The sequence below is a fragment of the Hibiscus syriacus genome, unplaced genomic scaffold (genome assembly GCF_006381635.1).
Source record: "Hibiscus syriacus cultivar Baekdansim isolate YM2019G1 unplaced genomic scaffold, ASM638163v2 tig00113337_pilon, whole genome shotgun sequence".
Classification (NCBI taxonomy): Eukaryota; Viridiplantae; Streptophyta; class Magnoliopsida; order Malvales; family Malvaceae; genus Hibiscus; species Hibiscus syriacus.
Window position 1 is genome coordinate 1093339 of NW_024063456.1, and position 72089 is coordinate 1165427.

General features: G+C 31.2%; 6 protein-coding genes and 2 pseudogenes across 8 annotated transcripts; 6 read left to right on the top strand and 2 right to left on the bottom strand.

The window, feature by feature from the left end:
• The window catches only part of LOC120186210, a 2334-nt pseudogene extending 839 nt beyond the window's left edge, over positions 1–1495 (top strand).
• Positions 1496–5630: 4135 nt separating this feature from the next.
• On the top strand, positions 5631–7103 carry LOC120186252 (transcription factor MYB14-like). Its single transcript, XM_039190237.1, has 3 exons — positions 5631–5856; positions 5962–6091; positions 6529–7103. Exons 1-3 carry the CDS (start codon positions 5724–5726, stop codon positions 7067–7069), a joined length of 804 nt encoding a protein of 267 aa, XP_039046168.1. The 5' UTR covers positions 5631–5723; the 3' UTR covers positions 7070–7103.
• Positions 7104–21915: 14812 nt separating this feature from the next.
• Positions 21916–22681, bottom strand: LOC120186211. The gene is made up of 2 exons (XM_039190204.1): positions 22389–22681; positions 21916–22275 (listed from the first exon to the last, which is right to left on the bottom strand). The coding sequence occupies exons 1-2, from the start codon at positions 22526–22528 to the stop codon at positions 21954–21956; spliced, it is 462 nt and encodes a 153-aa protein (XP_039046135.1). The 5' UTR covers positions 22529–22681; the 3' UTR covers positions 21916–21953.
• Positions 22682–25085: 2404 nt separating this feature from the next.
• Positions 25086–27804, top strand: LOC120186254. Of its 2 annotated transcripts, none has more exons than XM_039190239.1 (5): positions 25086–25221; positions 26489–26595; positions 26981–27164; positions 27416–27522; positions 27615–27804. In XM_039190239.1, exons 1-5 carry the CDS (start codon positions 25150–25152, stop codon positions 27694–27696), a joined length of 552 nt encoding a protein of 183 aa, XP_039046170.1. In that variant the 5' UTR covers positions 25086–25149; the 3' UTR covers positions 27697–27804. The 2 variants fall into 2 exon arrangements, with proteins under 2 accessions (XP_039046170.1, XP_039046169.1); XM_039190238.1 differs by having other exon boundaries at positions 25101–25221; positions 26423–26595.
• A 984-nt stretch (positions 27805–28788) lies between these two features.
• LOC120186351 lies at positions 28789–30332 on the top strand (annotated as a pseudogene).
• Positions 30333–33779: 3447 nt separating this feature from the next.
• On the top strand, positions 33780–43611 carry LOC120186352 (protein LIGHT-DEPENDENT SHORT HYPOCOTYLS 3-like). The gene is made up of 2 exons (XM_039190306.1): positions 33780–34271; positions 43504–43611. The coding sequence occupies exons 1-2, from the start codon at positions 33780–33782 to the stop codon at positions 43609–43611; spliced, it is 600 nt and encodes a 199-aa protein (XP_039046237.1).
• A 14-nt stretch (positions 43612–43625) lies between these two features.
• Positions 43626–45753, top strand: LOC120186207 (probable arabinose 5-phosphate isomerase). Its single transcript, XM_039190202.1, has 3 exons — positions 43626–44294; positions 45274–45497; positions 45597–45753. Exons 1-3 carry the CDS (start codon positions 43641–43643, stop codon positions 45751–45753), a joined length of 1035 nt encoding a protein of 344 aa, XP_039046133.1. The 5' UTR covers positions 43626–43640.
• Positions 45754–46352: 599 nt separating this feature from the next.
• LOC120186206 (putative lysine-specific demethylase JMJ16) lies at positions 46353–50541 on the bottom strand. Of its 2 annotated transcripts, none has more exons than XM_039190201.1 (8): positions 50382–50541; positions 49748–50031; positions 49512–49589; positions 49008–49388; positions 48712–48930; positions 48447–48608; positions 47795–48163; positions 46353–47523 (listed from the first exon to the last, which is right to left on the bottom strand). In XM_039190201.1, the coding sequence occupies exons 2-8, from the start codon at positions 50027–50029 to the stop codon at positions 46615–46617; spliced, it is 2400 nt and encodes a 799-aa protein (XP_039046132.1). In that variant the 5' UTR covers positions 50030–50031; positions 50382–50541; the 3' UTR covers positions 46353–46614. The 2 variants fall into 2 exon arrangements, with proteins under 2 accessions (XP_039046132.1, XP_039046131.1); XM_039190200.1 differs by having other exon boundaries at positions 46355–47523; positions 49748–50036.
• Positions 50542–72089: the final 21548 nt, after the last annotated feature.

Genomic DNA, 72089 nt, shown 5'->3' on the forward strand with positions numbered 1-72089 from the left:
AAACTAGTGCGGACATTACTGTGGCTGCGTTTCCGATGGATGAGAAACGGGCTACTGCATTTGGTTTGATGAAGATTGATGAAGAAGGGCGTATAATTGAGTTCTGTGAGAAACCCAAAGGGAACCGGCTGAAAACTATGCAGGTAGAATGATGAGATTTTCACATGGTCAGTATCCTGGGTTATGCTCATTGCTTCTGGTTTTCATTTTTGATGGTGTTGTGTTTAGGTTGACACGACAATTTTAGGACTTGATGATAAGAAAGCAAAAGAAATGCCTTTCATTGCTAGTATGGGTATCTATGTTGTGAGTAAAAACGTGATGTTGGATCTTCTTTCAAATAAGTTTCCAGGCGCCAATGATTTTGGAAGTGAAGTCATTCCAGGTGCTACTTCCATTGGGATGAGGGTAAGCATTCACTTCATGCATGCATGCATGGATGTTACCTTTATCATTCTCAATCTAAGTAGTTTGTTAATACATGTAGGTACAAGCTTACTTGTATGAGAGCTACTGGGAGGACATTGGTACGATAGAGGCATTTTACAACGCAAATCTGGGAATCACCAAAAAACTAGTGCCAGATTTTAGGTATTTTATTGGATTCCTCACTGCATTATCATTTGACCAGCTTGACGGAATAACTTAGATACTTGTATTGTTCCCAGTTTCTATGACCATTCATGTCCAATCTACACACAGCCTCGTTATTTGCCTCCATCCAAGATGCTGGATGCTGATGTTACAGACTGTTATTGGTGAGGGCTGTGTTATTAAGGTTTTTTCCTTGGAGATAATCTGTTTAGTTCCCCCCCCCCCTTATTTCTCAATGGTTTAAACTGGAAATTTGACTACTTGGGTTGATGGCAGAACTGTAGAATTCACCATTCTGTTGTTGGTCTTCGATCCTGCATTTCAGGGGGTGCAATCATAGAGGATACCCTCAATTCTCAAAGTGTTTTAGTTTTTTTTTTTTGGATTGTCGGAGATGTGTAATATTTATTCGAAAAACTCTCAACTATTTGATAATAAACACTCAAATGATGTGTTATGCTCCAACTCGGATAACAATCGTACCATTAATCATTGAAATGACTTGGTTAATGCTAAAAGCTTTTTAGTTGGACATTTTTCATTGGTAATAATTTGTATTTCGTCATCGTCTTCTTCCTGCAGACTGAGGCTGACAGAAAGTTTCTAGCTGAAAAGGGGAGTGTTCCAATTGATATAGGAAAGAATTCGCACATCAAGAGAGCCATTATTGACAAGAATGCTCGAATCGGCGACGATGTGAAGGTTAGTGTTTATTTTTTCTTTTCTTCTCCATTAATTAGACCATCTCCTTGGGAAAAGAAATGAATGGTGGTTGTAATTTCAGATCATTAACAGCGACAATGTGTAAGAAGCTGCAAAAGAATCGAATGGATATTTCATAAAGAGTGGCATCGTAACGATAGTAAAGGATGCCTTGATTCCTAGCGGAACTCTAGTTTGAGGGTTTTGGTTGCTTAGATGACAAATGGAACATTAATTTTGCATTTGATTAGAAGATGGTCGGGTGGTATAACGTCTTTTCATTTCAAACAGTGTAAAAGACTTCTTTTTATATTTCCATGCAAACTAGACCCAATGATTCATTTCTGCCGAGTCCGGCCCATATAAAAGTGCTACATTATGGGCTGATTCTTCGCTTCACAATGGTTGATCTTTACAAATTTATCAGGTCAATTGGATATTAATTCAGTTGATATTATTTTTAACAATACTTTATAATTTAGCCCCATTTTAGTTGGATTCTTCGAAATTTGTTGAAGTTGGGGGGGGGGGGGGACTAGCAGATTGTTCCATTCTGATATCAACCCATCTCAAGTTAAAAGTGGTTGGATTTGGAAGAATATAAGAGAGAGGAAAGACAAGATGATGTGACCATAGATTCATTTGATTTCCTTCTCATACGTCTAAGTATTCCATCATTATTTATATGATCATATTGGACAAATTCCCTATCAAACATAGGTTAATTCCATTTGGGATTACTACGGATGATGTGTGTGGTCTGTGTGGTATTGATATATGAGTTTAAGATTTTTTTTATTGTTCCTACTCTAGGTAGTTTAGGGAAAAGTTATGCCAACTTACAGGTTGATGCATGGGCCTCTGTGCTGGGGGATAAGCTTCAGCGGGCAGTGGACAATCTGAAGGATAATTCTCTCCTTGTTCGAATCTTTAAGCTGACTTCTACAGAATTTTGTATTACATTTGAGAAGAACATAATCATAACCAATTTAGAGATACTAGATGCTCAATTGATGATATTGTTGAGTGTATAAAAGGGGCCGTTAAGATTAAACTGTATAGCCACTATATAGACGAATGATATGGTAAATATGTAGTGGTGCATTGATTGGGGAACGTTGTAGGGGAGTTTGCCTGTGTTATTGTTCTGGTTTGTAGTAGTTTAGCTGCTTTCTTGGATAAATATAAGAATCTTACTCATAAAAAAATATTTTAAAATTTCAAATTCAAATATATTTAAATATATAATTTCTTTTAATCTTAGAATTTTAAAAGGGAACACTGTATTATATACCACTCAACTTTATATTATGTATCATATATACCAATAAACTTTCAATTATTTTAATTATAACACTAAATTTTAATTTTGATTTTGATTTATATTATACTACTGGGCCGATAAAAATCCAAACAATGTAATGATATGGACAAAACAACATCGTTTTAGTGCAACTATATCATCTTTTGGCACTACATCTTTTTGACCACCATTGATAATGAATCGTCGTCCATCATTGATCGTCTTTCGTGACAAGTCTGGTATCAAAACGTTTATGTTTTACTCCTCTATCTTATCATAGGATTGATTTTCTACGAAACTCATTTAAAATCGATTGGAACTAAAAAAATCCACCACTTTTAGGGGTTTGAGGGTTTCTCATATTTGAAGGGTTTGAGGTGTTTGCTCGAAAATTCAAACAATGATAAGCGTTATTTCGAGAAGACAAACACATACCTCAAAATCAGTCTCGTCAAACGATTATTGGAGGAGATTAGAATATTATCATGTGGAATCTTTAGATGAATTTTGGTCTATTTTGAGTGAGTTTCATGAAAAATCAATCATATGAAAAGAAAGATGAGTGAAATGTGAAAGTTTTGATATCAGTCTTATCGCAAAAGACAACCGGTGACATAAGGCAATTGACTGACAATGACAAAATAAAACTTAGTGCCTAAAATGAAATATTTTTAAAGTTTAGCCAAAAATTGATATGCCACTAAAATTCAGTATCTAAAACAAAGTCATTTTGGACATCAATATTCGTGTAAAAATGATACATTTTGTTTGTGTCATCACAATGATCGAAAGATTCATCCACATCCTTATGTCTTTAAAATTTAACAGTTCAATGATATAATTAAGTCAAAATCAAAATTTAATACTATAGTTTAAACTAATTAAAGTTTAGTGGTAAAAACATTATAATGCCTCATATTCAATGTAATGTAGTTTATCCTCTAAAAGAAATTATGTGGAGTCATGGATAAATGGGTTAGCTTAGCAGTTGCTGAGATGCGGCTGAGGGCCATGGCCCATGGCCAGTGTGAGAATGAAGACCATGAATTAATGTCACTTTCATTTATGTCCGCCTGCCTAACATCTCCACTTCAATCCTTTTGTTTATATCTATTTAAATATTATTTTGTGAAATTGATGAGCTGTAATGCCCAAAAGTCGGAGTCTTCCACTTTAATATATGTTGGTTGCTGACAATGTACAACTCATATCCAAACATTCTTTAAATATGAACTCAATATTTTTTATTGTGCTGACTTCTATTTTTAAATCTAGCTCTAATTAATTTAGATTAATTTAGGTCGTAAATCTGATTTTAGTGAATGAGTCCTCCAACGAGAATTTTTTGCATATATAAAAACTCAATCTAAGACTTTACTTAAACGATATTAAACTGCTTACCGCTTAAATCAACACAGTTAATAACTCAACTCAACACCTTGATTGATTGACTTGTTTGTGATTTTGTTCATTACGTTACAACTCCTATATATTTGGCTTCTTCTTTCAAATATTATATATATTTTTATTCTAAGACATGTTTATATATTTATATATCATATTATGCAAGCTTACCGACGTTGACTGTATAGAAATCTGGCAAGAAAATGATGTGATAATCAAGGTTGGCCATTCCCCTTTTAGGCAACACCCAATAGCCAAATGCATTTTGTATTCTACTTTTTGTTGATAATGATAAAAAAGTGTTTGGTGTATGGAATTTAAAATTATCAATATAATTTGTATTTTGGAATATAAAAAAAATTAATTGACCCTATTTTCATATGTGATTGGGTGAGGAGAGGTAAGGTAGTAGGCTGCCCCCAACACCAGATTGAGAGCAGTTTCCGTGGAAGACCTCAGACAATTAAAATTATGAATTGTCCACCATAAGTCTCGATCTCATGACCACAAGGTTAAGAACCTTACGAATGAGCTAAAAATTTAATAATACGGGATGTAATCACACCTCCTTACATTCCCTTGGTTTTTTGTGCAACCGACTGATAAAATATCAAAGCAGTCTTTATACTACACCTTATATTGTATTTTGATTTTATAAAATTTTTAAAATATATGAAGAAAATCTGAAATTCACCAAATATTATTAAAGAAACATCAGTAAACCAAATGCAATGGTACTTAAAGTCCACTTAAGTGCCTCAAAAATAAAACAAACGTTAATTTGTTCATTTGATTTAATTTTCTTTTCTTAATAAATTAACTCAGATCAAATACTGTAGATGTCTATAATAGAATGATCCTTCCAATTCAAAAATTTTAATATTTAAACTTGTGACATTATTTAAAAAATATAATATCTCATCCCAATAAATTAACAAGTCATTAATAGTTTACTATTTTTTTTAACAAAGCCTATAGAGTCAATGTCATGGGTTGTAATTTCCCAACTTAAAAAGTGAAAACGAATTCATAGCCGCCAACACCACTAGATGACTGTGTTACATATTAATTCAGTGGTGTACCAATGCTAATTGTGATACATATTAATTCAGTGGTGTTACATAGCAGTCAACACCAGTGCTAAATCTTCTTTATAGTGGTGTTGGCTGCTATGAATTCAATTTTCACTTTTTAAGTTGGGAAATTGCAACCCATGACATTGACTCTATAGGCTTCATTAAGAAAAAAAAGGACAGTAAACTAATATTTAATATATCTACTTGTTGTTGTGTTCAAATAAGCTTTTTGAATTATTGGAGTTGAGCTGCTACATGAAAAGTTCATGCACCTGTGAACATAAATCATTACATCCATCTTAATTGTTTTTAAATATATATTTTCCCACGTTTTATTCGAGCACTAGGCTATATCCCCGTCCCGTCACCACCCTTGAAGAAAGAGAGAGGATATTTCCTAGAAATTATGGACCTAGTGGATATACCTTTTGAAAAGTATGAAATAATATTAGTATAATCAAGTAATAGTACTCTTTTGACTATTTTGACCAGCCCAACTTTTGCTTTTTTGTTCTCGTCGTGTTGTCTACTAATGTGTATAAATACTGTTGTTTTGAGCTTATATGATCTGTTCTTGCCATCTCCATTACAGAGCTAACAAGCCAACAACAGCCCAGATTTGTTAAGCTTTTGGAGAGAAAACAATGGGGAGAGCTCCGTGCTGTGAGAAAATGGGATTGAAGAAAGGTCCTTGGACACCCGAAGAAGATCAGATTCTCATCACTTACATTAATCTCTACGGCCATGGCAACTGGCGAGCACTCCCCAAACAAGCTGGTATTTTTTTTCCTTTCACTTGCTTTTAACTACTAACTCGGAAATTTCTAGTTTTTTATCTTTTGCTGATGTTGTCCTCTCTTAATTTCTTTTGTTTTTTTCCAGGTTTATTGAGGTGTGGAAAGAGTTGCAGGCTTCGTTGGATAAACTATTTGAGGCCAGACATTAAACGAGGGAATTTCACCAGGGAAGAAGAAGATACCATTATCGACTTACACAAAACGCTTGGTAATAGGTGAGCGTTTACATATTGATTTGCATTCGGACAGATGCATGGTTAGGGAAGTGAATTTATAAAATTCTAAAAGAGAATTAATTTATCAAATTTTAGGGATTACAGTAGATTTTTCAATATAAAATATAAAGAAAATATCTAAAATTTGTAGAGAAACGATCGCTCCATGTCGTTCAATCTCTGGATTTGCATATTCCAAGTTCCATCTTTTAGTAGGATAAATTTGAGTTCATATCAATTTTTTGCATATGCAGATGATTGGTCCTATTGGACTGTTTCTAGTTTGAAGTTGCTGTTTATTCACAGATCTGCATTGGTTTGATAACCATTTTGTAATTAATTAGGTTATAGATATAATCGTAAAAACATGTGGAACTGAGAAGATTCGGTGCTTAGAATAGTCGCCATGTTTCTTATATATTTGTTTCTTATTACAGATGGTCGGCAATCGCGGCAAGATTACCGGGACGAACAGATAACGAAATAAAAAATGTTTGGCACACCCACTTGAAGAAGAGGCTGAAACCGAACCATGGTTCCAATGACAACAAACGACAAACCAAACCCAACCTCGATTCATCCAAAGAACAACAACCCATGGATTTTCTAAGAACGACTGCAGATACGCCAGGTTCCCCACCAGAATCGACCAGCGAGGTTTCCACAGTAACCACAAGCGAAAACAACAGTAACATGTGCACGACCAAGATTGAAACACACGAAGATCACGTGTCTGAGATCGACGAGAACTTCTGGTCGGAAGTATTGTCGGCCGACAATTCAGGCATGGCCGGCGATTTTCGAGTTTTCGGTTCGGACACGCAACTTCATCATCAGTACTTTCCAAGCTCACCATTACTAAAGTTGGAACCGGTCAATGACTACGGTACAACTATATATGAATCGGATACTAACATGGATTTCTGGTATAATCTTTTTGCTAGAGTTGGGGATTTATCAGAATTACCAAAATTTTGAGTTGCTAGTTTAGTTATTGTAATTAACTTATGGATCTCGTTAATTGGTTGTATTGTAACCCTTTTGTTTCTTTATTTGTTCTCAAAATAAGTTATATTTCATAATAAATCTAATTTGATAATTGTTAAATTAACAATATTTTCACTGTGGAAATTCGTTATAAATCTATGGGTTAATCACACGGATTATTATTTATGTTTATGTTTTATCTATTTTTAGGTAACTTTTGTCTTTAGTTAATTGTCGTAAACAACAGTTAAATATTTTGATATAATCACACATTTGATCCATGTTATTTATATATTATCTCAATTTAATCATACTTTTAATAAATTAAAATAAATTTAATCTCTAATCGAATGATGAAGCGTGTCATGTCACGTGTCACTAATTAGAGGACGAACTTTATTTATTTTAATATATTTATTTCAATCAATCATAGAGTAACATGTGTTACTCTCTGGTTGAAAGAAAAACAAAATAAAACAAATTAAGATAAAAAGATTCAAACCTTGATAACTTAGGAAACTAAACATGTATCTAACCATTAAGCCAAGACAATTGCTTGGTCTAAAATAGACAACATGATGTATATATTTAATATTTTAATGTATAAATAGTTAAATTCATAATATTTTTTATATATTAAATTAAAAATATTTTTATGTTAACTTATCAAATATATTTTATTATTAAATTAATTTAAAAACATTTTATTTTAGTTTCATTTAAAATATATATTTTATGTTAAAATTTATTTAAAAGTATGACTAAATTGAGAGAATATGTAAATATAGGGACAAAATGTGTGATTATACCAACTATTATATCACATATTTTGTTAATTGTTAATAGTCGTTAACCTGTGATGATTATATCTTAATTAAATAAAAACAAAAGTGATCATATATTAATTAAATAAAAAAGAAATTGACTATATCTTATTTTTTTTTGAAATTATCAAAAGTGGATAAAATACAAATATAAATGATCATACGTGTAGTTAATCCTAAATATATATAAGAGAAAATAACCTCAGTGACCGAAAATGCCTTGTAATATACGATTTTGATTGCGATTCATTCCAATTTGTTGCGATAGGCGAAGTTCGCATTGCGATTCATTCCAATTCGTTGCGACAGGCGAAATTCGCATTGCGATTCATTCCAAATTCGTTGCAATTGGCGAAGTTCGCGTTGCGATAGTCCAAATATTGCATTTGTTTCTTAAGAATTTTCTCTAAAAATATAGAATTTGCGCGGACGTGTCGAAGACACGTATTACCACGACCACGACCACGACCCGAGACGGGACGGCGGCCGCGACGCGCGAGAGTCCCCCTTGTTCTCTATCACTCAACAAGGAAGTGGGAAAGCCAAACCTTAAATACCATTCCCAATAGTGTTTCCAATACTATGTGAGATTGAGCATTACCAACACTTGTTTCCAATACCATTACCTTCATTTTTGTAAGAGTTTAATTTTGAAACTAAAAAAATATTTATTCGAATAAATAACTTACCCTTTGAGGACTTTGATCATAAATGAAGTAATTGCTAAAACTAACTCTGATTCAAGTTCTTATAGTGTTCAAATGACTTACTTGTAAAGAGTAGATGATGACCAAACAACTCGATATGTTTCCTTTGTGTCATTATCAGCTAGTTTTCGTAGCATCCTCAGTTGAAAACTTCCATCATTGTCTCCTTTGCATTTGTTTGGTTAATATTTTTCTTCCATCAAAATCCTCAAAGGGTAAGTTATTTATTCGAATAAATATTTTTTTAGTTTCAAAATTAAACTCTTACAAACAATGAAGGTAATGGTATTGAAAATAAGTGTTGGTAATGCTCAATCCCACATAGTATTAGAAACACTATTGGGAATGGTATTTAAGGCTTGGCTTTCCCACTTCCTTGTTGAGTGATAGAGAATAAGAGGGACTCTCGCGCGCCGCCGCCGTCCCGTCCCGTCTCGGGTCGGGTCGTGGTCGTGGTCGTGGTCGTGGTCGTGGTAATACGTGTCTTCGACACGTCCGCGCGAATTCTATCTTTTTAGAGAAAATTCTTAAGAAACAAATGCAATATTTAGACTATCGCAACGAATTTGGAATGAATCGCAACGCGAACTTCGCCTATCGCAACGAATTGGAATGAATCGCAATGCGAAAACTTCACCTGTCGCAACGATTTGTAATGAATCGCAACGTGAACTTCGACTATCGCAACGATTTAGAATGAATCGCAACGCGAACTTCACCTATCGCAACGAATTTGGAATAAATCGCAATGCGAACTTCGACTATCGCGTTGCGAATATGGAAACTAATTTGCGATACCGGAAATCGCGTTGTGAATTATCGATTGCATTGCGATTTACTTGGTCATTTTGACAAATCCAAAAAAAATTGACCAAAATCGTATATTACAAGACATTTTCGGTAACTGAGGTTATTTTCTCTATATATAAAACATTTTTTTCTATTAAATATATAGCCACTACCCATTAAGATAATTGCCACTAAAAAAAAGAGCCACGCGCACGCGCATTTTAAAATGTCCACTTCATATATATATATATGGCTTAATACAAAAAAAGTGTATAGACTATATAATGTTTTTCGAATATGTACCTTAACTATTTTTTAACTCATATTAGCATCTAATATTTTCTCCGTTACTATTTTATGTGTCTGGTCATTAACCGTCGTTAAAAATCTGTTAAATAACATATGTCATATTCTAGTAATTCTAAAAATTTATTTTTTTAAAAACCTGCGTAATTTCATCCTCCACCCCACCCCCATCATTACCTTAGCATGTGCTCTCTCCATCATCCCCATGTTTCAATTAATTATATTTTGGGTTGGAATTAATAATAAATTTGAGATTACCGTCAAAGTTTGGGTTTTAGGTTTAAGAATTTATAAATTTAGGGGATTTGGTGTTGGATCGGTTGTGAAAGTATAGGGATTATGTTTGTGGGTAGGTGGTACATCCTATGTTATTGGGTGTTCAGTCGATTGTCGAGGTTGATGGTGTCGACAGTGACAAAGAGACTAAAATTAAAGTTTTAAAAGTTTTAATTTTTTTTAAAATTTGAAAAAATAGTTTTTTAATAAAATTCTCAAAATTACCAGAAGGAACGGCAATTAACATTCGAATACCTAAAATTATAATAGAGAAAATGTTATGCACCTACAATAGTAACGGAGAAAATGTTAGACACCGAAATGAATAAAAAAATAGTTTAAATACGTATTTGAGAAAAAATGTATAATTTGAATACTTTATTTATATTAAGCTTATATATATATATATATATATATATCAATTTGACAACGGCTAGTTAATTTCTTTTCTCACACTCACGAATTAATTTATAATTTTATTCTGTCCACCAAAGGTAATGGATTTCGTAGCAGATTTGGAGTCATCAATAAATAGGGATTGTTTTAGAAAAGACGGAGTAATATACAGTTAATATACGTTATTACCGGATACATTAAAAGATATTTGATAAATTTGGTTTTCGTAGCAGATTTGGAGTCATCAATAAATAGGGATTGTTTTAGAAAAGACGGCTACCGGAAATATCGAGTAATAATAATGTAATAGGTGGAAATCATGAAAAAATATTAAAAAATTTGGTAACCGGTAAACTTAGCTTGTCGTTTTGTGTCAATACTTTATAAAAATATATTGATCCATAACAATATAACAGGTAAAAAAATGACAAAATCGGTCTATAAATGACAAAACGGGTAAAGCGCTACCGGATATATTGAAAGTGTTGATACTTTATAAAAATGTATCGATCCATAACAATATAACAAGTAAAAAATGACAAAACCGATCTATAAATGACAAAACAGGTAAAGCGCTACCGGATATATTGAAAGTGTCGATACTTTATAAAAATGTATCGATCCATAACAATATAACAGGTAAAAAAATGATAAAACCGGTCTATAAATGACAAAACAGGTAAAACGCTATCAAATATATTGAAAGTGTCGATACTTTATAAAAATGTATGGGTCCATAACAATATAACAGGTAAAAAAAATGACAAAACCGATTTATAAATGACATAACAGGTAAAGCGCTACCAGATATATTGAAAGTGTCGATACTTTATAAAAATGTATCGATCCATAACAATATAACAGGTAAAAAAAATGATAAAACCGGTCTATAAATGACAAAACAAATAAAGCGCTACCGAATATGTTGATAGTGTCGATACTTTATTATAAGTATCGACACTTTTGGAATTTAAAAGAGAAGAAGTTATAGCGCTAATAAAGTGTCGATGCTTTATAAAAATGTATCGGTCCATAACAATATAAAAGATAAAAATATGACAGAAACGGTTTCGAAATGACAAAATCGGTAAAGAGCTACCGGATATGTTGAAAGTGTCGATACTTTATAATAAATATCGACACTTTTGGAATTTAAAAGAAAATAAGTTATAGCGTCAATAAAGTGTTGATACTTTATAAAAATGTATCAATCCATAACAATATAACAGGTAAAAATATGACAAAATCGATCTCGAAATGACAAAATCGGTAGTAAAAAAAATGTGCTTGTGTGGTCATTTTTATTTCAGAATTTTCATTTTTAATACAAAAAGTTGGATATTTTAAGCAAAACACAGTAAGAAAAGAACAAAAACTTTGCAGTAATAAAAGAATAACATTGGGAAACCCACCATGTTATCAGTTTTTCAAAGAACAAAAACCCATAAACAGGTAAATTTACAATGTAACCGGTAAAAATATATTGGTTAATTAGCAAATAAGTTTACATTATGTATCGGCACTCTTTAAATATGTGTCGATACTTTTTCCCCAAAATGAAAGCACAACGAGGTGCACGCATAAAGTGTCGATACATATAAAATTGAATTAATTCCAAAAACATCAAAACCGATAATTATAATGTAATAGGTAAATTTACAATGTTACCGGTTTAAATATATCTGTTTAGTTAGAAAATATGTTAATATAAGCGCTACCTATTACATTATATAAGCGGTACCTAATATGTTATTGTACTTGGTAATATTTTCGGTTATGTTATATCATTTAACCGGAAATATTACCAAGTACAATAACATATTAGGTGCCGCTTATATAATGTAATAGGTAGCTATTATATAATAAAATAGGTTAATTACTGAAAACATTATTAAACACAATAATATATTAGGTACCGCTTATATAATGTAATAGGTATCACTTATATAATAAAATAGGTTAATTACTGGAAACATTATCATACACAATAACATATTAGGTAGCGCTTATATAATGTAATAGGTAGCGCTTATATAATAAAATAAGTAGCGCTTATATAATAAAATAGGTTAATTACTGGAAACATTATCAATCACAATAACATATTAGGTACCACTTATATAATGTAATAGGTAACACTTATATAATAAAATAGGTTAATTACTGGAAACATTATCAAACACAATAACATATTAGGTAGCGCTTATATAACGTAATAGGTAGCTTATATAATAAAATAAGTTAATTACTTAATTTGTTATTACAACATATTAGGTAAACACTTAAAATGTTACCAAGAATAACATAACCGGTTAATTATTATTTTGTTATTTTAAAATAACTTGTACGTTTATTATAATGTAATAACATTATTTTGTTATTACTTAACTTGTACGTTATAAAAAAAATTACGTTAATATTTTTTATATTCATTTATTAACGAAAAAAATAATTGCATCTTGTAATTAAGTTTACAATGTCATATAATAAGAACATTATTTGAAAATAAATTATTTATGAATTGTAAAAAATATTTATTATCTAATTATTACATAAATATTATCGTAATTTGTAAAGGATTTGCAAAGATTATTTATTTATTATAAGGATTCTTTCGTTTTTAATGACATAAAAACTCATTAATGCTTTTTATAACGTACAAGTTAAGTAATAACCGCTTATATAACATTATTTTGTTAATTACTTAATTTGTTATTACAACATATTAGTTAAACACTTAAAATGTTACTAAGGATAACAATAAAATAATATTATTTTTAAAATAAATATTGCAAATTTATCTATTACATTATAATTATCGATTTCGATGTTTTTGGGATCGATACAATTTTAAATGTATCGACACTTTATGCGTGCACCTCGTTGGGCATTCATTCTGGAAAAATGTATCGACACAAACTTAAAATGTGTCGATACATTATGTAGACCTATTTTCTCATAAAATCGGTATATTTATACTGAGTACATTGTAAATTTGTCTATTACATTGTAATTATCGGTTTCGATGTTTTTGGGATCGATACTTTTAATAAATGTATCGACACTTTATGTGCACCTCGTTTGACATTCATTATGGACAAAATGTATCGACACTTTTTAAATTTGTGTCGATATATTATGTTGATCTATTCTCTCATAAAATCGGTATATTTATACCGGTTATATTATAAATTTACCTATTACATTATAATTATCGGTTTCGATGTAACATATGTGTCGATACTTTTTGAAAATGTATCGACATATATGTTTCACTATTCTCTCATTATAATATAATTAATGATATGTTATTGTTGTTATAATAAATAATAAATATAATTTATAATAATTTTATTTTAATAAAATATAATAAACATAATTTTTTATTTATAAAATTATAGATATAATATTTAATAGTAATATTGACATAATAATATTAAATAAATTATTCTAATATTTAAAAAAATATATTATTTTGTTAATAAATAATATTATTTTAATGTATTTGATGTTTATAATAAAGAATTTTTTAAAAAATTGTATAATTTGTGTTTACTAATTTTATCATTAAAAAAAATTATTTTTACCCGTTTTGTTATTGTTGGGTTAATAAAACCGGTAAAAATTAACTAAAATATTATTATTTCTACCTAAAACATCAATATTTTTTAACATTTCCGATAAAATGTCCAACAATAACAAAACCAGTAAAAAAATAACAAAACCAGTAGCGTTTTACCTGTTTTGTTAAAATAATGATATTTTCGGTAATTTTTACCGATTTTGTTATGCACAACAATAAAAAAACGGTATATTTTTACCCGGTAAAATGCCAAATAATAATAAAACCGGTAGAAATAATGATATTTTCGATAATTTTTACCGGTTTTATTATGCACAATAATAAAAAAACCAGTATCACTTTTTTTAGCCAATAACAAAATTGATACCGTATTTTTTTAGCCGTATATTAAGCGTCTCACGTGAGCATTCCCCCCAATAAATATATTTAAATTGGATTATCATTTCATGGAATGAAACTTGATTTTCTCAACGCAATCATTGCGCTACAATGAGATTGTTTTCTCAAACAATACATTACAATAGAAAATGGAAAATTGTACGACGTACCTCTTAATCTTAAGTTTTATATCGTTTTTATTGTTGAACGATTTTACGATAAAGAAAGAAAATATTTATAATATTTTTTTATCATTAATATCAATTAATGAATTTTACACCAAAGTTTTAAAAATAAATATCGAACTTATTGAACTGAAGTTTTTATTAAAGATGAAAAAACATTATGTAACTCACCTGTTTATATAACCTGTTAGACCCTAACTAACTTATGAAACAACTAATTAACTACTAGTTATAACACTTCCCCCTTAAGATGGAGGCTGATGAATGTTGTGAAGATTCATCTTGACTACAGGAGCTTTCATGATGATTCGGCTCCCTTGTTCTTTGTATGTATACGACATTCATGAACGTTTCTCTTGAATGAAAGTTCATGAATAATTATATTCATCCTCTCTTAGGTGTGTACGTGTCCTTTGAATTGCCTTGGATGAATGAACATCATGTTTAGCCAAATAAGCTTGTGATGCTTAATCTCGGCTCCACCCTTGAATGGATACAATGTATGACCGAATAATGAAGACCTCTTGGATGTTGGCGTCTAAATGTGTTCACATTGGAGTAAATATGTTCCTTGAATGTGCATAACTTCTCACATGCAAAGATTATGTAGCTTCGGTCATGGAAGCATACTAGGTACGTGACTTGTGCATGGCACCAAATTAGGATCTTAGTTAGCTAGTTAGGTAAGTTGTAGCTAGCTAATGTCACTTCAGCTACCTCCAGCTGCTTTTAGTCTTCAACTTAGTTATTAAGTCCTCAGCTATACTTCAGCTAGATTCAACTCATTTAGCAATCCTGTAAGCTCCTTTGAGCTTCCTTAAGCTAAGTGAGCTAGCATAACACGTCCATGAGCTAACATGAGCTGCCAAAGCTTGTAATCTTTGTCCCCGAGCTGCCTAGCTTTCCTTAGCTTTCAATGTACCTGAATAAAGCCTGACAACAAGTAATTAGATAAATAATGAGTTAGGAATGGAATGATAACATGGTGAACGCCTATGATAATGATGCAAATGATATGCAAGCTTAGGTTAATAATGTGAAACATAACAAATGCATGAATTAAGCTAAGTAAAGATGTGACTTTATAGGTTATGCATGAATATCATATAGTATGCAAGTGAATGACAACATATGAATATTCAAATATAGTCTAAGGTGTCAAAGCATGTTTATATCACATGTAATGCATAAATAAGTAAATAAGCAATGAAGTAAGGTAGAAATCCCTTTAGATTGAACTTGGTATATCTTCACAGATATGAACTTGTTATGAAAGAATTTGGTGTTAGACAAGATCACATCACCAAGCATTATACAAATCTATTGAGGCTGAAGGAGGACCCATTTATAAATCCAAGCTTGTTTTTAGCAGACAACGGCATTAACATGGAACGTTTCCAACTATTATAACTGTCGTTGGTTAAAGGTTGAGTAACCAAGACCATCCCTGAATTGTCAGATTGATAGAGGTAGTAAGGATTGCTACCATTATCAAAAAGATCATTTAGATCAACTATGAAGAAAAAGAAGGTAAAGAAACTAAAAAAAAGGACTTATTTATGCAGTAATAATCGAGGAAACAAGAAATATAACTTCTGATACCATATCAAACTTATTGAACTGTTGTTTTTATTAAAGATGCAAAATTTAGTTTACACAACTATGTAAACTCACCTATTTAGTTATCAGACCTAACTAACTTATGAGATAAATAACTACTAGTTATAATAATAAACATAGACTTTAAATCAGATAAAAGAAAATTGGAAGGTTGAGCTTCTCCATTTCTCACGAAAAGACAAAATTACACGTGATTCATGTGAGTGTGCAGAAATTAGTACTATCATCGCAAGATGCTCCACAGTTCTAAATCAAATGTCATCTAACACTCCAACCCATATCCGACCCGAATACGAGTCCGAGATGCCACATTGACTTTTAAAAACGATATTCTTACAAAATATCCAAATATTTGAACTCTTTTTAAGAAAATACGATAATATATTGTTGATTCATATTTGTTATAACCAATTAAAGAAAATATATGTTTTATGAACAGTAAATACTTTATGAACAGTAGCGAACAGTACCGTATGAATAGTAATGAACATAAATTATGCATTTACATAATACATAAATACGTTAAAAACATTATAAAACTCAATTAGAGCATAAATACTTAATTTATTGACTTTGTATACATGCCAACCATTATCATTCTTACAAAATACATAATATACATTTCTTTTCTGATCTGATCTTTGGAAAGGAGAACTGACCTGTCTTGCATAACTCTTATCAATCTTCCTCTTCTCAGAACCTACGCGTGAAACAATCACACGCTAAGTCATAGACTTAGTGAGGCATATAAAACATATAATAAAAACCATAAAACATTTCATATATCAAAATGCATACATGCACATATACCCTCATTATCATGATTTCTATCATTATCATATAACACATTTATTATATGATCTTGTACTTAACATTTCTGTATATCATATAATACATATAATATTATATAATTCATGTAACATATTTCATATCACCAAAACATATAAATCATATGTATTGTATTTGTTATTGTCTCTTTATTAGCCCCATGTACATTTTTGATAACTTAAGGTATTCGAGTACATTGAGGTTGTGCACAAATACTGTCACCACAGCTCGTATAAATTCCCACTAGGGGCACTGAATATTTATCTCGAAGGACCACTGTATATGTCCCGAAGGACCACTGTATATCCCTCGACTCTTGGCATGCCAACTATACCACTAGCTCTCATATCACATAACATGGGCATTATCATTTATATCATTTCACATATTCACATGTACATTTCACTTTTCATATGATTTCATAATCATATTTCACTTAGCTTATATCACTTTTATTGTGTTCATATAACATGTAAATCATTGTCATCTCTTGTTCTCGTATGCTTCACATACATCACATATATCACATATTCATATAGGCTCACGGTTTTATCATCTATATGTTATTTCCCATATACACTTTTATATCATATAAATATGTATCTCCTTATCACATAGCTTCTTATAATATCATTCACCTTTCCATTTATTTACATAAGCCACATATCATTTACAAGAACATATCCACTCATATAATCAAGCATACATATATTTTTTGGTCATTCATTTCATTCTCTATATCCTTATAATCAATACTCCATACACTATAACTATTGGAAATAGACTTATCACAAGTCCAATTCCTTATAATCCTATAAACTAAAATGCACTCATAAGAATCATATCTATCATTTAACATTTTTAGGAGTCACTTCTTACCATAGTAACTCCGTCACTGGCTCATCGTAAGCCAATGTTTTTCGATAGCACAAGTACAATTAAATTGCACTCACCTTAGCCTTGCTTTGATTCGATCCTAATTCTTTGATTGTTTCATAATTTGTTTAGGCTCAATATCTACATAAACATAATTTCCGAGATGAATATCATAAGCCTAAACCTTATAATTCAATACTAATAACTTGAGCTAATTTAATGAATCCAAAATTCAGTTTTCCTTTACGGGTGTATCGATACACTATGGGTGTATCGGTACACAGAATAGCTTCGAAATTCTCATGCATCGATGCACATTCAAAAATTGTCTTAGTGCATCGGTACACACTCAGAGTGCATCGATGCTCCTGCCCAGAATAGGCTATTTCATCCGAAAATTCATCAACACTTCACTAAATTTCCTCATATAAAACTCCTTTCATACCATTAAACTCAACTACTATTACTTAAACCAACTTATATCCATATAAACTATCTTTATCTTCCATATCTCATCATGATTCTTAAAATTAAGAATCATACCAAATTTTCCATGTTATCTAAACTTAATTCTAACGCTTTTAACTTCTTATTCTCATTGATAACAAGTCAAATTCATCCTCCAAATTCATTAAAACCTTCTTATTCAAAATTTCACTTAAAAAACCCATTTTCTTTAATCTTTCATAACTCCTTTATCTTTTGATTTTAAGATGACTTAAGCTTTCTTTAAGCTTAGTTATCATCTAATGATCAAAACCCAACTTAAAATTCAGCTAATAATCAAAAATTAAGAAATCTTACCTTTGCTCTTGAAGTCCACGGTGGAGAAGAAGAAAGCAAGAAGAAGAAGATAACTCTTCCCCCCACATGATTCATTCATATAATAGGAAAAAATATCTTTCTTGGCAAATGACCATTTTGCCCTTTAATTAATTTGATAATTACTAACAACTTTCAGGAAATATTTTTAAATAAGTCATTGAACCATTCAACTTTTCCACTTTAATCACCAAATTCTGAATTTTTACAATTTAGTCACTAACTCGTAGTTTGGGATGTTACATGTCATTAGACGAGACATATGCATGTATGATCACCTAAAGTGGAGCAAATTCATGATATAAAATTCAAATAATTAAGTGAATGGGCGATGATAATGATGTAGGATGTCGAAAACATTTAGCGGTGGTTTAAAATACTTACTAAAAGATGAAACCATTATTGATTATGTTAGGTTAGATATGATTGAATAGTTTTAAATTTAGTTTGTGTTTAATTTTATAATCAAAGTCGAATTTGAGAATCGATTACCCGTGATAAAAATTAAATCATTTTCACCGCACCTAAAATAAGTACCCTAAAAATTATGTTGTCTCAAAAAGTAACTTGAAGGATGAGGCTAGTAAAACAATGGTGAACAAATGCATAAAATAAACATGCTTAAATTTTAACTTAGAATCTTGTCAAAAATCTTGGATTTGGACCGAGCTGAAATTCATTAAAATATCAAAGCCTATCTTACTAATCAAATTTAGGACCTAATCAAAAGAAATTAAACTTATTAGGATTGGTATTCAATCATATTAATTAATTAAGGATGTATTTGTTATTGAGATTAAAATGAAGACAACCCAACGTCATGCAGCCCAGCCCAGAACTAAGAGAGAAACACGGGAATGAACTGATACATAGGACCAGAAGATGATCCCAATTGTAGGATGAAGATCGGCTGATTAAGAACTGTTGCAGTAGAAGATAAATTAAAGACACCTGCTAAAAAAATAATTGTTAGTGTCTTTATATTTAGTTATATGGTGAATCTTATACAAATCTTGAATGAAATTTTTTTATTCCTTTAATCTATTCTTCTTCTTCAATCTCTCGAATTTTCTTTTCATTTTTCTCAAGAAATTCACAGTCGACCTGTGACAATTTCAGATGTGTGCAAAACATTAAACATGAAACAATCTGCCTCAACAAAACGACTTATTTCTCAAAAAGGCGGCCGTAAGAATTCTAATGACTATATCATTTCTTGAAGCATTAGCAACAGAGAAAGAAAAGACATTGCTTTAGATGCATGAAAATACAATCAACAATTTCAACTCCACCACGAGGATGAGGTATGCAGTATGCGGACAAAGCTTATGAACACGTATCCATGGATGGGCTAAGCTTATGAATATGATTACAGATAAAAACTAAGAAGCGCTACAAGTTACGCGCTATAATTTCCTGACGCTCCATTTCAGCTCGGAAACTGGCAATAAATTCCTCAGCTTTGGCATCAATTCCATACAGCATGGGCGACCCCAATCCTACAGATTTCTCAGCACCACTTTCATTGCTTGTTCCCGCCTCATCAATTAGCTTCTTCCCATTCATCTTCTCCAACGGTTGCTGCTGAACATACCCCACCACTTCACTCACATCCGCCGCTTCTTTAAACAGCTTATCTATGTAAACCGGCGCCGCCGCTTTATTTCCGGAGAGGTAGTAGCGTCTGTACCCAAAAGGAAGAATACGACGTCTCTTCTTGCTCTTAAACTGAAGACGGCGTGTGGAATTGGAAGTAGGTATTTGCAGGCGGGTATTCTTATTGGGTTTTTTGATAGCTTTGGATTTGTGAAGCTTGTGTAGTCTGGTTTGGAGTATGGAGGAGAAGCTTTTCCATGCCTTCTTGCTGGAGGAAGCCTTATTCTCAAGCAAGACATGAACAAATAATGGGAGCAGAGAACTGCAAAAGGGTGTAAAAACTGCCGCTTTATAAAAGATTAGTATTTGCTCCTATTGTTATGTGATTCGTATTCTTTATGGGACTCGCTTAGGTATTACGCTATTTGCTTGACGCAAGATATAATAATCAGATAATGGAAGATTAGTGGTTGGAAGGTAATTTTTTTGTTGAGTTACAATGTAGTATTTATTTTAAATATTTTTAATTATTTGATAATAAATGTTTAGTCATTATTTCAGTCGCTAATGTTTGATCGCACGATCTCTAAGAACAACAACTTAATTAAGTTAATTTGTGTTTGGAATGTAAATTTACTTTATTTAATTAAGCTTAATAAAGCGGCTTAGATCCTAAGCTAATTTAACCGACAAGTTGGAATTAACATTCTTCTTATAGTTAATTAATGGTAAAAAAGAAATACGCTTTAATTGAATTTCCACGAATGTATGCTTAATTGACACAACTTTTTTCTTTATAGGACGAATCAAATAAATTCGGTACGAATGAATTGTTGTTATTCTTTGAGGTTTGAGTTTTGAGCACAAAAATATTATTAATGTGAGCGTTCATATCAAATGATGATATTTATCTTTAAATCGATATTATCTTGTACTTATCCCCACTATTAAAAAAAAAACGTTTTTCCTTGAAACCCACTTGTTGGTTCAAAAGATACGTATAGGTTATCTTGCTTTTGCATTTTCACAATATACCTCGTATTAGTTGAAAGTATCGTAGCAGCCAGTTGTCACCCTTCATTACTGATAATATGTTGAGAGCATATTTTCTTTATATCCAACTTCATAAGACTACGTTGCAAATAATGTTAACATACATTATTATGAGAGAGAGAGAGAGAGATTGAACTATTGGAGGGATCTTAACGGCCCAGATCCTCTCCATTCATTTCGTTTTTTCCTTTTTTGCTAAGAAAGTATTGTCATAAAGCATCATTTACAAGAGCCTCCTGTGCTACAATAGAAGTTATTTTAGTCGGGGCTTCTTCAAACAGTTCCTCTCCTATGGGTTGTCCGCCTTGTAGTCAATGCATCAATAATTTGATTTTGTTTAAAAGTTATACGAAGACTTCTTGTCTTCTGTGCTACCGTATTGGCAAACAAAACAATACTCGCAGTCTCAGCAATACCGGGTCTTGTAGATTACTAGGAGCCGGTCCTCACACCCAATGCTATACGAAATGAAACCAAATGGAATAGAAGAAACCATATGTTGATATGCACAATTTAAATTAAGCAAAAACAGAAGCTGATTTTGAATCAGAGGAATAATCAAATAGTTTGCCATGGTGCTTCAAGAACAGTCGTACAACATTAACCAAAACAATCTTCCTCGTAAACCAAGCAGTACTAAATACAAGCATCATTAGCAACGGAAAAACGTTGGGTTAGGCGAGCCGCGGCACCTTCCGAGACCAGCCCTTGAATCATCAGAGACTTCACTTCCCACGCCGAGTAAGGGAACCCTTTCCTCGCGTACGAGTTCAGCAACGCAGCACTCGCCTGCTTCACCAGCTCACGGAACACGTCCCCTTCTTCGTTCACGTCCCTCGTTTCCAACAATCTCATATCGGATCTGAACCGTTCACTCGCCCTCGACCCGAACACCTTCGATACCGTCGATCCATGTGGGACCATCCTTGGCCAAGCCTCTCTCCTGCTGCTCCAGAACCTGAGGATAATTAACAATCCACATTATGCATCCCCACTAGTCAACGCGGTTCCATAACAAACAGAGTTGTGAGGGAAAAAAAACTGAAACAAATAAGAATTTGATTTTCTTACTCAGGAGTGCATCTTCCTCGGGTTCTAGAGTAGAGAAACCCAGAGTGTCGTCTCAGAGTTGTTGTTGCGGCTGCAAAGTATGTAGTAAGGAAGAGAAAGAGGAAGAGTCGACTCAGCACGAGAGAAGTAGCCATCTTCATAATTTGGTCGGATGGGACTAGAAGACTTCCATTTTGAGGGAGGAACCGAACCGCTGTTTGGGATCTGATTAGGAAATTATTTGTGGGGATGTTCGAAGCGTGCCGCCTGCTAACCTGCTACTTCAACCTTGCTTTTCAGATCAGACTTGACGAGCTGGTCTTTACGTCACGTGGCTGCAGTTTTCGAGATGGATTATTTTAATAAAAAGTTTTGGGCATGTTTGCCCTCCATCGGTTCAATCTTCAAATATTCTTTTTCTAAACAATACAAAATTAATGTATAAATTCTAGTAAAAGTATTTTATATTTATTTAATAAGCAAACAAATATGAACGAAGATTAAACATTTATGTTTCTTTATCGATTCTTTGTTTAGTCGGCATTTCCTTTTCTTTAACAGACGAGTAAAGTTGTTCATTTAAGTTTCTGCATCCTTGCACTACTTGATTTCAAGTGTTGTTGACAAACTCAGAGTCGAAATAGAGTACTCACAATCTCACCGATCATGGCTGCAAACATGATCGCAATGGCAAGACCTCCATTAGTGTAATGATGCCTAACCAAATAACCCATTAGCAGCCACAAAAAAAACAACAAACAAACAACAAAGTAAGTTGCCTCTAATCTCATTCCCTTTGCAAATCCAGATTTATAACCAATCTTTTGTGCAACTTTCAACACCGATTAGTAGACTTGTAAATGCTCTTGATTCACCAACAAAAACTAAAGCAACCTGAACCTGGATTTGAACCATGACTGCAATTTAACTTGCAATTAGCAAACCTTATGGTAAATATCACGAGTGAATCCTAGCTGAGAAACTACACAACAGGAGAAATTCAAAGTTTTCTCTGTTGAAGTTTGTAAAACTAAATGGGTAAATTAAAAATTTGGTAACTGAACTTTTATACTATTCTTATTTTATTCACCATATTTTAAAAAATTTCAATTTGCTCACTCAACTTTATGGATTGAATTTTTCTGATCAATCCTTCGTTATATCACTTAGGGGTGTTAAAAAAAATATCTGACCCGAACTAAAAAAATAGGGTATTTTTCTAAAAAAATACCCGACCATACATTTTTCGGGTCGGGTCCGGGTCACAAAATTTCATTTTTTTCGTATACCCGGTTATCCGAATACCATGTTATAATTATTTTTTATATATTATAATATTAATATTTAATTATTAATAATTTTATATATTAAATTAAACTAATAAAATTTAAAAAAATCCACCCACCCAATAATTGTATGTTTAATAATTAATATAATATTTTTTAATTATATAAGTTTTATTTTTAAAAAATAAAAATTAGGTACCCAATTACCTGAATTACGGGTACCGCAAAATCCGGGTGTCAAGTACCCGCAACATCCATGACTTCGAGTACCCGAATTTAAACACCCCTAATATCACTAACAACTCGTTGACGTGGAATATTTTAATATTAAATATCAGATTTTCACATAATAATAATAAGGCTAAATTACAAATTTGATGACTAAACTTTCATATGATTCCTATTTTACTCACAATACTTTCAAAATTTTCAATTTTGCTCGTTTTGCCTTTAAACTTCTCATCGTCAACAATCGTCCACTGCTGCCCTCATCATTGAACCCATCTCTAGCCAGTGACTGCTCGCACCGACACCTTCAACAGCACTAGCGTCGCCTCCGATTGAATCCCTAGTGGTCAATCGTTAAGGAATCCAGCAGTTAGTCGTAGAGAAACCGTCGAAGGTTCGTCGGGAAACCAAGGCTTCCCATGGGTTTTCATCAATTTTTGGACACCCCAGCCGTCCGTTCATCTCACGCCGCCACCATTGAAGTCATTTCCTCTTTTCGACCAAAACCCAGTCGATTTGCCCTTTCACCGCCGCTGCCTCTGCTGGCCATCCGTTCGTCTAACCCCGCATAGTGACCAAAAAACTCAATCTATAAAGTTCAATGAGCAAATTGAAAATTTTGAAAGTACGATGAGTAAAATAGGAATCACATGAAAGTTTAGTTATCAAATTTGTAATTTACCCAAACTAAATTTAACATTTTTTAATTTTTACCAATCTTTAACGTCTCCAATCAGCTCCTCCATTTGTTTGAACTTTGTAAGAATTGTTGCAAAAGCAAAAATGGTATTCTAAGAATACTCAAAGTTTAGAATTTTCTTGAGTTTTTTTTTTAAAAAAGTAGCGTCCTGGGAAACAATCCAGAACTAGTACAAAAAAAAAATCGTAAATACGAGATGAAAAACTAAACATCAATAACTAAAAAGAAATAATCAAACATAATAGCTCTTATAGAACAACAAAACCTTACTCATTTAGTTAAAGCACACACAATAGTGATGTATGGAATAGAGAATTGGTCGTGCCATTACCGAGGAATTTATGACCATTTTTGCTTGTGGAGTTAACAAAAACCAAATATATAGTGTTAGTGGTGAGTTTATAAAAATATATAGTTAAGTGACCAAAGTGGAAACTTTAAAAAGTTTGTCGACTAATGGTTTAGTTTATCCAAATAAAAAACCAAGGAGGTTTAAACAAAAAAAAAGACCTGTACAACCCGAAACTCCAGAAAGAACGAAACAAAGCATTTAGGTTAAAACCCGGCAATGGTTTCTCTGTCGACTTGGTGTCGATACTTTGTTCATAAGATCGAGTACTCCTTCACTCTCAGCTGGAAGGTAGCATATTCTCTATTTTATCACTCCTCGCATTTAGTATTTGGTTTAGAATTTTTCATTTTTAGGTTTTCTCTAATGCATATGCGGAAAACTTATGATTCCAGAACATTGGGTATGACTTATTTCGTTTTTTTGATGATTTGGAAACGGAGTTTGAGTTCTTTTGATGGGCGTTTTATTGGGTAAATGTGGGGGCTTTTCTTTTTTGGGGTTCGGATAGTTAGCTTATGTTCTCCATTTCTTTTCTAATGCATGAGATTTGTGTTTTGGATTGTTAAACAGTTTTTAATTTGGGGTTTTGAGCATGATTAGTTTCATCATGATAGTGGTTCTGGTTTTGGAATTCCATAATCTGTTTTTACCTTTATGTTCATTTTTTTACATAACAAAAATAATTTATCCCATTGAAATTCTTAGAAAGTGTATGAAAATTCATGGAATATAATGATGTCAACTCAATGGTTTGCTTGAAACCTGTTTTTAGATAGAATATTAAAATCAGTTTTCAGGTTTGATTAGGACAAAGGCTATAACGGAGATACACTATGGAATGCTTTATACTCTTGATGCAAGTGTGATTCTCGAAACCTATTTGATGGGGGAAAAATATTCAAAAAAAAAAAGTCCATCAATGCGGGGTTTGTTAAAAGGTCGAAGATTATATTTAAATTCAGTAGACGAGGGAAAATATGTCAGATTTTTGGTCCCTGGTGAAGATAGTGAGAGCAATCCCTCTTGTTTCCCCCCCCCCAATTTATACCACGCTTTGGCCGAAGCTGAATTCTTTCTGTGGCGATGACTTATCAATATTTCAAGAATAAGCCTGCAATTGCAATTTTTTTACATTAAGTAAATCCTGCAGTGGAGGATTAGAGGGTGTAGGGTTTATACCATTTTTGCATCACTAAATATTTTTCACTAAAAAATTTTGGAAATTTAAAGAGGATGAGAGGGATTTTCAAAAATAGAATAAAGGTTCATCAGCTATATTTGTAAAGTCTTCATGCTTAGTTTATGATGTAGAAATGCTTATAATTGACAATGGAGCTTTTTAAAATTTTAGGTGGCTTCTATGGTTAGTTCATGCTTCCATGTGCTATGCTGCCTAAATTTTAATGGTTTCAGATATTGCTGAACTTTTTATAGGTATTTTCTTGTTAGCATTCTTATACTATTCTAACGGGAACTTCATGTGGAACAGAGCTATAAGAGAGGTCAAATCAGTGACCGGGAATTACAGGACGCTGTTTGGAAAAATGTATTTCAGGGAAAATTGACTTACTTACACTGGAGTAAAGGAGAGGCTATGGCCCCAACTATTGGCGAACAAGGGGGTACTCTTCTTGTACGGAAGATTCCATCCGCAGACCCAAAGTAATGCTCTTTTAGTCTCTTACCGTTCCTGAGAAATAAACTTATGGTTTCATAACTCTGGTTTGAGTTGGTCCATTGCGAATCATAATGAATCCATTTAAATATTTGTGCATCTAACCTCTGAAGGTTATGCTGTTCGTTTAAGTTTAATTATTATATTCATTCTGAGCATTAGTTTAGCACATATATGTGAAGATAAAAAAGGTATTTTACCTTGGCATCCTCACTCATGAGCTTGATGATTCAATCAATGCTCTCCGAACCGAATCTTGTTATTATTATTTTTCTTCTCACCATCCTTTAGTGTTCAATATATCTTTCATATTTACTCATCAGGTTTGGATATGCTTTCAAGAGTTCCTAAATTTATGCTTTTTCTGGACAGTCGCATTTTTGTCGGGGATGTCATTGTCATGAAGGACCCTAACAGATCTGATAACTATCTGGTCAGAAGATTGGCTGCCACTGAAGGATATGAAATGTTGTCTAAGGATGAAAAAGATGAGCCATTTGTTCTTGAAAAGGACCAGTGCTGGGTATTGGCTGACAATGAAAAATTGAAGCCCAAGGTATTATAGAATGTTAGTAATACAACCAATAAAAATTTTGTTTGTTATTCTTATATAAATCGATAAAACAGACAATTATATGGTTCACATATTTTATTCTAGAGGCTGCTTGTTAGCTATTTACATGCATATTTCTCATACCATTCTTAATAATGAATAACAAACATTATTCAACTTTTTATATGGCTTTGAAGAAGCTGATCCATATTCTCCATTATGCTGTCTTCATTTTTTTTTGTTTGAAATGATAGGAAGCTAAGGACAGTCGGTTATTTGGTCCTGTTCCCATGACTGACATAGTTGGCCGAGTTATATATTGTATGCGAGCAGCTGTTGATCATGGTCCTGTTCAAAATAGGTAACTCCTTTATGGTAATTATTTAACTACAAACCATTGATTTCATATTAGGTAAAAGTTTTGCTAATTGTGTTGAAAAATTTATGTTACAGTTATCACAGTATGCGAAAGGATTCTCCGGTGTTGGAAGTGGAGCTGGATGTCGATGACATGGTGAAGAATCACAAAACCTAAACTGTCTACACTTGACTGCGTATCTATTATCTTTATTACTTTTTTTCCCCTCTGTGGGTATCTTTTTAGTTTAACATTGAAGTGAAGGAGAGAATAAAAGGAATCAAAGAGGGCATTTGGGCACATGTTTTATTCAGGAGGATTGCCGTTTGTTCGTTTAAGATGCAAGGGAGAATTTTATAATGTCATCTTTCCTTCGGAACACGAAGAGCTGTCTGCCTTGGTGTAGGATTTTGATCTTCAATTATATCGAACATTTGCTCTTGGAACGTCTACGGTTTATAGGTTTTTTAAATTAATTTTTGGTGATTAAAAGGTAGTATATCTTTAAAAGATTCTCAATAAGTTGACAATAAACACTCAAACATCTCTATTGAAGACAAGTTCGAACCTGAAAAATTCCAATGGACTTTTAACCACTAAAATCAATTGGTTGGTGCAAAAAATCCAATAGAACCTATAGTTTCTAGTTTGAATAACTTGGCTGGCACTTTGTGGGGGAAAGGAAAGATATGGGATTTGGGTGATCTCGGGTTGAATTGATTGACCTCCATCAGTAAATTATCCTTTAGTCATAAAAACAACAATTGCGTTGGGTCTTTTTACTTGAATATCACCCTTTAAAAACTAATATTCATTTTAACCTTCTTTTTATTTTATTAATTTTCAGATTAACACCATTTTTTGTCTTGTAAAGGTGCCTCTTCTTCTTTTTCAGAAAAAGGGAAAAAATAAACCAAAAAAATTGATAAATCAAATATCAAATACTATCAACCTGGTTGGCTGCCTAACGTAAACGACTCTTTTAATGTAGTGTGTGGGAGGTAATGTTGCAGCAGAAGGGAAGGGAGCCCCACCAGCAGCACATGGCTTGCTTATCTCTCCTGCCCTTTCATCAATAATAAACTTTTATCATTTTAGACTTCAAAATCACGCAACAACTATGCACTTATATGATTGAATCCGAGAAAGATAAAAAAAAGTACTGGATCGACCACAATTGGGAGATTATAGGATAAGGGTTATAAGTGAGTTTTGGTAGTAAAGCTGGGAGTGATTTGTCAGTCATATTTTCATGCATTCACAGATCATATGCTTAAGGTTGATCACTTTGAACCCACAAGTGGCAGTTTGATACCACCACGCTGTCGTTGCTGGATGGCTTCTGGGCAGACTTATGGAAGGGATTTCCATCCAAAAGTGGCTTGATACTGGACTAACCATTTGCCCCAAGATCCGTCAAACACTTGCACATAAAATTCTCATTCCAGGCAGTTGCTGCAAGGAAACAACTTGCAACTTTCCAACCATACTGTGCATGCTAAACATGTTTCGGTCTCTGGTCAAGATTTAATCTATACTGATAGTTTCCATTGCTTTGAAAACAGTACTAGTTCCACATCAAGGTCTTCTCTTGAAGTTGGATGTAATGGATGCCAGAGCAGGGAGATCGACAAGTATGACCGCAAATCTATCTATCGGTCATATACTCACAATAGGATTGAATCAGCCTCCAGTAAAATTTACAGAGTTGATTCCGCTTCTGCAGCTAATGACTTGTCAAAGAAGCATGAAATGAATGAGTTAGTTGAAATTTCATCCGAGGGCCTTGGCACTCTTTCTTCAACAGAAGAATCTGGAATTTCTCCCTGGATAACTGGAAAGCAGCTGCAGGTCTCCGAAACAAAAATAGAAGAGACATCAATGGGAACCATAATTATAACATAGCATACTCCATGGCATTTTCTAGGTCCGGGTGTGATGATTTAACCATCAGTTCCCATGTGAAGAAACTACTAGACAACCTTCAAAACCTGTCAAATGAAGTCCAAACTACAGCTGATGCAGAACTGTGCCTTCTTGCGAAGCACAACATGGAAAATCTTATAATTATAGGCCGCTCTGGTGCTATTGCACCATTACTTTATTATACTCGGAGGTAAAAATAACTCAAGAGCATGATGTTACAGCACTTTTAAATCTTTCTATTAACGAAGATAATAAGGCCATGTTTGCAAATTCTGGAGCAATAGAGCCACTGGTTCATGTTCTAAAGTCCGGAAATGATGGAGCCAAAGAAAATTCCCCCGCGACATTGTTCAGTCTCTCTCTCTTGGAAGAGTGCAAGACGAGGATCGGACGTTCTGGTGCTGTCAAAGCCTCGGTGAACCTTCTGTGCTCTGGAACATCGAGAGGGAAAAAAAGATGTTTTTACTGCTTTGTTTAACGTATGAATCTTCCACGAAAATAAGGCTCGTATAGTTCAAGCAGGTGCAGTAAAGTACCTAGTTTAGTTAATGGAGAGAGTGGGATGGTTGATAAGGCAGTTGCTCTTCTCTCGAGACTGTCAACAATTAGCGAAGGGCGTTTAGCAATAGTATGAGAACGTGGTATACCGACACTAGTTGAAGTCGTCGAATCAGGATCGTGTAGGGGAAAGGAAAACACCGCCTTTACATTACAGCAACTATGGTCTATGCTTCAATAGTTCCAAGTTCTGGCATGGTGCATGCATTTTCTGGATGCACATGAGAATGTACATGATATGTTTTCTTTATATACTTTTGCCGGCACAACAGCTTCTCGGTCACTTCCGCAATCGAAGATAAAGTGCCACGGGGAAGGGCAAGACATGAAAACTGTCGAATTGTCATGTTTTTCTTCTGGTTTTTTGGTATACAGAACTAGTCGCATCTCTTTCAAGTTACAAGTTGAGCAAAGCCGACATGTCACAATAGTCCAGAAACTTCCAAAAGCTTCCAAGTTTTTTACTGCTGTACCGATATGATAATACACTATTTTTCCTAGTTTTGTCACCTGGAACATGAAGCATGGTCCAACACTCACAAATGGTACGACTGGTTAGGAGAAAAAGAAAGTACCCAAGGCACCCTCTGGTCCCAAATTACATAACAGCTTGCATTTTGGGTACGATGATACCTCCCACCAGCCAGACTCCTTGAGTTCTTGTTCTTAATCTGTTAATCTAAGACGGCTATTTACACTCATCTAAATATTCTAAAAAAATATAAAATTAAAAAAGAATTACACAATGTGAACAAATAATGTCTCATACTTGGATATCAGGTATCGAAATGTTTGAGAAGAGACTACAATGTTAACTATTAGGGAATACCTATTAGTTCTCAATCATAATGTTAAACTATTATGGAATATATATCGGTGTACGAATGGATATGGTTAGGATTGGGGATTTGAGGTGCTCATTGTGGCCACATTCCTGCCGGTTAAGGCTTTACCAGCCATGTGGAACATATTAACTATTAAGGGGACACAAATAAATGGCCAGTCTTTTAGCAAACCAAGAACTTGGTTCATTCCCTTGTCATCAATTATAAATTACATTGATGATCCCTTTTTGTTTATGGCCTATCTCATTTTAATCACCGATTTTGGAAAAGTAACGTTTAAAAGTAAATCAATATGTTAAACATGGTATTATAATATTAATATTTTACCTTAGACTACGACATATATCTAAAATTAGTATGTTTTGTTCCAATGTTGAGGTAGAAGTATAATCATCTGGTACATTCATATATACTAACCAAGTTTGTGTGCATAAGAAAAGAAAGATAAAATAGCTTTGGGTAAACTACATCGATGATGATCCTTTTTGTTTTCGGCCTATCTTATTTTGATTATTGTTTTCAAAAAGCAAAATTTTGATCACTTACATTACTGGTTTATTACATTTTTATTATTGAGTTGTTAACTCCCGTTAGTTTGATGATATGTCCTACTAGTAGCATGACCCTTAAAATTAGATAGAATAATAATTTGACAATAAACTTTAGGTAAAATACTAAATCAACCTTGAACTCTATATATAATATTAATTTAACCATCGAATACAATTAAAGTTTATGTCACCCACCGCACCTTATCACATTCGCCGTCACCAATTAACATTGGTTGTTATCGTCGACGATTATTTGATCCCAAATTTTTTTAATTTACTCTAGTTGACCTCCCGAACGTGAAATTAGTATCCGCTTCACTGAAAAATGTCATGAAATCCAAAAAAAAATATTCTAGAATCTTTCAAAGTTATTTAAGAATAAATCATGGTAATAAATTTATCATTATATTCCTTTAAAAGTAAAGATAACAAAAATCTAAATCTATATCATAATATGTTCACATTACAGTGATAATTTTTTATGCAAATAAAACCGCTAGTTTTATAAAAATGAGAGAAAAAAATTTAAAACTACAATGAAATTCGTAAATTAAATACAAATTAGAATGTTTTCTATAATTATTGACACACTAAACTAGCCACTCGAGATCATAGAGAAGGTAAAATCAATTTAAAAAACTCAAACAAAAAATAGATACGAACAAACTAATTGTATGGTAAATGAACAACACAGTAGATTAAATTATTGAAATACCACCGACAACCGTAAATCAGACTCGAATGTCATTAGAAACCATCTATAAAATAAACTATGTATCCAATTCAATCTAAGGGTCCAAAACATGAAAGCTCACCAGGGTAACCAGTTGGCGTCATCTTAATCAGTCGAGACAACGTAAAATTCAACTTAAAATAATTAAATAAAAAATAATCAAACGACCAAAAATATATCATAAAGACAAAGAAAGATGTGTCAACAAAATATAATTATTATAAATAAAAAATAAAATAAAATTACAGATGGTCGATGACTAATACTAAAACCGAAGTCGTAACCTTTCAAATAAAATGGAAAAGAAAAAGAAAAAGAGAAACGTCAACCTTTAAGGGTTATAATGATAATAATTTAATTTATATAAATTTTAATAAATTGTAGGAGTATATTGTATGCAAGATGTGTCTTTATTCTTTAAATAATTATGTATTGTACAAGTTACTTTAGGTATAATTTTTGTCTTTATTAAATTCAATTATAAATTTATACAAATTAAATCATATATTAAAAATATAAAATACATATCTGATTAGAGATGTGCAGTCATATCAAATTAAAGAAATCTCAATATTCGAAATAAAAATGATCGTAATAACTAATAAATCTTTTTCATTACTTGGAAAATGATGATTTTTCTCGAAATGTTATTTTTAGGTCAGATGATTGAAAAATAGAAGAAAAGGAAAAACAGTGCTGTGTTAAATGAAGAAGGAACTGTCATTCGAAGCTACAGAGTTCAAGAAAAAAATCATTTCTTTCCCTTCAATTTTATTTTACACCTTCATTATTATTTTCTCGGAAAAATTAGGTATTTAATATCTAATTATTATTTTTGATTTATTTTAATTTTTTTAAATTATATCTAAAATTTAATTTTTATTTTATTTTAATATTCATAATTAAAAATTTTAATTTTCGTTTTATTTTATTACCCGTTCAAAGTTTAACTTAAGTTTTAATTTTTTTTTCAAAAATTTAGGTGCTAAAATATATTAAAATTGAGTTTATATAATAACCACATTAAACTTTTAACGACGAGATACTTAATAAAATAAAAACTAACGTTATAAATAATTTTTAAAAAATTAAAAATATAAATATTAATAATAATAATTTAAATATTAAATACGTAATTTACCCTATTTTATTTAATAAAATCACAGTCTCCGTCTAAATCTACTTCTCTGAGTCACCCTTCTCAATTTTAATTTCCATTTCATTTCCACAAATTTATCTTCTCTTCATTAAGAATTAATGCCATAAATAACGATAATAAACTACTACTACTTCAAACCCAAACTCATCTGTCTTGACCTGCCTAACTCTCCTCAATTATGGAAATTCTGCCCCTTCTTCCACTCTTCCTTGTTCTTTGTTGGTTTTCTTCTTCCCTGTGTTGCTTCATATCAACACTGCCATCCGCCTCCAAAAAAAAGACTAGTCTAGACTAAATTATATATATATATATATATATATATATACAAAAGCTTTTAGTTCACATTTTCTTTAACTTGGGTAGGTTTTAATCTTATTGTCACTGAAAAAGTTGATTTTTTGAAAAAAGAAAGAGAGAAAGGTGAAACCCTAGCTTGTACGTGGTTCAGAGAAAGAAGATCAAACCTATTAGAATACTGTGTTTGGTCCATGGATTCAATTCGAGAAACTCATTATAGTTCCAACTGTGGTAACCCCAGTCTCATCGACGTTGGCAATAACGGTGCTGCGTCGCTTGCATCGTTGTCTTCTCCGACGACTTCAAGCCGGTACGAGAACCAAAAGCGCCGTGATTGGAACACCTTTGGCCAATACCTCAAGAACCATAAGCCCCCACTGTCTCTCTCCTGGTGCAGTGGAGCTCACGTCCTCGAATTCCTCCGCTACCTCGACCAATTCGGTAAGACCAAAGTCCACACTCAAATCTGTCCTTTCTATGGACTCCCTAACCCACCGGCCAGTTGCCCTTGCCCGCTCCGTCAAGCCTGGGGCAGCCTCGACGCACTGGTCGGCCGCCTCCGAGCTGCCTTTGAAGAAAACGGTGGAAAACCCGAAGCAAACCCTTTCGGGGCACGAGCTGTAAGGCTTTATCTTCGTGAGGTTCGTGATATGCAGTCAAAAGCAAGATACTTTAGTCATAAGGTATGTATTTGGTATTATTTTTAGGGTATTTTCCCTTTTCTATGCTTTGTGTTTGCTGCTACCTAGAGTGGTACTGGTACTGGTACTGGTACTGGTACTGTGTAGAGATCTTTGTGGTTTCTTTGAAAACTGCTTTTGATGCAAACAGTATTAGAATCCTCTGTAATGAACTATTAGTAGCAGTAATACTAAAAGAGAATTGTACTATCAGTTTGTTGCTTAGATGGAACTATGAGCTTCTTCTAATTGCTGGGTTTCTTCATTTATGCAGTTCATCTGTCTCGATCTTTCTTCACTTTTAATCCAATTTTTCTTATATTCCTGCTCTTTTAATGGGGGAATTCTCTTCATTTCATTGCTGTTAAAAGCTTTACAATAAGGATGAGTTCATGTGTCAGATTTATATTCAGCTATAGTTAATTGTTTTAATGGCTTGTTACAGGTACTGTTCATTTTTCATTTTTATTTTTCACTCCCTTCTACTCTCTCTTTATATATATCTTTTGTCCTGACTTCCTCTGATGGTCACTTTAATTTTTACCTCTTTGACTGTCCGGAATTAATTAATTGATGTACTGTAATAACAACATCAAATTAACCATTTAAGGATTACTTTTAAATTAGTTATTACCTTGATACTACTATTTACCACTGTTTTCTTTCTACTGCTTTGATTTTGAACTTGGAAGTTAGCCAGAAAACGGTTGATGCACAAGCAATGCGTACGTGTATTACGTTACTTATAGTATAAATTTTATCACATTAATAATTCATATTTGATCTTGACAAGTTTTTATATAGCTTTCTTCTTGTTATTATGTTTTCGTGTTGTATTTATGTTTCATTCATGTTTCCGATGACATGTTTTTGTCATGTAATTGTGCTTATGTTTCACTACATAAAGCATGATAAGGGGTGAGCCGAATAATGTTGATCGTATTTGAACAATATCACATTTTAATTAAAAACAATATATGGTCATGCGAAAGGAGTATAAATAATGTTGAAAATATTTCAAGTAAGTCTTTAGTATGATTAATGTTATCGTAACATTTAGGAGCATATGAATTCCAGCTTTTCTAAGCACATAATATCTTTCGATTTTAGGGCAGAAATAATCTAAGCATTATAAAAAAAAACCCATAGTTACTATTGTAGTATCCTATAAATCATAGATTTAAATACATTTAAACACAGTAACGTTCTTTTTTTTCTAAAGATATAGGATTCTTTAGATATTACACAAAAGAATAAACAGATTACTCGTAGTCTTAAAATTACTATCATAGACAATCATTTCTCACCTAAATATTTTCCATTTTTTCCTAATTTTATAAAATAATAGACTATAGTAATATTTGTAGATACATGTAAGTTGGGTGGCTAAAATTATAGACATAAAGTTAAAAAAATCTTAATATTTGACTACATGAACGTTGTAGCTCTGGTTTTTTTTAGTATTCTCGTCCCTAACATTTTATTTTATGAAAAAGTTCCTTTTTAGAGCATTAATCGTTTCTTGTTAACGGTTTCCATCCACGGAGAGACTTTTTTTGCCGAAAATAAAATGTTAAGGTCAAAACTTTCTAAAACATACGAGTCAAAGTGATTATTTAAACGTTATATATTTTTCATCATTATGTAAATTGTAAATTAGTCTTAAATATTAGAGATCAAAGTAAGACGGGTGAACAAAGTAATTGAAAGAAGGATTAAATATTAACTACAATAATTTTTTAAAGTTAAATATTTCAACTATGATAACATTCAATTGAGTAATTGAATAAGTTTAATTCAATTGATTAGTCAGAAACTGACATGTGATGTTTTATAAAAAATTAAGTTACTTAATAGTAAGCTTAATCTTTAATAATTTACTAATTTTCAATTTCACACTTTGATCGTTACTTAATAGTAAGCTTAATCTTTAATAATTTACTAATTTTCAATTTCACACTTTGATCTTTAAAAATCCAAAAAAAAATGTAATGAAGTAATATCCATGTTAGCAAGGATTTTGGACTGCCGTGAAGATTGTTGGGTAGGGACGTTCCGTTAGGGACATAATCATAAATCAAAAGTGACCCTCTAGGGGTCGCTATAATAGCCATGAAGTTTAAGATTCATGTGGTTAATAGAAGAAAATATTAAGATTTTTTTTCATAAATTTGATCGATAAAGCTTTACCTGACCGATTGTTTTTTTTAAAGGAATTTAGGGATAAATGAATTGAGTTTGAGCGAACAATGTTGTTTTTGTATTTGTTTATTTTTAAATGTATTCATGTTCATTTATTTATTTTTGAAGATATTAATATTCGTTTAACGTTCACAAACTTATTCGTTTACCGTTCGTGAATATATTCATTTATAAATTCACGAAAAATGTTAATTTGCAAGCTAAAAACATTAAAATTATATCATCAGTGCTTAAACTCCTTAAGCTTCATAGACTCTAAATTTCACCATATGTTCAATTTAGTTCCTACATTTATCAATATTTAAAGTACAAAAAAAATAAGGAATACAAAATAAACGAGTTTGTTCATGAACATAAACGAAAAGTCGATAAACGAGCTTATAAATAAGCTTGTTTGTGAACATAAACAAATCACACACATCTATTCGTGTTCGTTTGTTTATTAAACGAACACACAAATTTTGTTCATACTCATTTATTTAACTTAATAAACAAATATAGATGAATGTTATACGAACGGTTCACAAATAATCCACCACCGAATGATCTATTTATTTAACCTAATATCTAGGTGATTTTATCAATAAAATAAGTTGATAAATCTAACAATTAAATAGAATGATTTGGCATCACATAATAATAAGGGGATGTTTGGTACACGAAATGTAAAATTACCTTAATATTATTGGAATGTAACATAACTATGAAAATGTTGTATTACCATGTTTGGATTGTATAGTATGAGTGTAAAATTAAAGTTTTTGGTTGGAGGAATATAAGATTACTTGAATGCATATTTTATCAAATTATCCTTTTGATATATTTTTTAAAGTTAAGATTTAATATTAAATTATAAATATTTGAATGAAAATTCATACAAATATTTTAATAGTTATACTATCTTTTTTATATAGTTATTATCTAACTTTTGAGAAAAAATACATTTAATATATAATTAGTATATTAAACTTATATTTTAAAAAAATTTCATAAGTATCATACTTATTTGTATAAAATAATAATATTATATCGAGGATAAATATATTATTTTTAATATATAAGATATATTTTTAATAACTTTTTATAATAATATATTTTTTACCTCATAAAATTACAAATAATTAATATATTGAATATTAAAAATATAAAATAATTTTAAATATTATAATTTATTAATATTTTTATTAAATTAAACTCTTTGTATATTATTATTATGTTTAGACTAATGAGTAAAACAAAAAAAAAATAAGAATTGAGAATGGTTATATAAAAATAATTCATAAATTTAAGGTATTATTGTATAAATGAGCATTGTCTAATCCTTAAAAGTTTAATATAATATTCTTACCATTTTAATTAAAAAATACTATTTAAAAAATATTATTTCCTAATAATTAGTCTTTCTTATAAACTAAATGTGAAAATATACTTTTAAAAAACATTATTTACATTAATAATAATTTTTTCTACCAACCACATATCTTTTAAAAGTAAAAAAGAGGGGGTACGAGAGTCCCGCATCCTAGGGGTTACGGTCAATGAGACGGGACGATGGATTTGACGGATAACAGGTTAACAATAAATATAAAGCTGGACTCACCAACCATGCTATTCCCACGTGCACACCTGTCACCTCTGTCGGTTACAGTCCCTTTTTCCGTTTTCTTTATGATTTTCCTTTTATTTTAACATGGTATAACCTTTAAAACCAAAATGTATGGAATTATTGTGAGAAAGTATTAAGAAAGATAATCTAATTTAAGATTTTATAAAAAGATGTTAATCTATAATTTTATAAAAATTATAACAGTTTAAGTTTGACATAATTTAAAATATTAATTATTTTAACATTTTTCAATTGATTTTTTATATATTTTGATTGACAATAAAAAATATTATTTTTATAATATTTTCGATTAAACCGAAAATGTTAAAAAAATTAATATTTTAGATTGAATCTTATCTAAAATGTTATTTTATATATTTTCGGTTGCACTCGTTTTGTAGAGTTGCTTAGCTTTAAATTATCCTATAGACTATCCTTCCTTAGCCTTAACATTTTATTGTGGTTAGAAAAATCACCGGGTTAGGGTTGATGGAAACTATGTAAGGAGGTGAGATTGCTGAAAAATTACTTATTGAAGGGTAAATATATTATTTTCACTAAATTTTTTTTTTTTTCTTATTTTTTATTATATTTTTTATTTTTCTAATTTACTCACTGAATTTTTATATTGTTCATGTTTTGATCAATTTGAATTATTTATTATTATTTTGTATGTTGTGGAATTTTATTATTATTTAATATAAAATAATATAAAATATAAAATAAAAACATAACGTGGTTGAACGTATTGCCGACCGTCTTCAACCACTGTAGATGGTGATTATTTTATTGGAAAATATCTCAAAACTAATGAAACTCAACTGAAATATCTCATAACAATCCATTAGACTACCCATTCTGTTTTTTATATTTTAAATTATTTTTATATTAATAATAAAAATGAATAACACATCATACTAAAATAATAATAAAATAATTCAAAAGGATCAATACATGAACATTTTAAAAATTCAGTGAGTAAATTAGAATAATTAAAAATACAATGAGTAAAATAGGAGAAAGAGTAAAGTTAAGTAATGAATGATGTAATCAGGGATGGAGTTCTCATAGGGCCTCGACCCATGTTAAAATTTATATATTTGATATAATTTTGGCTTAACAGTATTTTTGTTCATGTAAAAATAAATATTTAAATTTAAAAAAGATAAAATTTATTAAATATTTAATTAAGTAGGGGTCGAACTAAATAATTATAAGTATGTGTTCTCAATTTTTTGGTCTAATTACAATTTAAGTCATTGTAAGTTTAAGTGTTGGACAAACTAGAAGTTGTCTTTTGAGTTTTGACTTTTTTTTTTTAATTTAGGGTGAATACAATATAATATATGTACAAAGACTTTTAACTATTTGACAATGTACACTTATACCCCTACATACGTGCTTGAACTCGAGACCTCAAGGATAACAACAATCCCTTAATTACTAAGGTCGCTTGATACATGTTGAATTTCAAATTTAAATACCTAATAAATCTTTATATTTTATTTAATTAATATAATATTTCAACTTATGTCAATATTTAATTATGACTCGTTCTTCCTTAATGTAATTTACTCTAATAAATTGGAATAATTTTAACAATAATATATAACATTGTCGTCTATTGAAATCAAACGTTACTGTTATTGTGTGCTTTTTTTTCCTCTTAAAAAAGTATAATAGTTAGTCACATTCATTGTTTTGAAAATCGGATTGGATCGGTCGGTTCAACTGAAAATCATTGTCTAGTCCGGTTCAATCTAAATCGGTTGAGCCGCTATTAGTAAACTGGCCAGAACCGCTGAACTATTCGAACCGGACCGGCTGAAAACCAGAAAAAACCGGAAATTTTGTTTTTTTTTTTGTTTTTAAAATTAAACCAAACATCGTTTGTTAAACGAGCCAAGTCGAACTCGAGTATTGCTGAGCTCGACTCGAACTTGAAAACTTTAAAAGTAAGCAAAACTCCACTCAAACTTACAAGTTAAAAATTATTAAGTTCAACTCGAACTCGAAATATAATATTAAAACTTGAACTCAAAAAGGCTAGAACTAAAAAGAATTTAGAAGCTCAATTGAAGCCTAAAATTCGAGTTTAATTGAAGTGAAAGAATAGTTCACTCAATGCTCACCAAAAGGCTCCATGATTTTGAATGCCAAATTACCTCTATTATTTATAGAAGTTAGTTGTGATGCTTTTTTATGTTTCTCAGCAATGTGAGATTGTTTTGTTCTCATATTTTTACTCTTTAGACTTTTGGGATGCTCTTCTATATTTCTTAGCCATGTGAGATTGTTTAAAAAAAAAAATTAAACCAAACAATATCATTTTGTTATGATTTTTTTAGTCCCAAATTTATTTTTTAATTATAGTTATATAATTATATTTATTATTTAATATATTTTACCTTAAATATTATGTTGTAGTTAATTTGAATTATTTTGTTTCACTTGATTTTATGGTTTTTAATTTATATATGTTATGACTTGCTTTGAATATGACTTGTAATATAAAAAATTATTTTTTATTAAATATTTTTGGTATTTTTATTTAATTTTTTAAATAATTATGACGTCGTCCGGTTATTCCGACTGATCGGACCGGTTCGACCGGTTATTCCGACTGGTCGGACCGGTTCGACCGGTTGAACCAGTGAACCAGTAACATGGCCAGTTCGTTAACCAGTCCGATTCTAAAAACCATGGTCACATCTATACCTGATTTTGCCGAAATTATTGAGAGCTAACGACGAATTTTTAATAAAAAAATTGAAGGTAAAAGAAGATAACGTGATCTTGTAATACCCATAACATATATATGTCTTAAAATACGAGTTAAATATGTTATATTAACTTATCAAATTTTCATTGAACAACACGATTTTCCATTTTGCATTACGATAGTCTACAGTTGTCGTTAAATATTTTGTTTCTCTAAAAAGATAGTATCCGCGCGGACGTGTCGAAGACACGTATTACCACGACCACGACCACGACCACGACCACGACCACGAGACGAGACGGACGGCGGCGGCGGCGCGCGAGAGTCCCCCTTGTTCTCTATCACTCAACAAGGAAGTGAGAAATCCAAGCCTTAAATACTATTCCCAATAGTATTTCCAATACTATGTGGGATTTGAGCATTACCAACACTTGTTCCCAATACTATGTGGGATTGAGCATTAAATAGTGATATTATTTTTGAATGTTTTGCTTAAAATTGCAATAATCGCGATTGATTGTAGATTGACTTTTAATTATGACATATTTAATCGTATAATACTAATGCAATTGGTTGCTAATTCAGTTGTTTTAAGGTGTATGATTGTTAATTGTTTCCTGAATAATCACATTGTATTGGAAACAAGTGTTGGTAATGCTCAATCCCACATAGTATTGGAAACACTATTGAGAATGGTATTTAAGGTTTGGCTTTCCCACTTCCTTGTTGAGTGATAGAGAACAAGGGGGACTCTCGCGCGCCGCCGCCGCCGCTGTCCGTCTCGGGTTGTGGTCGTGGTCGTGGTAATACGTGTCTTCGACATGTCCGCGCGGATACTATCTTTTTAGAGAAAATTCTTAAGAAACAAAATCTTTTTTTTAACTATCACAACGAATTTTCGCAACGAATTTGGAAAATCACAACGACAACTGTAAACTATCGCAACGACAACTGTAGACTATCGCAACGCGAAATGGAAAATCGCAAGGCGAAATGCAACGCGAATTTACGATAGTGGAGATCGCAATGCGAATTAGAGATCGCATTGCGATTTTGTTGGTCATTTTCGTAAATCCAAAAAAAGTTGGTCAAAATCGTATATTATATAGGATTTTTGGTCACTGAGATTATTTTCTCAATTATAAAATATTATTTAATCATTCAAAAAACTTCAGTTTTAGGCAAAAATTAGGCAGATTAGTTCTATTTCATAAACTATATCGAACTATCTAAACATTGTTTAATTAGGAAACCATTTAAAACAAATATAATAAAACAACATATATATATATATATATATATATATATATATATATATATATATATATATATATATATATACATGTCACTAATAAGTCAAAGATAAATATGTCTTACTGATATTGATATTATGTTACTTTCTGAAAAGATGCTCACGAGGCTCCTTACTTCACGTTCCTTTCTTTATCTGAACCTACGCATGAAAATCATCAAACACTAAGTAAAAACTTAGTGAGGCAGAAACATAGTTAAAGTGAGATAAAACATAAATTTCATAACAGTATTTATAAAACACAAATTTGTAATTCAACTAAAATCATTGAAACTTTCAAACCGAGTTATTCAAGGCGTTTTTCTCTTGAAAATTTGAAAATTATATTCTCATGATTTTATAAAAAATCATGTGAATCAACATTAAATATCATAAACAATTAATATTCTTTCCATTCATACATATTTCAGTACTTTCATTTCATTTCCATATTATTGTCATAACTTTCATATTTGCTTTCATAGCCCAATGTATATGTAAGAGAATACAAGATACGTGAGTCAGAAGAGTAACACTTTAGTGCTTTCATCAAAATCAGACTATACACTCCAAGTTCAATTATATCATATGCACTCACGGTTCTATACATAATGTACACAAATGTATCAAATCATAATCAGAATCACTCCACCTCATGACATGCCAATTACATTTATGACCCTCGATGCAACATAAATGGGCTTTCAGATCATACATTGTTCATTTAATAATCATCATTTCACACTTTGAAATCATTTAAAATTCATCATCATAAAATCATACTTAGGTAGTTCATACCCTAAACCATCCATAAAACTTTATACAACATTATGGAAATAATCCATATTTAAAATATAAACCATATTTTAAATAATATAAGGTTGATTTATCACAAGTCGTCCTCAATCAGAATAACTAAATTAATAAATTGCATTCACTTTAACACTTTATTTATAATTTAAAAATATAAGCATCACTAAGCTTTAGATTTAATCATTTGCTTTCAAATTCTTCACCACATAATTTATCAAAATTCATATTCTGATAGTTTGCACTACCTTCAAAAAAGTATTATTATGTATTAATCTACATACTTAAAAATTATTTTGTTTATACCAATGAAAACTAGACTCAAATAAATAATCAAGTGATCATTTTATAACTTTTAATAATCGAAAACTCAACAAAACAACGGCTTATAATTGAAGGACTATTTTACAATTTTTAATAGTTGAAGGAGTTAACAAATAATATTCTATAGTCGGGGACCTTTTTGTATAGTTTACCGTTTTAATATTTTGCGTTTCTAGATTCTAATTGCAGGTGTTGCATTGCCTGCAGACACGAGGAGAATCCAAAACTAGAGTATTCCCAGAAAATAATGAACGGCCAAATGAAACAGAAACAGAAGCAGAAGCAGAAGCAGAAGCAGAAGCAGAAGCAGAAAATAAAGGCCCCAACCCAATCTAGCATACGCCACTCCACTTATCTCGCGCCTTTTCTTCTTCATTCCCAAGGCTAAGCATCTAATCTCACACAACAAATCCAATAATGGGATCGCTTCCTCCGCCGCTGAACCTCCCATCTCCGCCGCACAAAGCTCCCCATCGTGAACAAATTTCCGAAACTGCTCTTCTCAGCCTCTTCAAAACCCAACAAGGTCACCTTAATTACTTCTTCCAGAACCTCGATCTGTCCCAAGCATTGTCTTTCACCGAGACCCTCCTTAATTCCCGAGGCACCATTTTCTTCTCCGGTGTCGGAAAGTCCGGATTTGTCTCCAATAAGATCTCCCAGACATTGGTTTCCCTCGGCATTCGCTCCGCTTTCCTCTCCCCTCTCGACGCCCCCCACGGCGACTTTGGCGCACTCTCCTCCGCCGACATCCTCGTTCTCTTCTCGAAATCCGGATCCACTGAGGAACTCCTACGTCTCATCCCCTGTGCTAGAGCCAAGGGTGTTTATCTCATTTCGGTTACATCCATTCCCAACAACGCCTTGGCGAACGCTTGCCATATGAACGTGTATCTTCCGTTGGAGAGGGAATTGTGTCCGTTTGATTTGGCGCCGGTTACTTCCACCGCAATCCAAATGGTTTTCGGAGACACGGTGGCTATCGCACTTATGGGAGCTAGGAGTTTGACTAAGGAGCAATACGCTGCCAATCATCCTGCTGGCAGGATTGGGAAAAGCCTTATTTTTAAGGTAGGTTTGTTGAATGCTGGTCTTTAGATCAAATTTTTTCACGAGATTTAATTTCTTTTGGTTGCGAGATTCTGGATCATTAGTGGGTTTTTATTGATTTTTTGTAATGTTGGTTCCCCTCAATTGTTCGACATCTCTTAATTGAAAGTTAAAGCTGGTTCTTTTTATTGATTTAGTCCATTTCAGTGTTTGGTTTGTTATTTATACTTAAGGATTTATGTGAATTTCTGTTTCTTGGTTCATGTCATTCTCAATTTAACCCAGATTGATGGACATTTGAAGCTGAAACCTTTTTTTTTTCTTTCTATTTCCCCCCTACTGTTTTTTGTCCATTTTCTTTTCAGATTTTGCTTTCTGCTTCTGTACTTTGGTTTCTTCATTGTTTAATTTACATAATTGATTGTGTAGGAAGCTTGAAAATGAAAACTAGGCTCTAAATGTGACGAGACAAATCGCAAGCTATTCGAGATCGATTCGATCAAGGCTCGATAAATATTCGGATCGAATGGACTCGACTTGAGCTCGAGCTCGACTCGAGTTCTTAACGAGCTGAAACGAGCTACTCGATATTCGACTCGAAAAGTTTGTGAGCAGCTTGAAAATATAATATATTAAGATTTTATTTAAAAAAATAAATTAATAATAATATTAATATTTATGTATTGATTTTTTTTAAAAATAATATAGTAAGATTTCATGTATTTAAGGTTATGTTCGAGTTTGAGTTTGAGGCTTCAATCGAGTTAAGTTTAAGAATTTTTTTTTTCATTTCGAGTCTTTTCGAGCTGCTCACGAGCTTTAGTTCAAGTTTTCGAGTTGAGTCGAGCTCCATTTTAGAGTTTTCGAGTCGAGTCGAGCTCAGCAATACTCGAGCTCGACTCGGCTCGTTTACACCCCTAAAAAGAACCCAAATTTAAAAAAGAAAAAGAAATTGTTGAATTTTTAGACTGACTGATGGATTGATGTTTTTTGTATGCAGGTGAAAGATGTAATGAAGAAGCAAAATGAACTTCCAATTTGCAAGGAAGGTGATTTGATAATGGATCAGCTGGTGGGGCTTACTATTAAGGGATGCGGGTGCTTGCTGGTTATAGACGAGGAACATCACTTGCTTGACACATTTACAGATGGTGATTTGCGGCGTACTCTTAAGGTTAGTGGAGAAGCCATATTGAAGCTCACTGTCGGTGAAATGTGCAACAGGTAATCCAAATGGCTAATGTTCATACGAGTTGTTGTAAATTGTTAAGTTAGTAATGATTGGAATAACCATCTTGTTTTCAATCAAACTGTTAAACTCAGGAAACCAAGAACCATCGGTCCGGATGCAATGGCTGTGGAAGCCATGCAAAAGATGGAATCACCGCCTTCTCCCGTGCAATTTCTGCCTGTAGTCGATCATCAGAATTCCTTGATTGGTATTATCACATTGCATGGATTAGTTTCAGCTGGTCTTTGAAGTATATAGTTCTACTGTGTCTGCTTTTTGAATGTTGATATGTAATTCTTTTTTATAATTGTTCAAGTAGAATTTGGATTCAACGCCATGATAGCTTCCTATGTATCAATTTATTAATTCACTATATTATTTATTGAGCATTAAGAGGAATTTCTTGCTTGCTTACTGCAAAGCTTGTAGAAACCGCATTTAAGGGAGAACATTCGATCGAATTCAATCAAATTTTTTGAGTTATTTAAATTGACAAATCTTATTTTATTTCTAAAATTTATTTGATTTTTTTTGAGTTATTTTAAATGAAAAATCTTACTTTATTACTAAATTTTATTTGATTTTTTTAAAAATCAAATCGATTCAATTCAGTTTCTATCTAAACAGTTTTACATAACCATATATATATATTTATTCAGATGTGATATACAATGCAAGGTTGAAAGTCTCGCCTTAAATTAAAAATCAATCTACTAATTACTAAAAATTTCAACTTATTTGAGTTCTATTTTATAAATCGAGTTTGAATCAATTACACCTTAGAAAGGAAAATATGTTTACAGATTTCCAAAATTTCCTACCATCTGAAGTACATTATCTGAGATTGTTCAAAAACCGAAGTCAAATAACCTCGTCTTTTTCTCTCATAGTCTCTGTCCTACTAAAAACATTACAGAAGGTAAAAGTTTCTCTATCCCTCGAACAATATGTTTTCTGTCTCTCTTTTTTTCACTACCAGGTAAAAGTTCAGTAGAGGCAACACAAACAGCATATAACAAAAGGTAATTGACTATCTCAACCAAAATTCGACTATGAACAAATGCAGCTGCATAGTTGAAAATCATCGAGGCCTGTGCTAGTTGTAGAGTCTTAAGTTGAGGTTTTTCGTCTTTTAGAAACTGGATGGCTCTTAGGTAGTTTTTCAGAAGTCGATTTTAGATGTTCCGCTGTTCCACGCTTATCTTTTAAAAGCTCAGATAATCTGCCTTCTCTTTTAGGAGGCCTCCTCAGTTTAGATGATGTGACTTCACTTTCACTTCTCCTTTGGGAAGATAATGTGATTTCTCTTGCATACTGACTAGCAGAAGGCCTTGAACTTAACGTAGATAAGAGGCATCCTTCTCCTCCAATAAGGTCAAGGTCCAATGTGTCATCAGATTCCGAGGAACTCGACACGCTGTTACTTGACGAGGAAGCTTCGGGCATCACCTCTCTAAGTAACAAAGATGTGTCGTCTTGAGTGATGCTAGGAAGTGGCGGAGTTGATACAGCTGTCTCTTTTGATTTCTGTCCATTCGGGTGTTGTGATCGCTGTATACGGGCCTTTATTTCTGCTTTTATAGAAGCAGCAGCAGTCCAACCATTGCCGTGTGACGTTCCTGCATCTTGTAGCTTCTGCTCTTTTTGTCCTTTATCTTCTGTGAATGAGTTCTCCTTGGGTGTGTAGTTGAGAAGACCCAAATTAAGGTCCTCTCTAGCCCATGTATACGCTGCACTGAATTTCCCTTCTACTGCTTCAACAAGAATATTTAATTCACTGATTTCATACCGGTAGAGGAAAACCTTTTCTGTCCATGTGCAAGAACAAAGCCGCTTTGCATGATTTAAACATGAATATCTAACGGCAGAACATGGACAGTGCACTGCTGAGAGGAACAAATCAAAGTAACATATGCTACATTCCTTTTTTCCAGTAGAACTAAAGTTTTTATCCTTCCTCTTTGTCTGAAAGGAGCCACAGAGGTATTCCCTTCTCATACCTTCCTGCTTGACACGTGACTGCATGCAAGTATGCAAGAAATAAAGGTCAAGACATAAAGCCGGAGGAGAAACATCAATTAACAATAAGCCTCATTTCATGACAATAATATCCAGACATTCCAAGTGTAGAACCGGATCCTGATATCTTCAGATGAAGAGTTCTCTTCTTCCTCTTTCCTCAGGGGATATTAGGGGAATGGACTAAAGCATGAATAATAAATGTTACAAAATCAAGTAAGTTCAAAATATAGATTAGAATCTAGACTACAGAAGATAATCAGAAGCGTACCTTCAGTGTTTCAGCTAAGATCCCATTCTTTCCGCAATAACCTTTCCACCTTAAATTGTCAATGGTATTCTTTTTTAACAGAGAGAGTTCCCATTGTGCTTTCACCGCTTCTCTTGCTGCTTCAATCAACAATTTATCGAAGGAAATTGATGGCTTCCTTCCCTGTGATTGATAGAGTGCTACAGCATTCTGCCCATGAGGTAACCAATCAAGAGGAGCAAAATTTACCATCTCAGCAACATTAAACCCACAATCAAATGTTGAATGATAGGCTCCTGGGAAAACCAGAACAAACTCCATGGGATATTGAATACAACGGTAGACAGGTACACCCTCAGACTTCAGAAAGAAGGGAGAAAGTTTTGTTATCTGCATAAATACTATTAGAATTAGGGTACATTCTGAAGTCAGAAATATTAAAGGGTACATTCAGTATTACAGCATTCTAGATTGAAAGGTTTGCTAAAACTTAATCTTCTGTAAAAAAAAATACTTCCCCCATAGTTGGAATAAGTCAGGATGTGATACATTGTGATACAGAAAAGGAAAAATGACTAGGAAAATGACAGCATGAATCAGTGCATGCTTATTTTGTGCAAACCATGGAATAACCTCTTAAAGAACAAACCAAGTTAATACCTTTATTACTCACCACTCCTTCACACTGCTTAAACTGTTTGCTTAGAAAATCTGGAGTGTACTTCTTCATAAGCGTCTCAAACTTGAAGGAATATCTCCCAGGGACAGAATACCAAATTTTTGGAGAACCCACATGCATGTAACATATTGAGTTTAAATGGTGTTCTTCAACCCTCTGCTTGAAAATGCTTAAAGTTAAAACAAACATGAAAAGCTATTGTGATCGTTATTTGCAGCATACATATAAAAGTATATAGATAAACAAAAGTAATCCTTACCCAAGAAAGTGATGAAAAGCACATTCCTACACGTAGCCGAGGTGCTAACACACCCGAATTCTTGTCACTTTCAAAAGAAAGAAGAGAACCAAGAAGTGTAGGTACATTATTTAAGTTCCAGTCTGACTGAATGTAGCTAGGGTTACATGATTCTCCGGGCTTTGATACTGTTGGAAATCCACTGCCAAAAGTTGCCATATCCAAATCAACATATAGCACCTACAAATATGTTATTAGGAGCACAAGCAAATATAGAGCGAAGAAAACAATGGGAAAATAACATGATTCTTCCATACCTCTAACCTTCCAGTGGGATTTTCAACAATCTTTCTATATTCACACTCAATGCTCTCCACTGATGGATCTCCCTGTTTGTAATTAACGTGTTTACTGACACCCATATGTTTGGATGTGAAATAGTACTGTGTGAAATCATCTGCATGTTTTTCAAATCTTTTAAGAGTGAATTCTGGACCAGGTTCTTCATCCTTTTCAGAATGATCTGGAAACTTGTCAAACTGTTGAATCTGGGTAACAAACTTAGAATCTTCCCAAATGCTCTTTTCCTTAATTAGGCATGGTGGTTGCCATGAAGGAGGAGGAATAATACGACAAAGTCCATACGGCTCAGCTAGAGGACGTATGTCCTCAATGTACTTTAGCTTGTCAGTGAATTCCTGGAAATAAGATTCAAGCCATTTAAATATTTTAAAAAATTTACCAACCGAAGAAGTTGACATTAACGAAGTCGGGACAAGCAAGTTGAAGCAGAAACAGTGAAACAAAAAAATGATGAAAACCTCTTCAGATGGTCGAAAAACAGGCACCTCCTCAAGGACATCTCCTTTAGCATCTCCAGGACACTGCCTTCTTGTTGCCTGTTTCACTAATAAATGGTCATGAGGAATCAAATCATGATGGTAACAAGCATGTAAAACAAACGATATAGATCCTAAGACCTTAGTCTGATGTAGGAAGGGAAAACAAAATTATTGCTACAAGAGAAAAAGAAATGGGGAAGAGACATAAATGCGACCTTATAAGGTTGTACAGACGGATATTCATTTGCAATGTGATCAATCTTTTCATTAAGTATCCATGGTCTATTCCGAACAGATTTCTTCAACTTTTTGGCATCAATGGCGGCCTGCACCTTATCTTGTGTGGACGAATCCTTTGAGGCTTCCAAGTTCAATTTTTCATCACAGTGATCAGCCTTCTTCAAGAAGAAGGCTGAAAGGCATGCAAAACCCGGTGGAGCTGAAGTTCTTGCTGAATTATCATTTTCAATAGGAGCTTGGCGGTGCTCTGCCCCCATCTCTAAACTAGAGAAAGAAAAGAACAATAACGTTTTAACTGATTAAAACCTCCATGTAACAACTACTACATGTTAACAACAAAGGACAACAAGCAACAGCATGATTAAAAGACCTTGAAAGCCAATTCAACTGAAAAAGAAAAGGAACCCTTAAATGAAAACCAAACATTCTGGAGTTTAATAGAAACTTCACTACAATCTAGGCATAAAGAGAAAACCTTGGGTCATTACACAATTAACAAAGATTCAAGTACTGTTGTAAGTTACATTAAACCTAGTCCAGGGGTTCCCTATATCTAAAAAATACAACAAAAACCCATAAAAAAGAAAAGAAAAAGGTTTCAGCACATACCCTAAGGGGAAAAGGAGCCAAACCCAATTTGAACTGCAACTGGAACAGACGGATTGAAGAAACTTGGAAGAAGTAAGTCAAAGCTGAAGAGAAAAATGGGAGTGGGAAACTGGTAAAGCCGGATTTGATTGCGTGGGTTTAGAATAGGAATGGAACTGCAACCGACAGATGCTGAAATTCAGTCATACCCACGTACCTTTATATATATATATATCTTAGCTCTATCTTTATAATTCCTATTTCTACATTTTAAAATTTTGAAATTGAGATAAGAATTTAGGTTTTCTTTAATGTGATGATCCCCCCTTCCATACATTAAATGTGATTATTCTTTTTTTCAAAAATAAATATATACATATAGGAAAATACATATAGACGACATAATTAACACGTTACTATTTTAAATCATAAAAAGAATTAAAATCCAATTAAATGCAAATTCATTTATGTGTGTTTGCCAATAGTATTGGGCAGTTTGGATCAGTTTAGATCAGTTCATTTTGAGTCTAGATTGCATTTGATTCAGATCGAATTTGATGTGATTTCGATTTAATTTAGGTGTATTATAAGTTTAGTTATGTATCGGACAAGTTAATATTGTACATGTCAATTTTCAGGTTGAACCAATATCAAATCAATCAATATTGAGGTTAGGTCAAATATCATATCAATTTAGTTCAGCTCAAACATCAGATCATTCTGTTTTCAATTCGAGTCAATCTTTGGATCTTGAGATTGAGTTGGGTATGAATCAAATCGAGTATATATAAAATTATTGATATAATTTTATAAATAACGTGTCTTTTTATTTGTCAATCTTACAATTTAGGCTCAATCTAACTCTCAATTATTTAATATTTCAAATTAACCATCGTTTAGTGTGACAATTTAACTTGAATATGGTCTTATAAGACATGTTAGAAAGTGTAACCTGAATTTCTTATTAATCAAGTTCAAAAAGTTTATAGGATAACTATTTGGCGAAGAAATAAAATTTTCTATTACAATTTATATTCTCAATTAAAATTTTTAAGTAGACATTTAATATTTAATTATAAATATAATAGTTTATTAAGTTTAATAAATATTATAATAATTATATGGAATGGATATCAGTTTAAATAGGTTTATAAAAGATATTGTATTCTCAATAATATTTTAATTTCAAATTATAAATAAAATATTTTTTAAAAAAAAAGAAATTCTTTATCTTTTTTGTTTAAAGTTTTCTATTCTTAAATAAGCATGATAAAATCTTGACATGTAATTTTTTATATATAAAAGTAAGATCAAAGTAATTATGGAGGCCTCCCCACTTTAATTCATTTCAATTTCTTCCAATTTCAATTGCACAGACTATTCTTATTGAAAGAATGCAATTATGTTATTCAATTAAGCAACCAATTTAACGACACGAGATATCATTATAGATGCTCCATTTCCATCTATCCCTCAAGAGAAATGAAAACTTTTTGTGCTTAAGAGCAAAAAAGAAATAGAATGATGAAGACAGAAGACATTCAAATAAGTGCTAAGGTTTTGCAGACTTTTTTTGCACTCGGACCGCAGGAGTATAATACAGTTTCATTTTGTTCAAATATCAAAGAGAATTGGGATAGATTTGAGGTCAAAGTTACTGATCAAATAAAGAAATCTAAAATTTACATTCTCACTTTCAATTACGAAAACTTTTTGATGGTATTCGATAAATTCACCTTTTAACTTGGAGCTGTTTAAAATGTATACCAAAGATATTTGCAGATTTTGGGTAGTTAAGTAGCGTCATGATCTTATTTTTTTATTAGTGATGGTGTGTCTTGAGTCTATCAGTCAAGTGGTTTTTTTGCTCTCTTTTTATATAGATATATTTACCTTCAACTTCTATTATTAATAAAATTCCCTTGCAGATAGAGGGAAAAAGTTACCATCTATGGCAGCTGATGTTACATATTCCAAATTCTGATATTGTTGCATAAGTTGAAGTGTCATACTAACGGGTAGTTCTGTTGTACAGAAGCTTAATATACGGCTAAGAAAAAATATTATCTGAAATGTTATTATTTTTTTAACATTTCTGGTAAAACACTACCTAATACATTATTTTTCTACCGGAAATGTTAATTTCGCTATTTAAAAACCGACAGAAAAAATAACATTTTAGGTAACGCCCAATATTAACATTTCCGGTAGAAAAATAATGTTTTAGGTAGCTCTTTACCGGAAATGTTAAAAAAATAATAACATTTCTGGTAACGTCTTTCCTTAGCCGTATATTAAGCTGAGACAATCCTCGCACTAACCGGAGAGAGAAAGAGTGAGAATATGTAGGACCTGCAATCTTTTAGAGAGTCCTATGATATGAATTCTGTAGGGTTGTATGGAGAACTTCATCCTGATTGAAAGCTCTTAATAGTTAGGGCAATTGATTGTTGAATGATTATTTTTTGGGTCCATGATGTTTTAGACTTCCATGGCCATTAATAGCCTCCAGAAGTTTGCCATATTTATGCCTTTAGGTGGATATCTCATTAATGCATGCCTCAGTCAATTTGCTTGAATCGCAAAAAGCTTGTTGTATGAAATTGGCCTGTATCTAGTATATACTACCAGATCCTTAGGCTTATTTGGCATAATCCATTTGATCTGATTGAATTTACTTTTTTACTATCTTTTGCTGTGTTGTGTATAAGTTGGCTGTTTATAGAAATATTTGGTGTTAAACTTGAATTTGATTTGTTAGGGAGATACCATTTGTAGATATTCATTTTCGTTCGAGTTTTATTATTATTGTTTATTATTTGCGTTTTCTAATATATTTTTATTATTATTCTTTAATTTTAATCAGTAGTATTGTTAATTAACATTTGTTATTAAATTTATATATGTATGTGTATGTGAGTGTATATATATATATATACAATCTCAAGGCAACCGCTGACCGACAGAAATCTTATGCAAATTTGAAAAGAAAAGAAATTGAATTTCAACTTGGTGACAAGGTGTTTCTTAAAGTATCACCGTGGAAGAAAGTTTTACGGTTTAGAAGAAAAGTAAAATTAAGTCCTAGATTCATTGGTCCATATGAAATTATCGAAAGAGTTGGTCCAATGGCCTATCAGTTGTCTCTACCTCCGGATATGGACAAGATTCATAATGTTTCTCATGTATCGATGCTTATAAGGTATCGTTCAGATCTTTCACATGTTATTACCCCGTAGGAAATTGAAATTCAGTCAGGTTTGACTTATGCAGAAGAACTAGTTAAGGTATAGGAATATGGAGTCAAAGAATTAAGAAATAAGATGATTCCATTAGTAAAAGTTCTTTGGCAGAATCATAAAGTCGAAGAAGTTACTTGGGAACGAGAAGAGGAAATGAAAAAGGAGTTTCCACATCTATTTGTATCAGGTACGAAAGGAAAATTTGAGGATGAATTTTCTTTACGGGGATTGTAATACCCCAAATTTTGGTTAGTGATCAAAATGTAAATTTTGAAAGTTTAGTAGTCGAATTATAAACTTGGAAAAGTTTAGGGACCAAAAATATAATTTTTAAAATTATGTATTTTGGCATGTAAATGGATAGTTTACTCTAGAATTAACATATTTGTGGGAATCAAAATTTTTAATGCAGAGTTTGTACAAAAAGCTATGAAGCGATAAAATATGGTAAAAATTCGGATAATCGGATCGAATCAAAATTTTGATAAATTCTGAAGTATGGTGGAGAAGGGTTAGAAATATTATTTTCATAATTTATAAGGGTAAAATTTAACATGGATTATTGGAATTAAGATTAATTTTCCATGTTAAATCAAGATCGTGTAATTTTGGTGACTAAATTGAATTTTTGGAAAATTAGAAGGGCAAAGATGGAAATTGATAAGTGAGATTTTTATATTTATTTAAGAATATTAAAATGGAGCTAAAAGTGTGGCATGGAAATAATTTTTTGGATTCATTAATGGTAATTTTGATATTTAGGCCAAAATGAATTTTTAATTCATTTTTTAAGACCCAAATTAGAGATATTGCTAAGAAATTTCTTGAAATTCTTTCTTCTTCTCCAGAAGCTGAACGAAACCTCCATATAAGTTAAGCAAGTTTTATTTTTTATTTTTTCATTTTTAGTCCATTTTATTGAGTTTTAGGATTAAGTTGTCAAATAAGAAAATTTCCTACACCAAATTATCTACAAATTAGTACAAGTATTTCATTGTTTCATGTTGAAAAGTGAAAATGGGTATTTATGGTGGATGAAGAATAAGTTGAAGTTTGACGATTCATGGATTTATCTTTATGTTAATGGTGTTGTAGAGTTGTTTTCAAGTGTGTAGGATGATTGAAATCAATTGGAAAAGCATAAATAAGGATTTGATCATGACCTAAGGATTTGATCATGACCTAAGGTTTATGGAAATGATGATTTTGGATTTAATTGATATGGAATTGATTGGAATTGCATGAAATTGAAGTTGAGAGCTTGAAATCATGCTTGAAACAAGTTGGAAATTAATGAATTTTCTTCATAGGGTATTCAGTCTCCTTGAATAAAATTAGGAAAATTTCTTATGGATTAGAATTAATATTAGGGTCTGTCTGTTTGGATGTAATTGGTTTTCTGGAAATTGAATTCTAGAAAATGAATTACTGGAATTTGAATTCTAGAAAATGAATTACATTTCTGGAAAACGTTTTCCGTAAAATGAATTATATTTTTCTGGAAAACGTTTTACGATGTTTAGAAGATGTTGTTTAAACATTTTTTCCACTAATTGATGAGTTTTTTTAAAAATTATTTATTACGAATATTAAATACAATAAATAATATTATTTATCATAAACTTAATATTATTATTTTTTAAAATATTAAAATAATTTATTTATTATTAAATATTATTTTTATAATTTTATTAATAAAAATATTAATATTGGTATATTTTATTGAAATAAAAATATTATAAATTATATTAATTATTTATTAAAGTAATAGTGTTAAATTATATTTTAAAAATATTGATTAGTATATTTTAAATATCTTTATTAAAATATTATTAGATTATTATATTAATATTAAATATATAAATAATATTATTGATTATTAATAATTTAATAATATTATTTCAATGAAATTAATAAATAATATAAATTTTATTAATAATTTATTATATACTATTAAAATAAAAATATATAATATCTTATATTATTATAATATAATTGATTATTTTATTATAATATTAAAAATATAATATAATATTATTATAAATATTAATAAATATATTTTAAATAATTAATATTTTGATTAAAATGATATTAAAATATTTTATTAATATTAAATTCATAAAATAAAATTATTTTGAGTATTTATTCTTTGAAGTGAAAAGTTCGGAAAATGACTTACGAAAAATCAGACCGTAAGTCATTTTCCAGAAAACACAAAGGAAATTCTGTTGATCAGGAAAATGTTTTATGTTGACCAACCAAATTTGCTCAAACCAAACACTGGAAAACATTTTCTGTAAAACGAATTACATGAAAAAAACACGGGAAAACATTTTCCGGAAAACGAATTACGTGAAACAAACACGGGATTTCGGGAAAAACCAATTTCGTAATCGGTTTTCCCCCAAACAAACAGACCCTTAGATTGATTCTACATGATTTGAAAAGTTGTTTGGATCAATTTGGAACTTGGTGGATTTATAAGGATTATTTCGCACACTTTAGGAATTATGAGGGAACAAGTGTAATTGTTTAATTGATGAAGGATTATGCTAAAATTTAGCGATTAAATGTTGATTTTAATGTTGGGATTTTATCTTGGATCAATGTGTAAGTTGGGTAATATTGGAGACCAAAATCGAAAGTTTAGAAGGTTTGGATGTGGACTTGGAAATTATGTAAAGTTGATGGGTACTACGTGAAACACAATGCTGGAAAATTATATTAGAATGCTAATTTTAAGTTTAAAGGATGAGTTGGATCAAGTTTCAAGTTTCCTAAAGTTTTGGGATTAAATTATGAATAAGGGAAATTATGGGTTTTGTTCGGCAATTATATAAGTTTGGAAGTATTGGAGAAATTTAAATATTGAAGGACTTAGAGTGTGATATTTGGATTATTAAAGTTAGTAGCTATGTTTAATATCGAATAAGCATAGAGTAAATTTTTACAATTTAAGCTACTACATTTTGCTTATGTTAGTATATTACTAACATATGCTTTGAAATTTATGTGTGTTGTAAATTTTATCTTGTTTAGACACTCAATACAAGCGTGACCAAAGAAAATCCAAGGTTAAGGAAAAAATAATCGAGTAAGGACATTGTAATGCCCCAAATTCTGGGTCAGTAGTTCGAGTCAGCTTGAAACCCGTAAGTTAAGCGAGTTAGACTTCTTAAGATAGTTTAGATTAGTTCAAAAAGGTATTGAGCTTGGGTTGACCCAATAGTTAAAGGAAAGTGGTGTTTTTAAAAGTGAGTTAAAAGGTGAGGGACAAAAAGTTTAGTTTACCCATAACCGGTTTTAAGGCTAAAGGCCCTCTTAAGTCACTAGTTATTCACGTGAACCAAATCCCCCAAAAATATCTTCTACTTTCCTCTTATTTTCACTCTTCTTCTTCTTTCCCAATAGCAAGACAAGGTGAGAGCTTTTGAGATTCCAAGCCAAATTAGAGTTAACCAAGGTAAGAGTCTTAATCCTCATCCTTTAAGCTTCAATTCAAGCCCTAAATTTTAGGTTTTGGGCAAGGTTTGAGAAAATGGGTTTGTGGGAGTTGAAAGGAATCAAGTGTTTTAAGCTTGTTTTTGGGTAGATTTGAGTTATATGAGTTGTATTTGAGCTTAATCCAACCTCTAGTTGGGTAGTAATCCATTTTTCCTTGTTCGATTTAGTTAAAGAGATGAAAGAGAGTTTCAAGGCTAGAGATGAAGGAAAGGTGATTCTTAGTTAGTTGATTCGAGAGAAGTACTAGCAGCCAAGAAAGCCAGGTAACACACACAACTCTTTCATACCCTTAGTGGGTCATTAGAATTGCAAGATAGCTTGGGAGTTGAGTTTGAGTATGTTAATTAAATTTCCATTGTAGATTTTAGCATTTGGTGTTATTTAACTTTTTTAAAGCTCCTTTATGATCTATTTATCATGTATAAACTTATTTTGGTCAATTGAGAATGTTGGAATGATTTTGTGAGCGTTTGGAAGTGTTTAAACAGATAAAAATTTGAAGTTGCAGAAGTGGTTTCGAAACCCCCTATGACTAGTTTCAAAACCTTTTGTCTAGAATGTAATTTCAGGTAAATGTTTCGAAACCTCTACAGTAGGTTTCAAAACCCCCTACCCAGACTGCTACAGTAGATTTTGAAACCTCTACAATATGTTTCAAAACCTTTGACTGATTTTGGCCAAATAGGCCTAGAATGGTACACAGATGGTCGTGGAGTTATAGTATGATTTTAATTGGGATAAATTATAATAAAATGATAAGTGAGAACGAAATAATGCTAATTACAACTAGAAATGAGATAAATTAGGGCGACATAAAACTAGCCTTGTTTGATGCTCGGGAAACGATTTGGACCCCGATTTCCTTTAAAAAAGCTGGCGGAGTAGAAAGTATGGATTCAGTCCAGATATATCCTTAGGGAGTGTGCAAGGAACTTTAAGTTGACTAGCTTGGGTGCAAGGTCCAACACTCAAGGAGTGGGCTAGTTGAGGGGGGTTAACCGATGTAGAGATTTCGGGTAACCAACCTTAGTAGACTAGAGATGTGTGTGAGCTCTGAGATGCAGAACCCTCAACCGCACCATGATGTATACCATAGAGTAGAGAGTGAGTGTACAAGTATACTTACTAAAGAAAAGAAGTAAACTTGATAGCATGAGACTTTCAGTGATGCACTTTTAGTTTGAGTTAGTTGTTAGTATGTCACAAAGCTAGTTAACTCAGTATTCGGATGTTTTCGTTGGCAGGTTAGTAGATCGACCAATTCGAGAAGATTTAGAGTGACCGAGGTCCAGATCCAGTGCAGAGCAAAGTACAACATCAAGTTTCTTGAAGTGCATGTATATTCATAAACCTAGTTGTATTTAGTGTTAAATTCGGTTAAGAGTCGGTCTGTATTATTTAAATGTATATATTTATTTTGAGAGCTCTCAGATGTAAAGTTTAAAGTATATTTTATTTCATGGATGTTTTTATATTAAAATGGTCGTTTTAAAATACAAGAAATGAGTAAAGAGTTGGTCAGCCACTTCGGTGGTTCCGTGTGGTATCCTAAATCGGTCGTCTGTGTGTTGTACTAGTCTAGGGTGTTACAGATAACAAAGTAAGGGTCAGTTAGTTAGGCATTAAGGTGAGTGCATTCTTACTTATTTTAATATTTTGAAATGAATTGAATATGATTTTATTATAATGTGTTTATTTTATAATATTTTCTAAAATGGTTTAAGATTCGAGTATGAACTGCCCAATCACTCTGATTTTTGTTATGGATATTTATGAATTAAAATTTATATTGGTTTTAATTACAAAGCCCTTTGTATGTGCATTGAGAGTTAGTTGTACGATTTGCATGCCGTGAGGTTGAGTGATTCAGTATTTTGCACTAGAAGTGTGTTTTGGTACTTTTGTGTACACCTATCTTGCACTATTTGTGCGTTTTGTTTTAGCAGTTACGACTGCGTTTAGTTTTGGCAGTTACGACTGTATATTTTACACACACTCGTTCTGACTTGTGTACCTAGTATTCTCAGTTGTGTACATTGGGTAATCTGTTAAATATTCTAAAATATGCATGAATGATTGATTCATTGAAAGTGAATCTTTCTTTGAATGATTTTATATGTGAACATGGATATAAGATTTTTGAAATGATATTTTCAAGTTTCTAATGAAAGAAAAGAATTATTCAGTCTATTATTGTGTTCTTATATCTTTATATAAGACATTTTCTGTAAGAAATATTTATTTATTCATTTTAGGCCGATTTGAATGATTTTATTTTTAATAATGTCTCATTAAGTTGTTACTTAGCGTATGAATATTTCATGCACATGTAAAGGAAAATATCAATAAGTGGAGTAGGGAGTATAGTGGGCATCACTGTTTGAGGATTGTACCTATTCCAATATTAGTACGGTATTTATCGCTTTTGATTGGGCTAGTTGGCATGTATATTAAATTTATGTGGTTAATTACTTGTTTAAATTAGTTTATAAGTAGTGTTGTATCATATAAAATAATATGAATAGTGTATATGTTGGTAGATATGATATCTATATATAATTTGCATGAAAGTAATCGTATCGAAATGGATTTTTATGTAGGCAGATTTTGGGCAGTTTAAGTTCTAATATGATTCATTGTCGAACTGTTAAATTACTACCTAAAACTGGATTTGATTTTAAGATCAAAATATCAAAAGTTTTAATTTGACTCATTTTTTGTTAGCAAATGTTTACAAAGTTGATGTGACGTATTTAATTCTTAATTGAGTATGTTTACGGATTAACGATTTTCCATGTATGATGGTCAGTAATGTGTTGATAGGATTTGAAAGGTCGGGGTCGAAGGGTGAAAGAAAGAAGGTTGAGAGAAATCAAAAAAAATAAAAGGGAGATTTTGGGGTTAAGGCTAGAACTTTTTACTTGAAATGGTAATAAGTTGATTTTATACTTAGGAAAAAGGGTCTAATTGCATATCAACCCTTAAATTTCAAGCGTGTTTTTTTGCATTCTAATCACTTAATTGTGTTATTTTGATTGTATTTTGAATTGTATGTCATGTTTATATTAATTTACCCTTTAGTTTTTATTATTTGTTAGGATTAGAAAAAAGGAAAATGGCGTTTAAGTCCCTTTGAGCGTGAAATTACATTTTAGACAACGTGTTTCTGTTTTTTAATTTGTTGTAATCTTGACTTTTTTGTCTTTTTAATTTAGTCATTTTTAAATGTTCGTTTAAATCACTTGATATGACCTTGCAATGATCCGTCTCGGGGCACAACTCGTATTATTATGGTCCTAGTAATTTTAATTATTAACCACTAACTACTAATTTCTAAAATATTCAAATTAGTTCTATGACCTTATGATGACTTGTCCCGGGGTACTACTCACATTATTACTGTTCGGGTAAAAATAAAAAAATTAACCAATTACACTTTAATTTTTTTTGATCTTTAATTTCTGTTATTTATATTTATGCCCCTTACTTTTTTGTATTTTTTAATTTCTGCCTTTAAATTTCAGCATTTACATTTCAGTATTTAATTTTTGCATTTTTATTTGAACCTTATATTCCATTTTCTTTCATTTCATTCCATTATTTGATGTTTTTAATTTCAGTTTTGTAGTTTAGATTACTTCTGATTTAGTCCCCTTTTGTAGATCTATATAGTTAAACTTTGAAACCACTTTTGTTGCCTTGTTGTGTATGTTAATTTTAGCCGAAACATTATTTTATTTACATGGCATAATGTGCGTGTGTGTTGCGTACGTGTTTGTGCACGCACTTGTCTTGTTTTTTGCCATAACATTATTTTACTTACACGGCAGTGTGCGCGCGCATGTGTCTTTCTGTCATTGTGTGTTACATGTATATATGTATATATCATGTTTCTTGCTTTATATATGTCTTGTTTTATATGCTTATGTACCTCCAAACTTCTAACACGTATCTATTGTTTTTTATATTAAATATATTTTTATGTAGATGTTTTTAAATATTATGTATGGGTACTCTTGTTTGTACGTATACGTCTACAATTTAATTCTTTAAATTATTATGTATGGTACTTTCATAAGCATCACTTGATTTGATAAATAATTAAACTAAGGGTAATACTCTTTCATTTTAGAATCGTTGTGAAGTAATTGTCATAAGGTATAAGAAAGTCATTTCCAATAATTTTAAAACGCACGGGGAATCTTGTTAGGTGAAAACCTAAAAAATGGTCTCACTTAAATTTGGGAACTAGGGAAAAAGAGAATGTTCGTCTATTTAAATTCACAGATAAAAGATTGTTAGAATGCATAAAAGAGAATGTTCGTCTATTTAAATAATGATCTCACTTAAAATTTGGGAACAAGTTAAATTTTGGGAACAAGGGAAAAAGAGAATGTTCGTCTATTTAAATTCACTGGTAAAAGATCGTTAGAATGCATAAAAGGTACGATCATGATATCACTTAAAATTTGGGAACGAGGGAAAAAGATAATGTTCGTCTATTTAAATTCACCGATAAAATATCGTTAGAACACATAAAAATGATCTCACGTAAAATTTGGGAACGAGGGAAAAAGAGAATGTTCTTCTATTTAAATTTACCGATAAAATATCGTTAGAACGCATAAAAGGTCTGATTTTGATGTCTTTAAATAACTAAACATCCTTATTCCTTTTAAAAGGATTGATAATTATATATATAATTAACTTGACTTATTTATCTATTTATTTAATTGCATGCATTTGAAATATGTATTAATAACGAATTTATGAATAAAAATAGTGATATTTTTTTCATTTCAATTGGAAAATAAAATGGTTGCTTTAAGGCGTGAGAATCCTTTTTTTCGATGAGAAATAATTAAATATCGCTATTTTCCCTTTCTAAATTTAAGGAATAATATTTGTAATTGTTTTTAAAAAATATCTTAAATTTAATTATATTTGAATTTGTAAGTTTCATTGCAAAGACAACTAATTAATCGAATATGTATTGATTTAAAGCTCTATTGGGGTACTAACCTTTCCCCACACGTAATCGACTCCTAAACTTAATTTTTTGGGTACAAAGACTTAAAAATGTTATTTCAATATCATTAAAATTAAAATTTATTAAAACAACGAAATATTTTTAGGTACTTAATCACACCATAACCAAATATTGGTGACGACTCTACGAACCGTTTTATATTTTAAAAAGAAATCCCCAAATTAGTCGAGGCGGACTTTTAAATTTATGATTTTTAAATCGGATAGACAACATTGACGTGCACGAACAAATGCATTTATTTATTACTAGTTTCGGAATCAGTTTCATATTCAAGACATTGCTCAGTTGATTATCGATATCCTTATCCGGAAACACTTCAATAATGATATGAATTATTAGTATAGTTACCTTGATTTAGAGTCGGCATCTTTTTTTTTTTTTTTATGGAAAAATGCATTTTAGCTGTTGTACCTCCTTCACAAAGGACGACTTCTGTTGCCTTCGTCTGTCGAGCGTTGAGGGCTTCAAAGTTCGTCAAAATTTACAGAGTCCTATATCCTTTGGAGTCCATTAAAGCTTATAGAGTCCTATATCGTCTAGAGTTTATCGAAGCCTCCAAAACCTCATGTTTTTTGGACAGTTACAATCCCTTGACGTGGCCACTAGTAAGCTCATGATTTGCTAGAGCCAAATCTATTGTCTGGCAATCATATCTATTTGCATCATCCTACATATAATCATCATGATATTAGGTCTCACACCAACACTAAGAGTCAATAAATAAGTCACCATGTATGACTCGACTAGAGTGGGAATTCTCTCTCGATCTCTACCTCCACATTTTATATCAACTTCCTTAATTCATTGGAACTATCGACTGCAACTCTCCACTCAAACTAAAATAGATGAATCACCTAAAACTGTCACAATCCTACCTTTCTTATCAACAATAACATAGGATGCTTTGGATAGTTTTCTATCCAAGACCATGCAAGGGATTTATATACCACATGATCTGCTTATGTTTTCATATATTCTTCTATGTCCTGTACTATAACATGACAATAAATATAATTGTTGTTATAGAACATAATTATTATAATTTTGTTTGGCTATGAAGTTTTCATGAGTGATATGAAACAAGGTACCCAGACTAACAGTGTGACTAAATTAGCATCCGAGCACCTTCTTCTATCCAGCCAAAATTTGAGCCCCTTTTTATCAAAGAAAACAATAATGTTATCGGCTTAGCGATTTTCATCCAAGTGGGCTAATCAGTCATCTGAATGCTGACCACTAAGCACAGTAACCCTGCCTAAACCTTTCCAACCCCAGCCCAGCCCATAGGCTGATGTTACCTTCAGGGACAGACTCATGAATTTATAAAATTTTAAGGTGGAAAGTACATTATAAATAAAAAATACTTTAATTATATGACAATTTAAAATTTTTAAGGAAGACGTTTGCCTCGACCACTCCCTCAATCCATCTCTGCCTCGTTTCTAAGAATCTAATACCATCAGTTCTTGCCAGCAGACACCAAATCACAGGTCTGGTATGTTCAATTCGATACATTTATACTTGTTACAGACATATTGACTATATGGAGCGCATGGAAGATTCATGAAAATTGATGAATTGTGAACATGAGTGGAAATGCTGAAATTGTGTTACAATCTTAATATGCTGAAACTATCCGTGAAATATTTAAGTGAAATATTTAAATAACAATATTGGAAGGCATCAGCGTCAGAATAAGCGATAAATTACATTACGACAGCAGTTTTGAAAGCTTCCTGAACTACACGTGTATACAGTTTACAAATAATTAAACACAAAGATCCATTGAATCTGTAATTTTCGAATCTCTTATTAAACATATCAAACTAAAACGAAATAAACGTAGGCATTGTTTGATGATTTTTCTGACCTGGAAAAAACTTAGACCAACATAGTCTAGTCAGGCGGATAGGGTTTTTTAATTTCTCAAAAAATATTCTCGGTTATTTATATGTTGCTGTCCTTGATTATGAGGTTCATGGTTTATGTTTTGTTTTAATCATTTAATTTTTTGTGGGTGTATTGTTGTATTTTTTATTAAGCTAAAAATATTATATTTTAAATATAAATATCGAGATTTGAACTCGTATAATATAAGATAATATAAATAGGTTTAATTACTCAGTCAATTAATTAATGGGTATAACACAATGTACCGTTTCACTTTAAGGTGGGGTTTGAGAGTTAATTTGTTTGTTATTTGGTGGATGCAAGTGTTCTTTTAGGGAAATTTGTTTGGGTCTGGTTGGCTTCATTTCATGATTATTCATTCAAGTTTACGATCTGTCGTTTCATCACATTTTTTCCTTGTGATTTGTTTTCCGTTGTTAGCTTTGAGATTGATTCTATTTCCATTTAGGGTTTCATTTAGGAAGTATTTTTTTTCTTAGAAGATCACTGATTTTTTTTGCTGTTGTTAGAATGAATACTCTATGTTTGGTGTATTTTGAGCAAATGAGAAATTTTCTTCTCTCCTATTGTTTCTTTATTTTCTTAACAAACAAACAAAATTTGTTTTATGCAATGTTTAAGTTATCTAAATCTCACTATCATTAATTTAAATTAACTAGTGTTGAACACTTAAATATATTTGATTATGCATACCTTTTTTTATATTGCTTCAATAATAAAATTAAGGCATAATACAATAAAATAACACTAAGTACCCTCATGTGGATGGAAATTGTTAGTCAACTGACAGTCAACGCCTGATGCTGACCAAACACGTACACGTAGACGGAGATACTGATTTGGCTTGTCCAGCTCATGGTACATGATGGCGTGGCTGATTCACGTGGACTAAATGCTGACGTGACATGTCCACGTGTGATGTCACATCAACAATTTTTTATAAATTAATTATTAAATTTTTTATTAAATTAATAATAACCATTCAGATATTAGCACATGACACATGATATTTTTTTTATTAAATTAGGAAGGGATTAAACCCTAAAAATATACAACCCATAAATTTGAACTTAGGCCTAGTAGATGAAAAGCTCATTGCTTAACCACTAAATCAACTTAATTGGATGTTATTGTTATGCTAATAACAATATTTAAAGTGTATTGTAGGCATCAAAACCATAACGCAAACACTTTATAAACTTTTGTTTTAATTTTTTTATTAAATTTAAATTACATACTCTCTAATTAAATTCATATTTTAAAGTAAAATAAAAATTTAAAATTCATAAACTTTAAAAGAAAATAAAATGATTTAATCTTTTATTTTAAATTTATTTTTTTATTAAATTACATACTCTCTAATTACAAATATTTTTTTATAATTTAATCTTTTAATTTTATAATTTAATCTTTTAATAGTTTTTTATAATTTAATCTTTTAGTTTTATTTTATTTAGTCTTGTGACTAAATTTTTTTATTAAGTTTTCTTAGTATTAATTATTTTGGACATAAGATTAAATAAAAAAGTTTATAAATTTAAAATTTAATAAAAATTTTAAAATAAAATAATAAATCATTTTATTTTTTTATTATTAATTATTTTGGACATAAGATTAAACGTTGAGTGATCAAATGTGTCAAAAAATACGGGTAAGTTTGACAATATTATCAAAATTTAGGGTTATTTTGTTGCATTATGCCTAAAGTTAACAATATATATATATATTGAAATAAAAGCATCTAATTTTATTAAGAAAAAAATCCAAAATTACAAAGAATATTTACAACTAGATTCGTAAACTAAATACACAACTAGGATATTCTCTTATAACCATTAATCCAAGAAACTAATCACTTGAGACTATACAAGGACCAAGGACCATACAATTAAAAGTTGAAAAACTCATATAAAAATCTCAAACAATAGGTAGATACAAACATATATGATTGTCACGGCAAACGAACCACAATAGGATTTCTGACTACTGAAATACCAACAATAAACGCAAATCAGAGTCAAGCGTCGTGAGAAAACTATCTACGAACGCAAAATACATATCCAAATTAAATTCTAGAGTCCAAAACAGAGAAGATCATTTGGATAACAAATGAGCGCCATATTGATCAGTCTCTATGACGTCAAATCCAACTTTAAAAAATAAACGGTAAGAATGATCGAATGATCAAACAAGAAAAGTGAAAAAAAGTGCCAAAAAAATATAGAAACGTGTCATAAAGATAGAAAAAATTGTGATAAGCATTTGATATCGTTTAAGCAAGTCTCAAGTTCGAGTCATTGTGTATGCATAAAATTTTCGTTGGTAGACTCACCCACCAAAATTAGATATGTGACAGATCGATCCAAATTAATCAAGACAAAGTCTTAAAACTGAGATGAAAAAAAAGTAAACAGGAAAATAATGGACTTTTGTTTAAGAAAAGAAGAGCGGCTAGGATTTTCACTTCATAATTAATAACAGTTTTTAAAATTTCAACATAAACAAAGAAAAAATGAGAACCCGAGATGCTTAAACTGACAAAGATACCACATGAAATCTTTTTTATTAGTCTGCAATAAATACAAGATGACATATGTTCATATATAATTTTTCATATTTTATATTTGACTTGTTAATTGGTTTATTTATTTTTACTTCCACGCAAACTAATAATTTCCTAATAAATCTTAAATATAGTATAGAGACAAAAAGGGATTGGGTAATCAGAAGCAGTTTATTGTAATGGAATCAATTGCCTCGAGTAGAAGAAAATAAATTGCATGACAAGTTGGGTAATTGATTAATTGTAGGTCCTCCCAAAATGAACATAGAAGAAGAAAAAAAAATACCCATCTAATAATTAGTAGTTTAGATCTGGATGAGCGTGTAGTTACATCCAATGTGCATCTAACACCCTCCAGACCTGATTAGCTATGCATCAAACCACTTCATTTTTTTGTTTTAATTATGGAAGATGGTAGGCCATTTGATTTACACGGATAGAAGTTGAGATTGATTGATAGATAGCTTGCCTGTGAAAACCTTGTTCATTTTGTTTTTTTAACTTTCGACAACAAGACATTACATGACACGTGTCTTTATCTCTCCCAACATGTCACAAAGTTAAAGACAATCATACTTGTTTTTTTTTCTTAATTAATGTACATTATGATAATTGTGTAATTAACGTTCCCCCTGTTATGTAACACTCGTACTCTCGAGTGGAAATTAGTTCTCAATAACCAGTTTTCATCTTCTCTGAAGACGTGAACCTTAGCAGGCAGGCAGACAGAAGAAAATTTCAGTCCGAGATCAAATGATCTATATTTATGTTTGTATATACGTTAAAAACTCGAATAATTAGATTATTAGGAAGAGAATTATGAGTTGATGGGGGGGGGCAATCTCATCCATGTAAAAGCTGAGATGTTGGTAATGGTAGGGTTAATGATGTTGGATAAGTGGGTCTTTTAACATTGAAATAATTAGCAACAAAACGAAAAGAATTCTTCATGTGATAGTTATGCTTGTGCATGGGATTCTTTTTTCCTTGTTTTTTTCTTCGCTTTGAGGTGATTCATGATATATTATCCAGGTGCCGCTGAATGAAGCATGCAACGTCGCCATTCTATCAGTCTCACACGCGTCAAATCCCAGTAAAATAATAGTATTTGTCACTAATAATTGTACTCCTACATATTTATTAGTGGAAGGACTAAATCCTTATATTAATTAAGTATATGGGGGAAAAAGAACAATTACTAATAATTTGGTCAAGTAAATACAATTTTCGAAGTAGCTTTTATGACTGCCAATCACGTCAATGGCTGCCTGATCAACGATGCTTCTACTTGTAGATGACAACTTCCCACATTTTCAAGCTACCAACCGAATCTTTTGATGTGCTTTCAGTTTTTTCTCGTAATAATTATATAATTTTTCTACTTTGAAAACGAAATAAAGGTATATATATTTATTTCCCTTGTCATGAATGTCTAATGGATCATCATTTCAATATTTTTTTTATGTTTTTATAGTATATATTAATTGGAATATATATATATATATAATATTAAAATAATATTGATAATGTAAAGATTCAATAAATTATTTTAAATTTGATTGATAGTTTTAAAATATATGTTACAATTAACTCATAATAATTTATATTTATAGGTACTATGTCGTAGACGTCTATATAATTATATATCCCACCGAGTAAGGCAGGTTATGCCAAATCAGCTTGAAATCCCTTTTGTTGGAGCAATTGGACAGCAATTTTAATTAAACAACTTGAAATCCACCATAGCTTTGTTGACAAAGAGGTGTCTACTTTGTTCCTACACCTAAAAACCTTAGACTTAAATTTAAACATATGATAAATATATTTCTTAAGTTATATCAATCCCATTCAATACTCATAGCAAAAATTGTTGACAAAAAGATCAGATATTTTATTTAAATGAGAAACAGAAGGAAAATGATGGATTTGAAAGGACGAGGTTAATAATGCAAGTAGATGTATTATACTTAATTATATAAGAATAAAAGGGATAAACTAGAACCAATAGTGATTGTGTATGCAAAAAAAATCTTTGTTTAGATACTCATCCACTAAAATTTCGTGTACGATGCGGGTCAATTCGAATTAGTCAGACCAAAACCTTGGAACTGGAGGACAAAAAAAGAAAGAAAGATAAATTAGTTCATTTTATTCTAAATATAATTTATCCCTTTAGATTGAGCAAATCGTTTCTGAAGATTTGCTATTTAAGATTATCTCTTTCGTCAGCGATTTCAAGGCGTTCTAATACAATGAATGAAGATATATATTACATTGATTTATTATTCTAAGTTTAGAATGTTTCACTTCTTTGAATTTCTCTTCTTCTTCTTACATTGAATTTGTTTCTCTTTATACAAGGAACAAACTTGGAATTGTCTTTAAGTTATAATATTTTAAAATTATAAAATAAAATTTGTTTCTCTTTATACAAGGACCCGAACCCGACGAGTTGAGTTTTTTTTAAAAGATGGTGTTCGGATCGGGTCGGATTCGGGTTTAAGGTGAAAAATACCATATCCAGAAAAAAATATAATTTTATCTTATATTTATGAGTAATCACAATAACACCCCTCTATATATTATTTTTTTCAATTAAATCACTGTTTTTATTGAATAAAATAATATTTTTATTATTTCAGGTCGGATCGGGTTGGGATTTTATTTCAAAAGTTGGGTCAGGTTCAGGTCGGGTGTAGGGTATATATTATGCGGGTCAGATCAGATTTCAGTGGACAAAAAATCCGACCCAACCATACTCATGCCCATCCCTAGTTATCTCTCAACTAGGATTGTGAAGTTAGAAGCACGCGTTAGTGTATTAAAACAAATTCTTATAATAAATAAACAGAAAATACACAGTCTCTAACAATAATAAAAGCCCTTAATCTAATATATATTCAATTACGTCTTTAGCTAATTCATAACTGTATTTAAACACGTGCTCATACGAGTTTTTATTTTAAATCGATATTTTATTTGATATAAAATTTGAGTGATATTTTTTTAATAATATATACACATTTGAATCTGTATCATTATAGCAACTTGAACAAATGTAAGTACATGTCAAATGATAAACATTTTAACATATATATATATATATATATATATATATATATATAAATTTGCCAAAAGCTATTCTTTAAATATGTTTTATTTGTTAAAATAAATTATTCCAACTATCGATTAAAAAAAGCTAACAGTATCGATCAGCAACACCTTCATTAAATCGGACACAAATTTCAAAAGTTGATGTCATATAAAGCAAATAAAGATCACCTTTTCACTTTCCTTTGTGAAAAAGTTATTCATGGAAGATGCTTTCGTATATTTGACACGTGCGGGAGAGAAAAGAAATTAAGGGTAAAGTACAAATGGTCCCCTAACTATATAGCATTATTTCGTTGAGCCCCTTGACTATTTAAAGTTATAAAATGATGACTTGAATATTCATATTTTTTAAACTCGTCATTTTCTGCTAAAATTTAACGATTGCCATAAGTCAACATATTAATATACAACTCAGTCTGTCGTCAATTTTTTAGCAAAAAATGATAAATTTGAAACATATGAATAGTTAAATGGTCATTTTATAACTTTTAATATTCGAGGGACTCAATAAAAAAATTATATAGTTAGGAATCATTTTATAACTTTAATAGTCGAGATACTCAATAAAATAACACCTTATAATTAAAGGACCATTTATGTACGTTATCCAAAAATTAATTAATAGGAAAATATACATAAATATTGGCGAGGTTTTGTATACTTCTTCATGGTTTTAGAAAACGAAGAACATTTTACCGGGGTTTATAATTTATGGAAAAATATATTTTTTTATTTTTAAAATGATAGATAAATAATTATGCTCTTCGATTTGATGAAAAAAATATAGTAAATTGTTTGGCTTATTGGATAAATTACATATTTAACCACCCAATTATCCAAGTGGTTTCGTTCTGGTCACCAAACTATTATTTTTTTAAATTGTCACTAACATTATATTTTGATTTCATTTTCGTCATATGCAGCTAAACAATTAACAAAATTATTGATATGATATTTTTATTTTTTTCAATGATGATGTCACATTATAGATAGTGACACATCAAAGTCACCGTTGATTTTTTAATGTTGGGTGATCAAAATAAAATAAAATACTCCATGTCCCATTAAATTTGTCTATTGTTGACTTTTTTAGTCAAACTTTTTTAACTTTGAATTATTATTATTTCAAAATTATTATTGAAAAAATTTAGAAACCCTAAATCAAGTAGTTTATATATATATATATATTTATAGAATTTAATTGTTTAAAATATTTAAAATAATCATGATCAAAGTTAAAAAAAATTAATTTTTTAAAAGTCAATAATGGACACATTTATTGGGATGAAGGCATATAAAATTAGTGATGATTTTGCCAAAAGAAATAGATTAGTAACCAAAACGAAGCTACTCAAATAGTTAGTTGACTAAACACAAAGTTTATCCTAATTTATTTACGGATTACTAGGACCTAGGAGTCTGTAATTCTAGATGGAATTTACCGGCAAATTCTAACTATAGTTTTTCTTCTTAAATGTAAAATTTGTATTTAGAATTTAGGACAAAATATATAAATAGTTTATCGATTATATAATATTATTTTTTAATATCTTAATTATTAAAAGTTATAAAATAATTTTTGATTATAAGATGTTATCTTATTAAGTCTCTTAACGGTACGATGTGTTTAACTTTTTGCATGTGTAACCAACTTTGAAACTTTGATTTATACTTGGTTTTAACACAATCCTTCAAAATTATATCAACTTTTAAAAAAAATTTAAAATGATGAATTTATGATTGTTCAATAGTACATAATTCACAAAAATATTAATCATTCCATCTTTTAAAAATACATTTCAAGACAAACATATTTCTAAACCTAAAAACAATTTTAATAATTTTAGATATGTTAACAAAATCGACAGCGCTTTATCAGATATGTTTACAAAACCAATAAAGCGTCTAATAATAACAAAATTAGTAGAAATAATAATGTTTCTGATAATTTTTTATCAGTTTTATTAAAAAAATAATAATAAAATCAATAGTATCTTTTCTTAATCGTATAGTAAGACTGTCGCACAAGAAAATTTTACTAGGAATTGGAACAAAGAACAAAAACCAATTATTTTTGTCGTGATTTGTCGCCGTTGTTTTATTTCAAACTATTAAAATAATTTATAGTATAGCTCGATCCGTGAGTATGGATGTATAACAACTACTTTTAAGAAGAAGAAAAATATATGTATTATTTTAATAGTACAAAATATTATAAAATAATATATATTTAAAATATCTTTTTAATTATTGACAATGTACATACTTAAAAGTAAGACTGAAACGAGAGAATAAGTGAGATAATCGTCCCTTTAAAAATTTTAAATTATCATATGTTTTAGATT

Excerpts from the sequence above, each read along its gene's own strand:
- LOC120186211 (XM_039190204.1), bottom strand. The coding sequence starts at position 22,528 with ATGAAGATGGCTACTTCTCTCGTGCTGAGTCGACTCTTCCTCTTTCTC. Across the intron at positions 22,276-22,388 it reads CGAGGAAGATGCACTCCTGA|GTTCTGGAGCAGCAGGAGAG; the intron begins GTAAGAAAATCA and ends AATTATCCTCAG.
- LOC120186254 (XM_039190238.1), top strand. The coding sequence starts at position 25,150 with ATGGTTTCTCTGTCGACTTGGTGTCGATACTTTGTTCATAAGATCGAG. Across the intron at positions 25,222-26,422 it reads CCTTCACTCTCAGCTGGAAG|AGCTATAAGAGAGGTCAAAT; the intron begins GTAGCATATTCT and ends CATGTGGAACAG. Across the intron at positions 27,165-27,415 it reads ATGAAAAATTGAAGCCCAAG|GAAGCTAAGGACAGTCGGTT; the intron begins GTATTATAGAAT and ends TTGAAATGATAG.
- LOC120186206 (XM_039190201.1), bottom strand. The coding sequence starts at position 50,029 with ATGGGGGCAGAGCACCGCCAAGCTCCTATTGAAAATGATAATTCAGCA. Across the intron at positions 49,590-49,747 it reads CGTCTGTACAACCTTATAAG|GCAACAAGAAGGCAGTGTCC; the intron begins GTCGCATTTATG and ends TTAGTGAAACAG. Across the intron at positions 48,931-49,007 it reads ATCCCACTGGAAGGTTAGAG|GTGCTATATGTTGATTTGGA; the intron begins GTATGGAAGAAT and ends ACATATTTGTAG.
- LOC120186252 (XM_039190237.1), top strand. The coding sequence starts at position 5,724 with ATGGGGAGAGCTCCGTGCTGTGAGAAAATGGGATTGAAGAAAGGTCCT. Across the intron at positions 5,857-5,961 it reads AGCACTCCCCAAACAAGCTG|GTTTATTGAGGTGTGGAAAG; the intron begins GTATTTTTTTTC and ends GTTTTTTTCCAG. Across the intron at positions 6,092-6,528 it reads CACAAAACGCTTGGTAATAG|ATGGTCGGCAATCGCGGCAA; the intron begins GTGAGCGTTTAC and ends TTCTTATTACAG.
- LOC120186207 (XM_039190202.1), top strand. The coding sequence starts at position 43,641 with ATGGGATCGCTTCCTCCGCCGCTGAACCTCCCATCTCCGCCGCACAAA. Across the intron at positions 44,295-45,273 it reads GGAAAAGCCTTATTTTTAAG|GTGAAAGATGTAATGAAGAA; the intron begins GTAGGTTTGTTG and ends TTTTGTATGCAG. Across the intron at positions 45,498-45,596 it reads GTCGGTGAAATGTGCAACAG|GAAACCAAGAACCATCGGTC; the intron begins GTAATCCAAATG and ends TGTTAAACTCAG.
- LOC120186352 (XM_039190306.1), top strand. The coding sequence starts at position 33,780 with ATGGATTCAATTCGAGAAACTCATTATAGTTCCAACTGTGGTAACCCC. Across the intron at positions 34,272-43,503 it reads CAAGATACTTTAGTCATAAG|AAGCAGAAGCAGAAGCAGAA; the intron begins GTATGTATTTGG and ends AAACAGAAGCAG.